This window comes from Lygodium microphyllum, chromosome 20 (genome assembly GCF_053477565.2).
Source record: "Lygodium microphyllum isolate KBCC chromosome 20, Lygodium_microphyllum_v1.1.10, whole genome shotgun sequence".
Taxonomy (NCBI): domain Eukaryota; kingdom Viridiplantae; phylum Streptophyta; class Polypodiopsida; order Schizaeales; family Lygodiaceae; genus Lygodium; species Lygodium microphyllum.
Genome location: NC_141154.1, coordinates 118,142,176 through 118,214,264, shown reverse-complemented (window position 1 = coordinate 118,214,264; position 72,089 = coordinate 118,142,176). Strand labels below are relative to the sequence as shown.

The 72,089-nt window shown below is 40.4% G+C and overlaps 2 protein-coding genes across 2 annotated transcripts; both read right to left on the bottom strand.

Moving 5' to 3' along the window:
* Positions 1-22,917: 22,917 nt before the first annotated feature.
* On the bottom strand, positions 22,918-26,606 carry LOC148019301 (uncharacterized). The gene is made up of 2 exons (XM_087660894.1): positions 26,258-26,606; positions 22,918-25,529 (listed from the first exon to the last, which is right to left on the bottom strand). Exon 2 carries the CDS (start codon positions 25,314-25,316, stop codon positions 23,880-23,882), a length of 1,437 nt encoding a protein of 478 aa, XP_087517020.1. The 5' UTR covers positions 25,317-25,529; positions 26,258-26,606; the 3' UTR covers positions 22,918-23,879.
* Positions 26,607-31,982: 5,376 nt separating this feature from the next.
* LOC148019300 (uncharacterized) lies at positions 31,983-37,776 on the bottom strand. The gene is made up of 6 exons (XM_087701331.1): positions 37,597-37,776; positions 37,088-37,151; positions 36,852-36,920; positions 32,565-32,782; positions 32,278-32,486; positions 31,983-32,187 (listed from the first exon to the last, which is right to left on the bottom strand). The coding sequence occupies exons 1-6, from the start codon at positions 37,774-37,776 to the stop codon at positions 31,983-31,985; spliced, it is 945 nt and encodes a 314-aa protein (XP_087557457.1).
* Between the last annotated feature and the right edge of the window lie 34,313 nt (positions 37,777-72,089).

The window sequence follows — 72,089 nt, the reverse complement described above, 5'->3', positions numbered from 1 at the left end:
GGATTTTTTAATTTCTCCTATCCAATTCCTCTTTTAGATTGAAAGTAATGTGACATGATAGGCAATGGTGACTCAGATGACAAGAAAGATTATTTGGGTAGTGTATCCAAGACAAGGGAGCAACTCTCACATGGAGGATTGGGCCTTGTAATTTGATGCAAGAAAGCTTGAGTTGTGTCCCTCTACAACCATGTAGGCAAGCTTGTTAAGTAAGGCTCAATAGATAAGCTTAGCCACAAGTGGTTTAGCAAGCCTAAGTAGAGAGTCAACTAGTTAAGCTTAGCTTCTAGTATCAATAGGCTTGTTTGAGACTTTTGGATAAGCTTAGCTTCTAGTCTCATGGATAGGCTTGTTTGAGACTTTTGGTCACTATGGCAAATGAGTTTGATGGGTCTTCTACAAGCATGGCTAGGTAAACTAGTCTAAGGGTGTGAAAACTAGTCCAAGGGTAGGCAAACTAATCTACAAGTAGGTAGACTACTCTAATGGTAGGAAGACTAGTCTATAGTAGGCATGCTTATGTAAGCTTGCTTGATTGAGGTTTGGTGGTCTTGGGCTAGCCCAAGTGTTGGATTTAGTGTAGGAGGGTATGATCAACCAAGCTCAATTGTGTTGACAATGTCCTATACAAGCTCAAGCATAAGCAAAATTGGCAAGATGTAGGCAAGATTGTATCCAATTGAGATAGCCACAAAGTTTGTGTTTAGGGAGGCTTAAATCTAGGTGGTTCTGAGTAGTTAGTATCATGTAAGCTTGTGTAAAGCTTCATGTGGGGTAAACTCCTCTATAGTAGGCAACTTGATGTATGGTAGGCTTCTCAACAGTAGGCAAGTCTAAGATGATAAGTTTGCTTAGTGGTAGGTAAGCTAAGCTTGCATTAGTAGGCAAGGTTAGTGGTGGGAAGGTCACTAGTAGGAAAGATTAGGATGGGTAGGCTCCTTAGTGGTAAGAAAGCTTGGTAGGGGTATTCTTGCTAGTAGTAGGTAGGGATAAGTTTGCAATAGTAGGCAAGATCAATAGTAGATTGACCAATAGTAGGCAAGCCTAGTTGCAAGTGGGCTTCTCGATTGGTGGGAAAAGATAGATGGCATATACACTCTAGTGATAAGAAAGGATAAGCCGCTTTGTACTAGGAAAATCTAGTGGTGGGTAGACCTTGCAATGGTAGGATAGAGAGGGTAAGGGTCAAGGATAGTCTAAGTGTGTAACTAGTAAGCAAGGTGCACAAGCAATATATATTTTCCACATCCTTCTATCCTACTCAAGTGTAGAAGCTTCCTATTCTACCACATGTAGCAACTTTTTTTTCAAAGTCCTCTCTTTGAAAATTGATCATTATTTGGCGACAAGGCCCTCAACTTGAAAGGTACCTTAACACATGTTGCTATATACTTTTGTATGAATATCCATGGATAACTGTACTCTTCCTCTACAAAAAAAATAAATTTAGGCTATCAAATCTCACTTGTTATGCCAAAATGTTTAATATTAGGCGATCATTATGATTTTGGGGGCTAAAAAATGACCCTACATTTCACCTAATTTGTCAAAGGACCCATATTTTTAACCTGAAAAGCAAAAGTTCACCTAAAAGAAAGACATTGACCACATGGTGAGCATACAAGCATCTGGGAAAAGTCAATTCCATCCTTTGTCCTAGCAGTGGAACTAGAATGTTGGCATCAATGAGAGCTCAATGGTGAAACATTGGAGGGATACTCTTGTTGATTCAAGAGTTCAAATCTATTATGAATCAACTACCTCTCACATATTTGGCCTATACTTTAGCTCCAAACCAACCAAGCCTTTCTCTTAAAATCCCATTGTTAACCCCAAATCGAGATGGCCCCAAGTCGAGATGGCGGAAAAAGGAAGAAAAAAGCAGAAAAAACATAATCGAAATGACCCCAGGTCAAGATGGCAGAAAAAAGAAGAAAAAAGCAGAAAAAACATGGAAAAAGAGCAAAGACACACATGTGACCTCCAAAACCAAGCTAGGGCAAAAAGCGCAATTTTAAATGAAGGGCACCTCAAAAAACTCGCGAAACTCTTGTAAAAGAGTGCCAGGCTCCCTCTTGTGCCAATTGTAAAATACTAGACAGGTGTAGGCTAGAGGCATAAGACTAGAAGAGGGAAATGGAAAAAAGACCTTGCCACAAGGGCCAGTCATGTAAAAAAGGGATGGGTGCCCATGGGATTTTAGGGTTTGTATACATAAAGTTCAAAAATTAAATGAGAGCTCATTCTTTGGTGTGTGGCAACAGGAGTCTTCTTCTTCGTCTTCTCTCCCTCTCATCTTCTTGTGTGTGTGAGCTCTTGAGAGAGAGTGTGTGAGAGTGTGAGGGAGTGAGTGTGTGAGAGTGAGGGATCAAGAGGGTGAAGCTCTTCACCATCTCTTCTTCTCTTCTCCTCTCTTTTCTTGCGTGCGCGGCTATGGAGGATGGAGCTTGGGGATGGAGGAGGCTTGAGGATACTTGAGCTCGCATCTAGGATCGTGGAGCTACCAGGGTGTGTGAGAGAGGAGGCAACTCGTATCGGCATCAAGGTAAGCTCACTACACTCATAGAATCGACGACGCGTCGGCTAGGTGAGAGATAGCCATTAGAGCTCACTTGAAACGCTTGAAGCAATAAGCGGTCCGTGGGTCTTGGCGATTGAGCAAAAGCTCCCACATTTTGGTTCCATTGCCGGGACCAAGCTTGAGCACTTGCGCACCTCATATCGAGCATCGAAGTAAGGGATTCATCCCCGATACGGAGCTTGAGATAGGTAGGAAGTTTGGGTGTTTTTAATATTCAAAACAAGTAAGTATTTTGGTATATTTTATTTGTTTGATGATTGGGAAACATTGAGAAATTAGTTTAGTTCTTTGCTTTCGATTCTTATTGCATTTAGAGTAGGTTAGGATTAGGAAATCGCACTGGAGAAGGGTAGGGTTTATTGTTGCAAAACAGGGCAAAAATCGTGCAAAACTTGGCAAAATGCTCGCTTGTGATGCTTAAGATCAGCAAGTGAGTGATTGGGGGCATCAATACCATACTCGAGAAGGGGCATAAGAGCCAAGAGGCCAAGGTAGAGCTCATTTGTGACCATTTCAGTGAGAGAGAGAGAGAGAGAAAGAGAGAGAGAGAGCTATCGCCCAATTCAATCCGATTGCACCATCGACGAGCCCGCCGCTCTATCCAAGTATATGAATCCCTTCCCCTATCACCCTAGATAGGATCTGGAGGTTTGTGCTTGATACGATTGAGTAAATCGCAAGAAACGATCGAAATCAATCTCTCGCTGTCGATGTGCGCCGCGCTCGGCCCGTCCGAACGGTCACTTCTGGGCTGAGTCCCAGAATCGACCCTCGGCCCTATTTCGCTCGGCCCACTTGGCGCAAAACCCTAATCGGCCCACGGCCAAACCTACTCGGTGGTCCGAATTGACCATTCGGACCATCGACCAATTCGGCCCTCTGCCACGTGTCAAACTCGACCCTCGGCCCAATTGCCTCGGCCCGCCTGAGTGACCTCGTCCAAATTGACCACTCGGCCCGTCCGAGCCAATTTGTCCAAGCGACTTTGTCCGAGTTCGCGTCTCGGCCTGTCCGAGCCTACCCTGTCCAAGTCCCAAATTCGGCCCTTGGCCCATGCACTTTGGCCTGTCCGAGTGACCCACTCGGACCCTACAATTCGGACCGACTGGGCCGTGTGAGAATTTTTATCAAATTCTCAGAAATTTGACCTGACCTGACTAAAGCTCAGCAGCGCAAACTGTCTAAAGTCCTCCTGATGCTCAGAAGTCGATTATGGTACTTGGAATAGACGGAATCGTAGTAGGGTGCAGCCGCTTGGCAGCTTGAAGTAGGCAGCAGCTAGACCCAGAGACCTAGACGCAAAGTGCTGAGTAGTTAAAACCTGATTGGCCAAGAACAAATGAGGCAACATACTAAAAAGACCCCGAACCCTGTCAAGGCGGCCAGAAAATTGACCAACAAGCCTATCAGGCCCAAAACAAGCGAGAGTGCATAAGACACTTTGAGGTTGTTTGTTGCACTCACCTTGAATTTTCGCACTTGAATGCACTAAAAGAACTTGAAAGCCTGGTTGAGCACAAGTGCACTAAGGGCGACACGCACGCTGAGTGACCATAAATTGAGGATTGTATTCAATAACTGAAGGAACTCACTCAGATAAACCATTCAAGGAACCCACCAGTAGGAGAGGACTCAAGACGTAGACAAACCATCAACGCGCGAGGTAGGACCAAGCAGGTAGCATCAACGATGTGGATCTGACAAATCCACTCACCCTGATCGACGCAGAAGAAGGCTGAGACCATAGGTCTAATGAGGAACTCGACTTGAATGTCTTCCTAGAGGCTATTCAACAGCTAGTCAACGGCTACGATGCACTCACCCGGTACGAGCACCACGGCAGGACGGCAGACGCTATCATCATAGACCTAGAAGAAGAGAGGAAACTAGCCCGCAAGGCTTTGCAGAGCATAGTCAAATACAATAGGGACCAGCAGGCTAGGAGCCAAAGGCAAGGCATGGAGTTGCGTGAGGTGCAGCGAGTGCTAAACCTAGCAAGAAGAAACCGAACAGATCATGAGAGAGCCCTAGAAGGAGACTTGACATTGAGCGAGCTTCTCATGAAGCAGCTGTTAGATAACACGGCAGCAGAGCAAAGTGTTGCGGCACTAGCGACATCTCTACTCGCAAGACTAGGAGCGAACCAAGGCTCAAAGAGCCAGTCTAAAATCCCTATCGTTGCCAAGCAGCTTGACAAATACCAACCCCACGACGATCCATACAAGTTTGTAGAGCAGTTTGAACAAGTCTATGAAGCCAACGGCCTCAACGACCTGACTCAACGCTCTCAAGCATTCGGGCTCTGCTTAGGTGACAAGGAAAGGACTTGGTATACAAGCTTAGATGCCACAGAACGAGCCAACTTCAGTGGCCTCAAGGATCTCTTCATTAAGAGATTTGCCAAGCCTGGATACTCCGACAACCTGCTAGTGCACTTGATGAATGTCAAGCAGAAAGAGAAGGAGGATATTCGCAACTACATAACCCACGTGAGGAGTCTCTTTAAGAGAATCCCTATGGGCGAGCGATCGACTAAAAGAGTAGTTTCGACTATATTCATCAACGGAATCCGAGATGAGGAGTTATATAAGGCTTTGGCAAGCAATTCGAGCTTGGAGCGAGACGCGCTAGTTAGAGTGTTTGAGGAAGCCATCAGAGTCGATGATCAACTGAAGGAGCGGAGCTCCAAGAGCGCAAACCTTGAAGAGACCAACTCGCAAAGCTCAGAGAGAGTGTCAGCCTCTAGTGAGTGATTGGTCCCATCATCCCAAGATAAGGGGAAGGCCACCGAGACGAACCAAGACTTGGCTGATGTAAAGATGGAGTTAGCCAAGTTGCAAGACATGTTGAGACGACCAACACGCCCACACGTCCAATGCGTGTACTGTGGTGGAAACCACTTGCTAGCCAAGTATCAAGACCCTAGGTCAAGACCTTGTTCTAACTGCGGTAGGTTCGGTCATGACATCGTGCATTGTAGATTACCAAGAAGACTCCTGTATCCGCAACCCTATGGCCAACCTTTCCTAGCAACTAGGCCGCAGCCATTCTTCAGGAGGGGAGCCCCATTAGCCCTTCCTGTGCCTAATGACATTAAGCCAGCTATTCCTAGGATGGATATAAACCCCATAAACCCTACTGGCATACCCAGACCACCTGGTCCTTACGTGACCCATCCACCAAGCGATGCACTAGTCCACTATGTGGAAGAACCAAATGAGGAAGAAGCTTACATATGCCCTTACGTCTCGCATGATGATGAGGGCAACGCTGTCCTCATGGATTATCACCTCGTGCTGGTGATGGCGTTAGGAAGAGGACGAGGTAGAGGCCTAGGAGGGCAGATGCAGGATCCAATCACCTGTTGGACTTGTGGTCACCCTAGTCATGTCTCATCACGCTGCCCTGAAGGGGAGCAGTAAAACAAAGACAAGGCTGACCAAAGATGTGCTGAGTGTGGAATCACCCATCTCTTCATCGATTGCCCAAAGTGAAAGCCATCCTTTAGCTCAGCCAATGTACCATCTATCCCATTGGGGCTATTTGGAGTTGAGAACCTCAATGGGGAGGCAACACCTATTCCGTTACGGGTCATGACACGTGCCCAGACAAAGCAAGCCGGCATATCAGTGTTGCTAGGACCTAGCAACCTTGACACAGCTTCAATAGGGAAGAAAAGTCGTAGGCGGAAGAAGAAGAGGTCGGAAGCTAAAATCGCATTAAAAATGGAGAATACCATAACTCTGCCTGTTGGAAAGAAAGTCTTTGACGCAGAGGCGGAGACTTCAGCCCCTAAGACGGCTGAAAAGGGAAGCGCTAAGGTAGGGGAATACCCGCATCTGAAGCGACAGTTAGAGGCCATAGAAAAAGTGACGGAATGGATGAAGGAGGCTCAAGAGCATCTAAAATACGCTGAGCCCATCCTAGAGGACGAAATCGATGACCTCTCCAGCATAAGCACGCCAACCTCACCTCCTCAACCAAAGTCGGGAGAAGCAACTGCACCACAAGCAGTACCGCTAAGGCTAAGCCTTGGTGCTACAGGGCCGCGGTTCAGTCACGGCCACTAGTCGGGATGATCCAGGTTAGGAGAGAGACGACCACCCAACGATCTCCTAACTACGTTGGTAACTACTCCTGTGACACTTAGCCTAGGAGATCTGCTTAGGCAGCACCCCACCCTATGGCAAGATCTTAAGCACCGTGTTGAAGGGTCACGAGAGCAGGTCACGGCAGACCCTCATGACCATGATGCAGAGACGCAAATACCAAGTTTGACGCTACACTCTATGCCTAAATCCTTACATGTCAATGCCTTTTGGGAAGGTTCTGATATGCATGCGGTCTTATCGGTTTTAACCCTAGGTGATACAACGAGAAAGGGAATCATGGACATGGGAGCTGGGGTTAGTGTGCTTAGCCACGTGGTGCTTCAGACTTGGGGAAACCCGCCTGTCGAAACGGCTAGGTTTAATGTCACATTAGCGAATGGTAGGAGAATCAAGCCATTCGGGGTGCTTAAGAATTGGCCAGTGAAGATCGCAAGTGTCCAATTCTCTGTGGACTTTATAGTCATGAAGGGAGTGGACTACGATATCCTATTAGGCCGACCCTGGATGCGCAATGCTAGGGTCACCGAAGATTGGGGAATGGCTTGATCTTCCTTGGTAATAGAACGGACGCCGTGAGAATAGAGATGGACACTTGGGAGACCTCACCGGTCAACTTAAATGCCATCTCTGCTATGCTCAAGGGTAACACCCAGGTCAAGAGCTCCTATGGGCCCTTGACCAAGTATATCCCATGCCCAAAGGACGAGCGGGATTGGATGCATGTTCTCGCTACAATTGACATGTCGTTCTCCGATCACGAGGCATATGAGCAAGCCATCAAAACGATTGGCAAGTCTAATGGCACACCCTCTACACCAGTCTGCATGATGGTAGGAACCCTTCAGGGGAAACCTAAACCTGTCAACTTCCAAGCCCCAACCAACAAAAGGGAACTCCAGGAGATACTGGAATACTTAACGAACAAATTAGCTAGCAATCTAGCTGCCAACTTCAAACCACTCCAGGATCTCCTGGATGAACCCAAGTGGCAATGTACCAAAGTGCATGACTTAAACCTCATGTATAACTAGGCCCTAGTTCCTGACCAATGACAAGAGATATACCCATCCGTAGGAGACGACGAGCAGTCTGATAGAGAGGACTCTCATGATGAATATGAAGACTGCCAATCCTTCAGTGACAAAAGCGAGGGCGAGGTAGACACCGTGGAGTACGACACTGAGGGGCAAGAAATAGAGCAAATACGAGCAGACTCCAAGCCGCAGAAAATGAGTATCTTCAGGATAGGGCAAGGAGTCTTGCGCATGGAATGCGATCGTGCCTAGTTGCAACACGTAGGGGCCATAGATCTTGAGCAAGCAGGCCTAGCCCAGCTATGAATGACATCAGTACTTAGAGGCCATAGATCTTGAGCAAGCAGGCCTAGCCCAGCTAGGAACGACATCAATACTTAGGATAGAGTCATCGTCCGAACTGTGCCCACCAGGGGAGACCACCTCTTCTAGCGGCGGGGAGTTCAACTCTGAGTCGGAGATTAGTTTGGATAGTGACCCAGAAATCCCTAGGCCGCCTGCGGCTAGACGCACCAAGGGGGATCTACCCGTCCACCTAAGGCGCAGACAATTGAGACAGAGAAAGGCAAAACAACCCAGGGATACGCAAACGGAAGAACAACGACAACCGCAGGACCTCCCTAAATGATTTACAAAATTCACGAAGGGGGATAGGGTAGTAGTTTTGTTAGGTGCCAAGCGTCAAGGGCAAACGAGTGAACCAATTGAGGGACCAGCCAAGGTCAAGGAGATGAACCTAGCCCAGGAAGGGAAAACACCCCGACCAGTATTCATTGTCGATGACTTGACTGGGGAAGAAGAAACCAGTCTCGTCGCTCTCTTACGAGAGTACATAGACGTGCTCGCCTGGTCCTTAGACGAGCTTAAGGGGGTAGATCCAAGTGTCGTGACTCACAACATACCTATGACGCCAGACGCAACACCGGTCAAGCAGCAACCGTACCCTATGAATCCAAAACACGCTCATGCTGTCAAAGAGAAGATTGATAAGCTGATGAAAGTGGGATTCATTTACAAAATTGAACACATAGATTAGGTGTCACCCATAGTCATTGTGATGAAGAAGAATGGAAAGATCCGAGTGTGCAGCAATTACAAGAAGGTGAACGCTGCTACTAAGAGAGACAACTATCCATTACCATACACCGAGCACATGCTTGAGAGAGTGGCAGGCAAGGAAGCCTACAGTTTTCTGGACGGCTTCTCAGGGTACAACCAGGTGCAAGTGCATCCTGCGGACAGGCACAAGACTGCCTTCGCCAGTGAGTGGGGCATCTTTGCTTACAGAGTCATGCCCTTTGGGTTGACGAATGCCCCTGCCACCTTCCAACGCCTCATATGCGCCATCTTTAAAGACATGCTTCGCAAGGAGTTGGAAGTCTTTGTTGACGACCTCTGTGTTCACTCAACCTGGATAGAATACTGAGACAAACTCCGCACAGTCTTTGAGTGGTGTCGCTTATATCGTCTCTCCTTGAACCCCTTAAAGTGCCAATTTTGGGTAAAGCATGGATGTATCTTAGGGCACGTGGTGTCGAAGAACGGCATTGCCACTGACTTTTCAAAAGTCAGGGTTATTGTCGACCTTACACCCCCAATCAACTACAAGGGAGTTCAATGCTTCCTAGGCCATACGGGGTACTATCGCCGGTTTGTACTGAACTATGCATTGATCGCGAGACCCTTGTACAAGCTGCTCATCGTCTTCGAATGGACCGAGGCATGACAACGAGCATATGAAGAGTTGAAAAAGGCTCTAACCACAGCACCAATTCTACGAGCCCCAGATTGGACCATTACTTTCCACATGCATATCGATGCTTCTAAATTTGTCGTGGGGGCAGTGTTGTGCCAACCTGGCGAACACAACCTAGACTATCCAGTGAGCTTTGCTAGCAGACAACTCATTGAGACGGAAATGAACTACTCGACGCAACAGAAAGAGAAGGGTTAGCCATGGTGTTTGCTGTGAAGAAATTCCGGCACAATCTATTGGCCACACCTTTTACCTTCTTTGTGGACTATTAAGCCCTGCTCTATCTAGTAAACAAACCTTGCGCTACAGGATGCATAGCTCGGTGGCTCCTTCTGCTCTTGGAATTCGACTTCTCCGTGGTTGTACGAAAAGGAAAACAACACTACATGGCTGACCAAATGTCACGCATTCCCACGGGAGAGGCCGCTGGACAAGGCATTATTGACGAATTACCCGACGCCCATCTCTTTACCCTGTCCAGAGAGAGAGATTTATTCAAGGCTAATCTAACGCTATATTGGGCGGATGATATAGTCCAAGTGCTTGAACACGGACTACCTGATCAACCGATAGAAAAAGCCCGACTTAGGCGATTAATCCTTAAGATCCAGCCCTATCAGCTGATCGCAGGCCAACTCTATAGGCTGGGGCAAGATGGATTGCTGCACAGATGTGTATGCGAATATGAGATACACGATGTGCTCTCAGAAGCACATGGCGGCATTACTGGAGGGCACTTTAGCAGAGACATGACAGCACAAAAAGTGTTGCAATCTCAACTATGGTGGCCCACTCTTTTCCGCGATGCAGCCCGATTCGTCAAGCATTGTGACGAGTGCCAACGGACAAAAGTCTCAATTCGCAAGGATGAGATGGAATTAACCCCTGTTATCGCACGACAACCCTTCGAAAAATGGGAAATTGACTTCATCGGACCCACCAGTCCTGCGGCCCAATATTCACAGGCCAAGTATATCATTATGGCCACGCACTACCTCACAAAATGGGCAGAGGCAAGAGCAACACAAAAAAACGATGCTAGGATGACTTCCAAGTTCTTATGGGAGCAGGTGATCTCACGATTCAGCTGCCCCATTGAACTGGTCAGTGATCAAGGCATGCACTTTATCAATGAAGTGATAGCACATCTCCTATCCACCTTTCTTATCATCCATCACAAATCCTCCCCATACTACCCTCAGGTAAACGGCCAGGCAGAATCTACGAATAAGATTCTTATCAATGTCCTGACCAAGGTGGTCTCAGCCTCATGCAGCGACTAGGACAACAAGCTGATGGCAGCTCTGTAGGCTTACCGCACAGCTTATAAAACGGCTGTCGGTCAAACCCCCTTCAGGCTGACCTATGGAACTAAAGCGGTTCTACCATTAGAATTCTTCTGAGAATAGCACTTCAAGAACGATGGGAAGGGAAGGAGGCATAAATGCAACGCCTGGTCAAACTCGAGCGCCTCTCAGAGACTCGCCTTCTAGCCACCCATGCGCTTATATGTAAGAAGGCCCGACGCAAAACTTGGTTTGACAAGCATGTCAAGCAGCGCAACTTTGAACAGGGCGACTTAGTGCTCCTCTACTCGATTAAGGGGCACAAGCAGAAAATGAAATTTAGAGGTCTTGAACCCTTCAAGGTTCGTGCGATCAGCCGCACAGGCAATGTCGAGCTCGAGACCTTAGATGGTGAGGGCATGGGCTTCTTCAATGGTAGTCATATCAAGAAGTACTACCCCCCCACCCATCCTTTACACGAGCCCCCCATGCTAGAACTGCCTGTCAAGATACGAGTGGCCATAATCATAGAAGTTGATGATGAGGATGAGGAAGCCATAGAGCCCGCATACCTCCATATTATGGTCACGGCAAAATAAACATGCGCTTTCAATGCCTTGATCGACGAGGGAGCAAACTTCAATGTCTTGACTCACGATCATTGGACTCAACTTGGCAGACCTCAACTTCAACCCACTAATGCGAAATTAAGCCCATATGGGGCCCATTCCTGCGCACTCGACAAGTGCAGAGCCGTCGTTTCTATCGAGTCTGACCCTGGACTAGGTCAACAATTGATGTGCTTAGTTGGGCCTCGGCATTCTCTTTCTCTAGTGTATCCTTATGGGACATAGCCATGGCCTGCTGAGTAGAAGTTCAGTGGACTTGCTACTATTGGTGGATTGCAATGTCAAGTCCTTAGGTCGATTGGAAGTGGTCGTGTCTTTTGTTGCCCTTAGAGCATTCACTTGCATAGATCAAGTATCAGTTGAGCTAGCCACGGTGGATTGCACATGCATATCCTTAGGTTGAGAGCTAAGGGTAGTGACGTGCCCTACCTCTTGGACATTTGGAAGCTCTAATGTAGGTAGAGATTGGGATTGAGTAGCCGCACTTGACGATTGTTGTGCTTCCTGTGTCCGTTTAGGGGAAGAGGGTGTAGGAGACTTGGGACTCCTAAGTGGCTTTGACACTGGCTGGGAGATTTGCTCGTGGCCGTTAGATGATTTTGCTATTTGCTTTGTTGAGCCTTCAACCTTGCCATGAGTAATGTTAAGCCTATGATGCATGCTATCCTCTTGGAGAATCAATGGCTTCTTGGGCACTAGTGGCTTTTGCATATCCTCACTGATTACATCTGATATCTGCTTGTCAAGCATGCTAGGCTGAGGATTTACCCTCCGATTGGTCCCGTTTGGTTCCTTGATTTCGACCGTGAGGGGCTCAGTCACTCCACTGTTGTTGACTCAAGACTTGGTTTTTTGTTTAGATCTCCTCCTATGCTTCTTTGCTATTGACACGATCTGGCCTTCAGTCTTGACAAGGGAGGTTTAGCAAGGGGTTTTGGCACCCAAATCCATCAGTTACCTACGTAATACCCTTGAGCATGTAGCAATGCTTTGGATATCCATCATGGCATTGCGCTAACCCTCCATCGATGCCTTCGTTTATAAGGCTTTGGCTTCTTTCGGGATCTTCTACGATATTTGTAAGTCAAAAGCCCATTCTTGGCCTTATCTCTTGACCTTCTTGTTTCAGGCATGGCCTCACTTACTGGTTCTCGCTGTTCGACCTGTGCTTGTATCAACTCTTCCAACAAGTCCTTGCTCTCGTTAGTAGGCTTGACTGTTATGTCAGCACCCTCTTTGCCTTTCCCTCGAGGTTCGATGAGGTCACCCTTGCTAAAGGTTGTGACTATCCTCACACCCGGTAGTGTCAGGTGTATCCTTTGTGCTACATAGTCAGCCTCACACTTAGTTGCCCTATCTATCACAAAAGGATTATGTTAACAAACTATTGTAACATTTCTACATAGAGGGGGGGAAGTCAATTAGTATTCCATTGCCTCCATATGTGAAACTAAGCACTGATGATTGTCCTAACCCTGATGGGGAGAGGGCTGAAATGGCTAAGGTTTGCATGTATGTTATGATCGCCACTCACATAGACATTGTTTTTGCAATGGGAATAGTGAGTCAAATCCTGGCAAGAAGCATTGGGAAGAAGTGAATGGCATCTTGAGGTACTTGAGTGGTACAAGGGATATGTGTGTATACTTTGGGAAGCAGTAGCGGTGTACTTAGGTACACAGATGCAAACTATGCAGGGAATGTTGTCTATATAAAGTCAACCACATGATATGTCTTTACCTTGTATGGTGGTGTAATCTCATGGATGTTTCATTTGTAAAAATATGTGGTATTATCTACCACACTAAGGCAGAGTATGTAGTAGCCAAAAAGGCATGAAAATAAGCTATATGGCTTGCTTGTCTAGTGGGAGAGTTCGGCCTTGGAGAAGACACGCCATTGTTGGACAGTGATCCAAATTGCCATTGTATTAGCAAAGAATCTTGTGTTTCATACAAAGACCAAGCACATAGAAGTGAAGCATCACTTCATTCAGCAAGTGCTTGAGAACAAGTGCATTTGGGTTGTCAAAGTTCATACCAATGATAACCTTGTAGACTTTCTCAATAAGAGTATGTCCTCACAGAGACTTGATGGCCATTGGGTGAGGGCATCTCACATGTATTTATCTCATAATTTCTTATTTTCTTTTGTCTCCCTTCAAGGTACATTGGCCTTTAAGTGAGAGGTTGTTGGGGTAAAAGCCGAAGTGGTCGGCTGCCCATCTCACTCACTAACCCTAGCTATATATGTATGCACTCACTCATTATTCTTTGAGTGATAAGGCAATAAGGTGTTGCTCACAAGTGAGCTATTGAGACACCAAGAAAGAAGTATCTTCTCTCTCTCTCTCTCTCTCTCTCTCTCTCTCTCTCTCTCTCTCTATATATATATATATATATATATATATATATATATATATATTCCAATCCATCAACTATTGTGTGCAACAAGTGTTACTATTGGATAGAGACTTTGATGTATACGTTATAGCAATTATTTAACTACATATAAAGGCATACTATCTATGCATATTTACTCATGAATGAGCAAGAATAATGTTTCTTAAAGTATTGTAATGGTGTCAGGGAGATCGGTCTTTCAATGTACTTCTAAACATTTGGATGATCTTATTATGCTACAGTTATAAGGAAACATTGACGCTATAGTACCATGCTTTTACTATATCTAGTGACTTTCATAGTATTTAGACATCGACATACACATTATCTCTAACAATGTGTATCTCATGAAAAAGTTGATTGAATTGTAGATGAAGAAAGGCTCTAATATCACCTCCCATGTTAATGGATTCAACATCATATTCATTCAATGCAAAATCACAAGTTGAAGTTTGGAGATGATGTTAAGGTGACCTTCTTGTTATGCTCCTTGATTGTATCATAGGACATCTTTAGAATAGCCATAAGTAATTCAATAGACAATGAATTGAAGTTTAATGATTTTTTGGATAGTTCATTGACTAAAGTATATGGAGAAGATCCATGGACTAAGGTAGAAATGGTCAAGCACTCACTACCAATGATCTTTTTTTCAAGACCTATCTCAAAATTTTGATCATGATTTCACGACAAGGTAAGGTACCTTATCGCACATTGTTATATGCTTATGTATAGACCTCTATGAATACATGTACTCTTCCCCTTCAAAAATGTCCATTTTAGGCAATTGAAACTCAAATTTTATGCCGAAATTTTCAATATTAGGCTATCATTATGATTTTGGGGTTCAATAATGACCCTACTTTTCGCTAGACTTGTCCAAGGACCCATATTTTTAGCCTAAAAATAAAAAATTTTCCTAAAAGAAAAATAGTGTTCACTACTCAAGAAGACAAAGGCAGAAAATAGTATTGATGCAAGAACTAGGACCATGGATAGTCACATAGAAAATCTAGGTCCAATAAAGATCTTGGATGCTTCCATTGTGGTAAAACAAGTCATATTAAAAAGGACTGTTAAAAATGGAAGTGAGAGAAAAAATGATAAGAAGAAGGAGGATAAGGATGTTGGCAAGAAATAAGGTACATCAAAGGTAAAGATTGAAGAAATCAATACATTGATCGTGCATGATGATGATGGTGAGATATTATTTAATTCTACTTTTCTTGTTGCACATATGCTAGTTATAGTAAATAGATAACTAACTCAAGATTGGATACTTGACTTTAATGCATATTTTCATGCAACTCTTCGTAAAGAGTGACTTTTTTCATATTGCAGTAATAGGTGTGGATCAATCCATCTTAGTAATGACTATGCATGCAATATAGCTAGTATAGGTGATGTGCAGTTTGCTTTTTAGAATAGATCTACCTTTACTTCTCAGAATGTATACCATGCACCTAAGCTCACTAATAGTTTCATATCTAGTGGTCAAGTTGTTGAGATTCATTGAGCATCCTATTGATACTCTCTGTAACCCCTTGAAAAGATGTTAAGTATGATGTCTAATGTTGAACTCACTCAAGGATGCTACCTACGACGGTGAGTGCCATGGGACTGGCACTCGTCTAGGAGGGGGGTAATGTTAACCCCAACACGAAGAAAGCAAAAAGAAGTGGAAAAGACACAGGGCAAAGACGGAAAAAGGTAGTCGACTGAAGAAAGAAAAGGAGAAAAGGCCAAAAGCCCAAGGGCAACCTTAAAAGTACAAGGCAAAGGCAAAAGGGGAAAGGCGTGTCTTAAAATAAAAAGGCGCACCCTGAAATCTTGTAAAAGAGCGCCGGGCTCTCACCCGTGCAATTTGTAAATGTAGACGGGCGCTGGAAAGGAAGCTAGGAAGATAGAAGGACAATGGGAAAAAGGGCCTAGGCTATGGCTGGCCATGTAAAAAGGGGAAAAAGGGGATGACTGCCCAAAAGGGATTTAGGGTTTTGTATATAAAGTTGAAACGTGAATGAGAAACTCATTCTTATGTGTGGCCAAAAGTGGCTCTCCTCTTCTTCTTCTTCTCCTTCTTCTTGCTTGCTTGAGCTTGTGCTTGAGAGAGGGAGTGTGAGAGTGTGAGGGAGTGAGTGTGTGAGGGTGAGGGATCGAGGAGGAGAAGCTCTCCATCTTCTCCTCTCTTCTTCTCTTCTCTTCTCTTCTCTTGTCTTGCTCGCGGACATGGAGCTTGGAGTGTGGAGCTTGAGGATGGAGCTTACTTGAAGCTTGCACTTGGATCGTGGAGCTACCGGAGTGCGCAGGAGAGGAGGTAACTCGAACGGCATCAAGGTAAGCTCACTACACCCGTAAGGTATGCATTGCGCGTCGGCTATGTGAGAGGTAGCCATTAGTGCTCAGCTTGGAACGCTTGAAACAATAAGCGGTCCGAGGGTCTTGGTGGTTGAGTGAAAGCTCCCACATGCATGCATGTGTGCATGCATGCGCATGTGTGTGTGTGTGTGTGTGTGTGCCTGTACACATGTGCATGTGTGTGAGTGCATGCATGCATACAAGCCCCCAAAAAGGTTATCATATGTAAAGCATGCCCTCACATGATGGCCATAGATCTTTTGGATTTCATACTAGTAAGAAATTTTGATTCATTTATATTTTCAAAATATATAATATCCTTGATGGAAGTCTCTCCAAATATAATTATCATCAAGGGAAAGGGGTGGACAATGGGAGTGTAAAAGGAATGATGGTTGGGTGGCATGCAATGAGGGAGAGTAGAGGAGGAGCAAAGCTTAACCAAGTATATCATGGTAAGAGAGGAAACATGGAAGAGGGCACAAAGGCATTGGTATAAGAGATGGCCAACAGATGGGTATTCCTTATGCCTAGTTTTGTCATCATCCTAATGTACCAACACAACTAGATGTTGACATCAAGGTGGAGTGTCTTACAATGGACAAGGAGCACTATGCAAGATGGGGCCATGAAGATTGTTGGAGGAGAGCTCAAGGTTTAAGAGACTAACTGAGGATGGTGTCAACAAGTGAGTTGGCTAGGATCAAAGTTTTGACAAAGGATGACATTAACAAGAGATTTTTTGGAGATATTGTTGGTAAATTTAAAGAGGAGCTTGAGGGAGAAAAGGTCCAAGAGGGCATTGAGCTTTAGCATCAAGCTAGTACCATGCAACAAGGCACCCATACAAGGTTTGGATCTAAGGGGTTTCCTAGTGCCCAAAGCCAACAAGGGATGACACAACCACGCAAGGTGCATCATTTTGAAGGCTACTTTGACTTGCAATTTACCTTGTTGTCATGCTCTCTCTCTCTCTCTCTCTCTCTCTCTCTCTCTCTCTCTCTCTCTCTCTCTCTCTCTAAGACTATAGAAGAGAGTGTGTGCAAAGGAGAGAGAAATACTAGAAATGGAGAGAGAGAGAGAGAGAGACAGATGACTGGAAACTATGAAAGGATAGGTAAGAAACTATTGAGAAGATGAAAATTGTCTAATCTTCAAGAGTTAACTAAAAGAATTACAATTGTGAGACTAGGTAGAACTATGGGGCTAGAAAGCAATTATAAGGTATGTGCATCCATTTTAAAGCATAAAGAGGCAAAATTTAGTCAACACTCTCCCATTCACAGCTTCCCCTTGGTATAGGCATAGTGTTGTCTACTACATAGCCTATTGCACTAAATTGGCAATAACTTGTGATTGGCTAATCAAAATCAAACATGCTATGGCTCCAAACAAAGCTATTTGTAAGTACTCTTAACCCATGTAACACTATATATTTGACATTAAATTAGCATTAAAGCTATCCCAAAACATGATAGAGCTATCCTATAGTGAAATGGAATCCACTAGTTGGCATAGTCTTGTCACAAGAATACTTAAATTTAGGGACATCATTGTGCTAATCTATATAGAGGATCAAGGCCTGCCCTTAGCTACCCATATCAAAAGGGAAAGTGGTATCAACACCATATATTGGATCATCTTTCAGAAGGTCATACTCAAGTAGAACTAAATACATGATTGTTGCACATACTGACCATTCAGCATATGAGTCTGAAATTATTACTGCATTAACCCCTAGATGTTATATGTCCATGAGCCCCACATTCTTGGCTATTGTGAGGAATTTAAATTCAGAATCTTGCCTAAGCTCCACTGTTCCTTTGGACTAAAGGGTCTCCTTCTCATGAAGTTGCACAATGAGAGGCTCTCATCATGGCTTGGAGCAGCTAAGGTGGATTGAGGTTAGCCAATACATTTTCCGTTTGGTCCTCTTCTTCATTAGAAAACTCTAGTGCAATTATTGGTTTGGTATTCTTTTCCCAACGTTTGTGTTTGTGATTACAAAATATAGACTTAGCACACCTATAGCATAAGCCTTGAGCATGCATTTCCAATATCTTATCACTAGTGAGGTGTCTAACTCAAGTAGCTTTAGACAAAAATTTTCCCACATAATCACCATCACACTAACTATTTCAACAATAGATCTATCCATGCTTCCCAAAAGAACTAAAAGCATCAATATTGCACATACTAACAGTTCAATGATTAGCATGGTAGCATTCATTAGCTCTTCCATAAACTCATCAATGATCACAATGCCATGTAGGACTAAATCATATGAGACCCACATAATTGACATCACTAAGTTCAACAATTAGATCTAACATGTTATCCATGGTGCTCATGCTAGACAAGAGACATTATCATCATGTGTTTGCTCCCCATAAGAAAATGATTCAAGAGGGTGATGCACATAAGCATTAGCATGCTATCCATATGCATTTGCATGCTACTCATATACATTGGCATGTTGATGCCCATGACCATGCTACCCATGAAAATTTGCATAATCATCAAATGCATGCTACTGCTCATAGTTTTTATCACCATCATATGCATGTTGACCATAAGTATACACATGCTACTGTCTTTTTTCATTGTACCCATACAAATGGTCATGTTGTTCATAATGATCATGCTACTCATAATACTCATAGTCCTCATATTGACTACACCTACTCTCATGTCGAGCCCAAAGTATTTTTAAACAATGGTCTATATAGTTTAACATTTCATCCAATATACCACTAAAACTTTATTGCCATGTTGCTCTAAATTGATCAAAATCAAAATCAAATGCTTGCTTGTGGAAAATGAGGTTGGGATTCAAACTTTTATCCAACATACCATTGAAACTTGAATGCTTCCTAACTGTCATGTTGTTCCAAATTGATCAAAATCAAAATCAAATGCTCACATGTGGAAAATTAGGTCAAGATTGTTGTCTTCATTAAGTTTAGTTGTAGAATGCATGGAATCTCATGTTATATGCCTCAACCAAATGCCTCTATTACAGTGCTTACTCTCTTCTCAATGATGCCAAATGCCAATGTAATGAAGAAGCAATGATTCAACTAATGTTTATGCTTGAAGAATGAAAGGTTTTACAGTGGATGACCACCACCAATTTTCCCTTCTCCCTACCTTTTGGACTCCTAAACACTACCATGCCACTACTAAACCAATAATAGGTTTTGCACTACCAAATAGTGTTAGTAATTCAAAGTAGATGCACAATTAGTAATCCACAAACAATGTAATAGATCTGAGCCAGTAGTAAGACATGCAATGGAGGTACAAATTTATTGGTTGGTTTAGGTGTTTGTATTGCATTAGTAACTGTAGAAGTTTCTCGGTCTGATGTGTGGGGTTTCCTTATGAGCATAACTATGCTATACATAATTGGAGGATCTAAAATTGCAAGGTCCCCATCACACAAACCAAATGCACCTCAACTCCCAAGCTCTTTTGAAGATGAGAGGAGTTGTGTGTGGCGTGGTTGCCTATGAAATTGACATGTTTCAACCTTCAAGACTTTGCAATGTTGGGGATCATTGCCACACATCGTTTACCATATCCACCTTTTGCGTTTAGCATGGCTCATTGGTCATGACGTCTAATTCCTTGGATTGATCACACCATAGTGTCTTCCTATTAGAATAAGACCAATTATTATGCCCTTGAGGTTTCTGGGTGCTTTCAAGCCCACCTATCAAATATGAAGTTCATTGGAAAGGTTGGGAGACAACCGAGGAAAAGCAGAAAACTTATTTGGATCGAATAGCAAATCTTTTTCCCTTAGTTGCATCAACAATAGGCATTTTGATAGAACACATTTTTGGCATATAGAGTTGACAAAGTCATCTTAGAATCTAGCTCTCAAGTTGAAACTTTGGCTCTTTTTAGAGACTTGTTTACAATGATGGCCATACCATTTGCTTTTGTTTATTGTTGCAATGGAGAAATCTCGTCACAAACTCTGTGAGATCCTTATACCATAAAAGTGAGTATTAATTATCCACCACAAACTTAGAGGTCGAGCTCAAGAAATTGGCCATAAAAAAGCACATAACAGGTTTGCCATCATAACTTATAGATGGAATGAATATCTTAACAAGTAGCGCAATTGATCAATGAATCAATCTATGGTGAGATTAGATCAAGCTCTTGCACAAAGCTAGTAATTGAAATCACACAAAATACTAATGATGAATGAGTCCAGGAGAAAGAGACTTAGGCTTGAGATGACTAGTTCTACTAAATACATAGTATCTTGGTTTGCGATGACTAATTTTGATTATTTATAGTACCTTGGCCTATTCTGATGAAATACCATTCATAATTATTCCTCCATCAGTTTTTTTATGAGAAGAAGGCTGACGATCAAGGTGGTAAGTAGGTGGAGAAGCCAGCTCTCACTTCTGCCTCTAAATCTCAAACATCATTCGTTCCTCTAGTTGAAAGAAAAGGTCGTTCCTAAAGGACATAGCTATCTAAGATACAAGAGCCAACACACAAGAAAGATGTACCACTACAAAAAGTTGATGTGCAAGAGACTTCTTCCTCCTTTTTCCACGCTGCAAGTGTGAAGCTTCATGGCTTGCAAAAGACCCTTGCAACCCTACTATATGCTTTGTTGTTAGTCATGTTTTCCCATCAAATTTTCTCGAGAGAATGCGAAGAAGGAAAGACTTGCTACTACTCTTCTTCCCTTAAAACTTTCAAGAGAGATGAATGCCTTGCTTCCCTTAAACTTTCAAGAGAGAATCACTATTGCCCTATGAAGAACCTAAAGCCAAACCTTCAACCTAAAGAATGTATAGTGAAAAAAATGCTAAAAAATCAGCACAAATAGCATTGGAATCATGGTCCTTCTTCAAAGCCCCCTCCAAATGGTTATAAACTTGTTTACAATGAAGGTAAGAATGCTCTTCAATGATCCTTGTGTGCCCTAAAAAGGAGAATGAAAATGTGCATACAAATTTCTTCCATAGAAGCTTGCCAAGTCTTGAAAGAAAAAAGAAAACATAAGCTTCTTAAAAGTAATTGTTAGTTAATCTTCCCCTTCTCCAACTTGAGTCTTCGAAGGCCCTTTTTTCCAAACTACCTGTTAAAAATGGCTCAAAAATTGTCCATGACCTATTATTGTGGTCATTTTGCCTCCAGATTTGTCACAATCTCTTGTAAATGCCTTCAACTATGGTGTCTTCTAACTATAGTTGTCCTACAAGTCACTGCTAGTCACAATCCATATCTTGTACCTGCAATACCTGTCTAAGATGGGGTTTTCTAATTTTAAAAGGAAGCTAGATATGAAGAAAGAAAAAGGAGAATGGATCAAAGACCTATGCTTTAATACCACTTGTCATGAAGAGACTAAGAGAAAAGAGAAGATTGTATAAGAGTCTGTGCAAAGGAGAGAGAAAGACGAGAATATGAGAGAGAGACCACTTGCAACCATGAAAGGACAGGTGAACAAAAGTTGTTGAGAAAGTGAAAAGACTAGTGTATTAATTCTTAACCCTGATTGAGTCCTTTACACCTGTTATACCATGCCAATGTGATCGAGTATATTCCCCATGCTTTCCCACTCTTTATACATTGTGTGCATGCGTGCGTGTGTGTGTGTGTGTGTGTGTGGAGTTCCTTAAGCAAACCCTAACTTACAATCCACCACCACCCTCCTATTTTGAAAACCACATTGAGCTAGCTCAATTTTAACATGGCCACATCCTCTAGAATTATGACACTTTTGACTCCAATCCCTTGCATTATGAAGAATCCCAAGAAAAAAGAAATTAGAAAAGAAAAGGAACCAAAAAGACCATGAAAGATCTACACATCACAAATCAACAAAAGGCCAATCCACCAAGAGGTCAAAAGCAAATAAGTCTCACCAAGATGCACATTAACAATGACCGTTTCATCCATGTGTTGAACAAAGATATGCTCACCAAGTCCAATAAGCCGTGGAATACTATTCAATTCCCAATCATTGTAGAACCTCCAATATGGTGCACTTCCCCTCAAATGAAAACAATATAAATCATCCACACAACAAAGCTTGTAAGTGGAACAATGCACAATGCCAACACTTAGAGACACACACACACACACACACAAAGAGAGAGAGAGAGAGAGAGAGAGAGAGAGAGAGAGCATAGTGCATGTCATGAATTTATTGCTTTGTCAAAAGTAAATTTCAAATTCAAATGTTATGCTTTTGCTTTTTCATCATGTTACAATATGAAGAACAGGAAAATTTACTTCTTTTGAAAATGTAATGTCTTAGGAATTTTCCAACACCACATAGGACTGGCTTCATTTAGGTGGTTTGAGATATTGCTTTGGTCCATTTTTCTTAATAGAATTAAAAGATATCATAAAACAAATAGTTTCATAATGCATTCTTAATGCCTTTCTGAAAAATTAACCAAGGGTAACCCCCACTTTCCACCTGAAGGTGCAACACTACATAGCTGCTCAAACGACGATTTTAAATTTAACCTTTGACCTCCCATAACTCTCTCCCCCAACTGTCACTCTTCATTAGCTCAAACAAAAGGATTGAAACTTTGTTCTCAACTCCTACCATGTAAATGTATGAAAAAGTACCAACCATTCAAAGCAAGTACAAAAACCCCAATAGGCCGAGGGTTTTCTAAGATCAATAACATGTGCACACCCCCTACTGAGTAAGAGAGCTCTGAGTAAGGGAGCTCTGAGGTACTGCATTTTTGAAACAAAAGATGGACATTCTGAAAAGTCATCTGACAGATTAAAAACACCAAAGATATCTGTGACAATATAACAATAAGTAATGCCACGCCTCGCATCAGCACTGCAAATATAACACCTCATGTTTGTTCAACTCCTTTACAAACTCCAATGGGGATTCCATGTATACAGGTCGAGTATTTTAACAGAAGTATTTAGAAAGACTTGCATGTTGTACAACTGCCTGGATGGACAGCATTCTTGCTGCAGCACTGCTATTCCATTCGATCTCACTTGCATATGCGGGCTAAATGACTCCAAATTCGCTAATAACTAAATGAAACCACATTAACCCCCTACTCTGCAAATTGGTTGAGAACTGAATGAAAGAACATCAACCTTATACTCTGCTCCTTACTTCTGTCCAACTGATACATGTGTTTAGATTTGTACACCTTGATTATGAAGTAAGTACATTAAACGCCTATTCCCCTCCTTACGCTATTCCCCTCCTTACTTCTTCCCAACCAGTACATATGTTTATAGGTCCAAAGTATTAATCCCTCAACTTTCGTCATAGTTTATTGATATCGATTTCTGGCAAAGGTGCCAACAATGACACAGATATTGGATTGGTTATAAGATTTGGTTGCTAAGAGCCGCCAACTTTCACTGCAACCATGAGTGCACAAAGACTCTGGCTGGCTGCCCAGCCCTCCCGCCCAAACCCCCAAAAATACCCAAAAAAAGGGGACATTTTCATGTTTTTGAGCAGTGTACAATATTAGCTTAAGTTTACTTAGAGCTCCCGATGTGTAGTTTTCAGGAAAACAACAACAGTTAAAAGACTCCTTGGGTTGTACCATGCATACACACCCATAGCCCGTATGTTCATGCGGATGAAACTTCACAAAGGAGAGTCAGTAAAAGGCCACTCTTAAAACACAAACAGGTCGCCTGCACTTTCATAGGAATGCTAAGGGATATCTTCACCTGCACATTCAACTCTTGGTTGGTGGTGTTCTCGGAGAGATTACTGGCGCATCCACATCTTTGTGGGGTATGATGCTTTCAAAGGCTTCCACCAGCACCTTTACCTTTGTTCCTCCAGTAGGTTCCAACTTGTGCAGAGCTTCTTCGATGGCATAATCTAGCATCCACTCTTCTGCCTGTTTCCTTTCTTGGGTCATTTGCTTTCTGAGAGTTACAACCTCAGGGCCTTGCTTCTCAATCACACTAAAAGACCTACGCCGCATTCTTTGGTATCCAACCGGCTTCTTGACATTACCTGCTTCACCATTTGGCATACCTTCCATGTTAAAGTGATCATCAAGCTCTTCCTGATCATCACCCTCCGAAGATGCCAGGTTGCTTGGGGTTTTCATTGCATTGTCATTTGCTTTACTAAGAGCTGCCTTTGTAGAGGTGCTGGCAGACTTGCCAGGTTTGGTACTGATAGGCACTGATGGGTTCTTCATTGAATGCCTTCTTGAGACTAGGTATTTCTTTGGTGCTGCAGCCAAAGCTGCAGCAAGTTCAGGATTGTTATTTGCACATGAGAGGTTCTTGCAAAGCCGTACAGCAGTCCTCGAAGTGCAGGCCGATACTCTACCATCATTGCCGATAAAGCAAACTGCACCTTCTGAAACAGCTCGGCACTCCATACACAAAGACTTGCCAGTGGTGTTCCTTTCCATTCCTTTATTGACAGGCACCTTTCCAGATGCAGCCTTCTCACCTCCACTGGTCGCAAGCCCCTTTGTTGATGCAGCCTTTTCACTCCCCACACTGTTTTGGGATGTAAGCTCTTTGGATCGGCGCATGGAATCCAACCGGAAATCTAAACTTCGGGACAAGGGTTTCGACTTGTCATGCAGATCACGCGTTGTGTCAGCACCTTGGACCCATGGCTTTGTCTTATCAGATTTCTCAATGGTACCATTGGCAGGCTGCTTTTCCTCATTACCCTGGGCCTTAGCAGGTTTCTCAATAATACCATTTGAAGACTGCTTGTCCATGCCTCTAACTGACTGCCTAGGCCTATCAGGTTTCTCAAAGGTACTAATAGCGGTTAGCTCACATTGGACATTGAGCCCTGAAGTGGTTCGAGGGGACGCACCTTTAACCTTCACAGAGGTATCCTGTTTCTTCTCCACGGCTCTGGGTGACGTGTCCTTGACCTTTGAAGAGGGGTCATGTTTTCTCTCTGTCCTGGTGACATCTGAGCTTGGAGCCCTAGAGAGGGAGGGCTTAACACAGTCTTTGATCGGTTCAGCATTGGGAGGCCGACCTTGCTGCAAGTGTGAAGGTGGGGGAGGCTTTGCGACTTTCCCAGAAGAAGCTAAGCTCTTCCCCTCTCCGAATGGGACCTTGCTTTTCCCAGAATGATCACCCACCAATGAATCTCTGTTATACACCAAAGCCCCTTTCACCGACATGCTTGCCAGTGACCAAAGATGCAGGTGATGCTCAAGTATCACAAACACCCCTGTTGACCTGATTCGGATTTCGACTGCACGATGCTTCTTATCACTCAGAGGCTCCTCCGACTAAGAAGGGCTAGTGAACACGAGAGCTTAGTGATGCAGACATTCTAATCATGTGGCATCCTCGGACTTCGCCCGCTGTAACGATTCGCATTCATCCAGATTCTGCAAATGAATCCTCTTAAACAAAGTTGACCTTCATCCAGAGTTACAAAATAGGCTCAACCAAGTTACCCATTTCCAAGGCATATAGATTGAGTGAATGAGAGTCGGCTTGTGAATGAGAAAATCAAAGCAGGAAATTTCCTACCAGCATCAGAAGCAAAAAGTTCATACATGCACATTACCCCCACCCTCTCCCAACAAATAAACAAATACACAAATGCCTCTTTTATTATGGTAGATTTCCTACCCTGCATCAGGAGCACAAAGCTCATGTGCACATTACATCCACCCTCCCCCAAATAACAATAAATGAATAAGGTCGTATGCAGATAACCTTCGCCCTCTTCCAAATAAAAAGAGATGAATAAGCAATGTTTCCTTATTGGATGTAGACAGTCAGGATGCATTTCCAAGGCCATTGGATTCATGAGAAAATGAGATCGGCCATGCATGGAAGGACACAAGAGAGACAATAGTTTCTAGCCTGCATCAGAGACACAAAAGCTCATGTACACATATAAAAACGCCCACCCTTTCTACCCCTTTAATAATAAAAATCCATATCTTGTACGTAGAGGGTCAAAAGCATTATACTTGCATACTTGCGCTCTGATGGGCAGCTATCTTTTTGCAGCGATTGGTTTGACAAAATAAGCTTTTCGTTGAAGAAAAAGCAACTGTTAGAACAACAGGAAAAATGGTGAAGAGAAGAGAGGAAATCGACTTACAGGACAGCGGGGACGATTGTACTGCGAGAGAGAGAGAGGTGGGGGGGGAAGAGGCTGAGAGAGAGTCCGGGAGGCAGGGGCTTCTGGAAGGGCGAGCTCGACAAGGGAAAGGAAAGATCTGTCTGTGTCTGTATTCGTGTTTGTGGGTTGGAGTGCGGCTTGTGTGATTGATTGAAGGATTGGCACACAGACAGACAGAGAGAGAGAGAGAGAGAGAGCAGCCATGCAAGAAGAAGGGAGAGAAATGTATGGAAAGGTGGACGAAAAATGGGGTGTCACGTTTGGAGCAGCAGGGAGGAGAAGGGGGTTAGCTGGAATGTGGGTCCTTCCTTCACTTCATAGCAAGCCACGAGGGGCTCTCTCTCTCTCTCTCTCTCTCTCTCTCTCTCTCTGCGGCTGGAGTCTGGGATATGCAATGCAACCAAGTGGCTCTGACAAATTTAGCTCCCCTTCCAATTTTAGCTGTCGCCTTCGGCTCAATGGAAGAGCCCCTTGTTCATATGTAGGGAGCCTCACTCTTCCACACACAATCAATCGCATCTCATTGCGTTGCATCGACCTATGTAACGCCAGTGGCACATGCTACACTCACTTACACTTTCTTGAACTTCAAAGAGTAACTAACATAAGCCTTGCAATTTAACTAGTCTGACTCCTAGCCCACTTTGTTCCATCTGAACGCAAGGACACGTGCAAGTAAAATTTTTACAGGCATGAGTCCATGTGGCGAAGTTCAAAAGGATGGACATACTTGACTATGTCTACTTATGTGTCTGTACTTTTAGTAGCAAAGGGAACACCCTCTTTAAAGGAGGTATCCAATGGACCAACACCAAAATTTGTGATGTGTCTCCTAGTTGTTGATTGCTCATGCTTGTGTCTTAGTTTCAAACTCTCCCTTTCAACTGGCATGGTGGTATCCAACCTCGACTTTGACCTACATGTGGATACCTCACAACTAAGTTCCAAAATCCTCCATCGTGTGGAACTACTCTAATGTGCTCATGTGTAACTCACAAAGTTTATCCCATTTACCTATTCTTTCACTTCAAACACTTAAGATTAAAGACCTCACACACACACACATCGTCTATTCAATAGGCAAGGGTTGCATAGTATGAAGTAAGGCAGTAAATTAATAATTAAATGTATTTTCCAGATCATGTCTTGTAAACAAGGAGTAGTATTTGGCATTCTTTGAGGTACTTGCATGCTTTCAACACTAATCTTTTTTTTTCTTTTTGAATTTATCCTTTCGTTATCATTTTAAACTGAAGGGGCTATCATTTGTCAGCATCTAAGTTGCCAAGATAGTACACTGTGAGCCCGAGTTCATTTGCAAGACCTCAAGAAACTATTTGAAAATAGTTATGGCATTTGGCACCTTAAAGCTTAGCTTAGATGTCCTTGACTACTTTTATAGTTCCTTTTGAAAGAGCACATAAATGTTTAATGTTTTTAGGAAGATAATAACTTACTCATTCAAAGACACACTCATTTTCGACCTAGCCACTTAGGCATATTGATTTGAGGTGTATTGAAGGCTTACTAGATGAAACTAACACATGCTAGACAACTAAAATGCTATTTTATGCTTTATCAAATTGCAAAACGTCAACCACAATGTCACATAATAGATTGCATGAAATAAAAATTAAGAAACAAGCACCAAGTTCAATTGAATTCTATGCAACTTACAAAAACCAAATATTTTCATCACTACTTACCTTAAGGACACCCTGAAGCCTTTTCGAGTCCATCTCATAAAGGAGTCCTAAGTCTATATCATGATGAGCCCTTGTTGAGAGTGTTCATTGGTTAACCTCTTACATTTGGGAGCATAATGATCCTGCAATTATTGAAATGAATGCACAACACTTTGTACCTCTCAATAAGTATTCTTGAAAATAATAGAACAAAACCATCAAGAGATGTTCTCTTCTTATGCATAAGCATAATGCTAGAGAATGAATGTAGTACGCTTTTCCCTACCATTGAACACCTAATGTTGTTGCAAAGTAGAAACAAGGAGAACCTAGTATTCTACATTGTAAAATACATAACCCCTAAAGAACAACAAAAACCACATAGGAGGGGCCATCCTACCCATGATTTAAGCCACAATTTGGCATCCTCATTGTGGAATTATTGGATTATATGGAAACATGTATCCAAATAGCATATTATTGTGTAGATGAAACTTGAAATCAATCAAAAGACAAGGTTGTCTAGCATGAGAAGGGCTCCTTGAGGTTGATGTAGTGATTGTAAAACTTGCTAGACATAGAATCTTGATGTTTTGGTAGTGCTATCACATCTCGAACATGCCAAAACTTCAAAAATGACTATTGAAACATTAAAATCCACTAATTATGAGCGCACATGTTTTTCTCTTTTTGCCCTCTTTCCCTAAAATAGGCCACATGAAAAAACATAGCCAAGCTCTCCAAAAAGCAAGGATTGTCATCTTATCTCAAATGATAAATCATAGCACTTACATCAACAAGCTTCATCAAATAGATTGTAGGTTAATGAAGGTAAACATATAACAAAGAGTTGACATAAATAATATTCATAAATGCTATATTGGAATGTCACAAACTTCAAACATACATATTCATGTAACAACTCCATCTATAAAAGAATGAGAAATCTCATAGTTTTTTTTCCTTGATGTGAAAGCATTGATATGCTTTAGGTATTTGCCATCCATCCTGTGTGGCAAAAGAACCGAATGATACTTTCTAAGTTGAGTGCAACAAGTTTGATGTTGTCCAACTTGTCCAAAAATGTTAATATACTTTTATGAACCTTTTTGAATCTAATTACACACTCATTCATTATGGGGATGATCTACAAAGTATCTTAATTATAAGGTCCAAGACATCCCACAAAGTAGCAACCTTGATGGTTCATCAAAAGTAAACAAAACTGAGAGATATGCTTCCTTGGAAAATATATTGGTTTCTAATTAGTCTTTTCTTGAATACTAGCAGGCATCAAGCTTAAAATTTTTGAAAGACGTCTTCATAACCAGATGACAAGGGGCAAATCAAAAGGACTTGTGTCCAAGTAGACAACTTGTTTCTTGTGGGTGGCTCGGTAATCTATCAAAGAAGGTGCACTTCCAAACTTTCAAAAACCAAAGTTTCTAGTTCTATCTTCAGCATTTGTGAGTTTCTTTTCCAACTATCAAAATAACATTACATACTGAAAGCTCAATTTAGAATCTAAGGTATGCCTTCTACAAGGAGGTCATTATTCCTCCTTTCTACAAAAGAGGAGCACGCGTCATGGTTGTGACCCTATAGAGCACACAAAGATCAATGATGTTGACTTATACTTGCAAGTATGTCAAGAGCACTATCTTACATGGTTGCATGCACCATCAAAACATGTGAGGTTTTGCATATATCCATGCGTGTTTGAATGCCCACACATGTGAGTGTATGCATGTAGCAAGCTCTCAAGGTGTTTATGGTAGTAAACAATGCTCAATGCTCTATGCTCTACTTCTTAATAGAAGAGCTATGTCTCGTGTCCCATTCAACCCATGAGTTAAAACCACATAACCGAACTTTAACACAAGCTTTTAAACACTCTTAATTTATGCTTGCTTGTACTTAATAAGTATTCTACATTTGATCAAATCTCACTTTCTTAAAGAAGCATTTACATGTTTCTAAAGTGACAGTAGAAAAACTCTATTAGAGATGCATGGAATAAAAAGTTTCATTTAGAACTTCCTTGAGTTGACTCCATGTGTGTCATATGAATAGTAGTGTGGTTCTTGTCATGGCATATTGAAGGGTTAAATATTGTACATGCATATGTACAAGATTGACAAGCTATATAGGTTAATTTGCTGCTTAGAACCATTTTCAACTTTTGCATTGGTAACATCTTTAATTTATTTGAATGTGAGCGAGTCTATGAATTCGAATGTGAGCGTAGACATTTTAGACCTAAAGATTTTTGGAATCTTATAAATATTTTTGTGCATCCTTGCTCATTGAAGATGCTTAGGGATAATCTTCACAATTGATTTTAAAGTATCTTTTATTGTTGACTTGTAGACCTCTTTTTAGGTGAAAAACTCTAATTCTTTTTTATATCTAAATTATAAATTCACTTCTATATTTAGCCTCCCCTAAAAGCGCCTTCACTCAATAGAGATAGTTATCCTTAGTCATTGGACATTCTTATGGTGCCTAATGAACAATATGCGATTGTGCAATCTACGGTTAATTAAACATAGACTTCCTTGGATAAATGTATGGGGATCATACATTTATCCAAGGATTTATGGTGCCTAATGAACAATATGCGATTGTGCAATCTACGTTTAATTAAACATAGACTTCCTTGGATAAATGTATGGGGATCATAGCTACATGGAAGAAAATTGTTTTAGATAGAGATATTGTCATGTCTTAGCTAATTGATATTGTTGCAAGGTTACACTAGATATTTACTTATGCTAGACTTTCATATCAAATAAAGTAGCACTATATTGGTAGTAAGAATGACTCCTTGTATCCCATGCGCCCAAATAAATGCAAATTCTTGTCTTGGAGTGCAACATATATGAAAAGAGCCTTATAACTCGTGAACTTTGATCATTCTTGCATGATAACTAAGTTGAGAATTTCACCCATCTTCTTTAGTCCTAATAGGGTGTAGATGATGTTTATTAAGTCATTAAGGTCTTATGCCTCCATGTATTACACACAAGCTTATCTTCAAAGAGTTCAAAATTTCACAAGTGGGAAGCATGACCCTAGGTAATGTTTAGTTTTAAAGAGGACTTGAGTCATTTACACTAACCAATCATTATTCATGCAAAAAGGAATATGAATATGAAATGATTTTTATTTTCCACATGAAAAGGTGCTAAGATTAGTAGGTATGAGGTTTGATTATGACTTTAAAATTAACCATTTAACTAATTCATGAGATGTTATCTAACATCATGTGAGAAACTTAAAATGAACAATTTAACTAATTTATGAAATATTATCTAACATCATGTTAAAACTTAGAGTCATTAATTACCACTCATACTGAAAGTGAATAGCATGAATGACAAAAGTTTGTGGTGTACGTTAAAATATATGATTAGTAGGTATGAGTTGTTGTTGTTGTTGATCTTAAATGGGAGAAGTTAGGAATTATTTCTCTATGATGCTACACTAAAGTTTGTCTTCCATACATTTAAGGAGCTGAAAAAGCAATCACATAAATCAAATTGTGTATAATAATGCAAAAATCCTTTGCATTTAGCTTTGTTGGGGGTCACAATATTTGCTTCAATAGTACTTTTGGTAGAGTGCTATTATTTAGCAAGCTCTTCATTTGGAGCTTTTTAAGTGCTTCTTGAAGCTTTTTGGTCATCACTTGGATTTTTTTGGTTATTTTATGGAGCTTTTTGGATCACTTTGAATTTAATTATTTTGCAATTGCAAACTAATTAGATCAATTATATTAGGATGTAGAATTGCAAAGTAATCGCAAACTATTGAATGGTGTGATCTCTAACAAAAAATAGGTATGCAACTACTTCTAAAGCATGAAGTTTTAGCATAATTTTATAAGTTTATGAAGTAATCCCAATTTAAGTGAGATCCAAAATCCATAGAGTCATACATAATTCCCGAGCATCATCAAGCCCCATGGCATGCACTACCAATACAAGGCATCATATTAAAAATAATGCAACTACAAATCATGTGAAATCATCATCGTCACTAGGATGAACAGATGGTGGTCCGCATGCCACATCAACCAAGCACTGGTTGTAGAGGCTAAAATCACCCTCAAGGCACATGCAAAAACTATGCATCTCTGTGCATGCTCTACCAAGGCCGCCACAACCTGAAAAAATATCCAGCACATAGTCGAGATCCTCTGTGAACGTAGCAAGGAGCCACCTACAAAAGAAACCATTTAGTAACATCCATAACAAAAGCATGACATATCTTAATGCAAAGTATAAACCAGTCTGAGAGTGTATAACGCACCTATAAAAAACTAGTGATCTTTCTGCACCCCCTCGAACCTCTACACCATCTACATAAGTGTGCTCAAATGATGTGCCTTGGAGGTCTGTCTCGAAGAGGAAGCTACGAGAGGCAGGAAACCTGTATGGGCTAACCCTCTCGCCAGCCTCTCTATCATATGAAGGGACATGCATCCCTCGATAAAACAAGCCAATAGTAAGGTCCATGACCTAGCAATGCAGAATCATCTTGTTAGCTACTTAAACTTTTATTTTAAAAAGTTACAAGTTTGTCTTCAACACACTTACCTCCTCTCGAGTATCAGGGTGTCTATATCCACCCTCACACACGAGAGTCCATGTGCGATGGAGCTTCAATCCAATGGCATGAGCTCCTCTAAGCACTTTTCCAAAGTGTTGTGCAAGTCCCAAAGTCACCAAGAACCCCTCATCTGCCAAGAATCTATGGGCTAGGTCCATGACACCTTTGACAAGTGCACTAGAAAATGTATTCCATTCGGGAATCCCTTTCAAATGTAAAGATGTATAAGACCATGCAATATCACATGAGTTTATAAACTAAACTAATGCAAGCACATATACCTTCTGCCTCAAGGCCAACAACAAGCAAAGATGTAGGAAAATCTGCAAACAACAACTTAGTAACCTCATATGATGGGACACCATTACACTGGTAAGAGTTGATGGTATTTCCCTCCATGAAGCGCTTAATGCTAAAATTGAAAACACAATAACAAAGCATAAGTAACCATTACAATAGATGTGCATATAGAGAATGGTGATAAAATATACCCATCCAATGCAAAATCATCGATCGATGTCACGTCTACCAACAGAGCATCTACGATAGTTTGGTATTGAAATCCTATAATCAAAATAAAGTTTACTTACAAATGTTGATGTTGGCTAAATGTTAAGACTCAGAATGTAAAGCTAGAAATCTACATACCTGTCTTGCGTATGGCGGGATGTCTACAAGACTCTTGTATAGGCTCTGATGACTAAGTCATGAATGACATAGCCCGAGAAGGTGTAGTATGTTGCAAAGATCCCTCAAAGTGACCCTTAATTTTTTCCTTTTCTTTCCAAATGCTATGCATGTCAAAACCATCTTTTTTGCCTAAAGTTGTAAAGAAAAATAGGAAGGAAAGCAAATTATTTAGTGTTTAATGTTTAGATTTTATATTATCTTCAAAAAAATAAAAAAATGTACTTTTAACATGACTCCAATAATCCAAAAAATGATACTTGATTCACCTTCTAATTCTTCATCCAATGAAACAACTTTCTCTTTGTGTTTAGACCTTCGCTTTGTTGTACCAACCTCATTTAATTCACTTATATTACCTACGCAATATAACGACAACAAAATAATACTTTAATAAATTGACTCGTCAAATGAAAATCCTAAACTCTATCATTCATGCAAATTGGCTTACCCTTGCTATGCTTCAATGCATCATCTATCGTGGGGATATTCTTTCGTTTTCCCATGGACTTTTTCTTCATTGTAGTATCAACAGTTGCATCACCAATGGCACCTAAGTAGTGTGAAGTCAACACAATATAATATCATATTCATGCAATTTAGAAACAAGGCTACTTGGATCAAACTAAAAATTTGCATTCCATCCAATATACCCTTTGCCATGCTACCACCACAAGTCACCTTTATCCCCACAACATGAGGGACCATGTCTATTGTATTGGACATTTCTAATTTGCAAAAACAACAAAGTTAAGAAAACACAAAAGTCTAAAAAGTTATGATAAGTTTCATGTTAAATAAATACATTTTTAGAAAGTACCATTTCCTTCATCCTCTTCTTTGTGCATAGAAATTACTCTATTTTGTTCCAGAAATCCTGCATATAAGGCAAGTATTACTAAAACAAATAGCTAAGAGCAAGAGTTACCACATATTTACTATGTTTGGCTCTCAAAGTACTTACTCTCTCTTAATTCAATCTCTTGCCGTGTAATGTCATCCAATGGATAGTCTATCCACCATGGACAAATACGCATTTCCCATTCCGACAGACCCCTCTCAAGCAGTGCTTTTGAGAACATACAATTTTCACATCCCAAGTCCATCCACTCCTCCACTAGAGGAGGGAGGCTTTCTAGCACTCCACTTTCCTGTAGACTACGCAACCATCTTTTCCAAAAACATAAGAACAAACAACAAAAGCACTCTTAAGTTAGAATACATTTGTACATATGGTATTTAGAAAATATGGTTTCTTTATACTAGAAATACCTGTATACCACCCTCTTGCTTAATTGTGTGAGCTCTGGAACCTTCTCAGAGTCTCCAACATTCTTCATTTCACCAAAAATATTTGCAAATGCCTTTAAAATATGTAAACGTCTTTGGCCTTTAAAAAAAACATCAAAGCCTCCTGGAATCTCAATGCCATCAACTTGTAAGCTCCTGATCAATAAGGAGCATTCTCCAATCATATGAAACCAATACACCTCTTGCTTCATGTAGCTATGAAATCTCCTTACATCCACAAAGTGTGACATAGCGGAGTCCTTTGCCTTCGTGACAGTCATGAGAAGTAAAATCTCCCTTTTTCTAATATATTGGTCATTGAACAAAACATAACTTCAATATTGTTGAACCAAATTATGTTCAATTCCAAAAAATAAGAGAACATTAGTCCATGAGGAAAACATACCTCTCCGCAACAATATTAGCACTACAAATGGCATACAATTTGTCCTTGGTAATAGCCATCATGTTCTTTTCATCCCAATTCAATGCAAACAAAACAGAAAAGAAATCCTCTCCATGCGTAGGATTAGCTATTCCAAGGTACTTGTATCCTTTGTCCCTCAATTTATCTTGCTCTTTGTTTATGAATTGTTTTCTTTTTGCCTCATAATTTGCCTCTGGCAATGCAAGCTCCTTGAGGCGGGTCTCCTCTTTGAGTATGGCACAGTTATAGTCATCCTAAATAGAAAAACCAATACACTATTCTTAGTTATGGTTAAATTCAAGATACCACAATTTGTTATGCTGAAAACTAAAATACTATACCAAACTTTTTACCTTCCACACCAAAAGCGATATTAGCAAACATGGGTTCTTGTACCATGGATCATTGCCATGGTTACTTTTTCCCTCAATTTCATACTCTATTTCAGCCCACCGTCTTTGAGAAGGGCTCATCCTTTCCAAAATGCTTTGTTTATCAGCGATGCCAAACTTTTGGAACATGAAAATTTCATGGCCTAGGTTGGGTTTGACATGTGCTCTTGTTACACTACAACATTGAAAATTGTCTTTAAATTTTAAGATTCACATATAAATAAAACCCATTCACATTCACATAACTAATAAATGAAACCTATTGGCATTCACACGTAAATGAAACCTATTGGTATAAATAAAATATCTTGACATTCACACATAAATTATCTTTATATTTTGAGATTCACACATAAATAAAAACTATTGGCAATATTCACACACAATTGATGATCTATTAACCCATTTGAAAAAGTTAATAGTGATAAGTATACTTACGCATTTGATGTATCCAATGCTAACAATAGTTCTCCTTCTTTCTTCTTCTCCACTTGAATGAATTGACATAGAACTCTAACATGTCGCGAAATATCTTCATTATAAACTACATACATCAAATAATAAAATAAATAATTAGTCAAAGAAGGAACTATCATCACAATAAACAAGAGAAAGCAAGACAATGCATAGTTATCTTCCTTTATCCTCTTCATCCATCAACCTATGATTACCATCCCATACCAAAAACTTGCGCCCTCTTAAATCAGCCCACTCATCAGTCAATTCATCTTCAAACCTTTGGTTAACTTCTCTCCAAAGAGGGCCCCACTCTTCCAAATTTTGGGGAGATACATCCATTAGCTCACCAGTGGATCTTCTCAAAGAAACCAAAAATTTCCCCATTGTTTCCATATACGAAGCATTATCAAAAGATGAAATCAACCATGTAGCAGAACTAGATGCAAGCCTTATAGCCTCATAGGGCACAAGTCTACACAAAGGGATAGGAGGAGGAGAAGTAGACCTCGTTACAAAAAATGAGGCCAACACATCTGACATAAGCCCAAACTTGACATTCTCTCCAATGTGTCTATTATGCTCACTGACCTCTTTCTTTTCTTCATTAGCAACATCCTCATTCACCTCTTCATTTTTCTCATGAATAGTTTGCAAATCTAAAGACCGCCCCTGTGTTGTTTCACCACACTCTGTGGTGGTAGTGTGGGTGCTCATAGGATCAGCATGAATGTCATTGCTTGCTTCATCCATGCTATCCTCAAGCACTTCATCATCAATGAAAGGACATTTTTTCCTTGGTTTTCCACCCTTGTTATTTGGAGATTCAGAGAATGCACGGGAGGATGCTTCTTAATCGATACTTACTAGTCTATTGCATAGACCGGATCGTAACCTTGTAATTGGAGTATCTACAAAAATAATTTGAAAATAGAATATAACATTTATATGAAACTTTAAAAGAGTTGCTTAACCATTAAGAATAGAATATGTAAATTTAAAAGAGTGATTGAATGACTTACTTGGACGGCCCCTTTTACTTTGACCTCTCCTACCACCACCACGCCGACCTCTAGCCATGCTCAGAAGCACTAAAACAAACCACAAATCATTTTAAAAATGAAGACAAGTCAACTAAATCACATGTTCTATTAATTAATCTCCACCAAAATATGACCATTTGACGCAGACAACACACTTTAATATCATTTGTTATTTGGTTTTAATAAATGTATTAATTTTTCTTAATCATTTGAACCTCCTGACCACATTTTCACCCCCGCACCCCCAAAGGGGGGATACTCCCAACCCCTTGTTCCTGTCTGCGTTGACGCAGACAATGCTGAGTGTTTGACAATTCCCAATCCAAAAAAATCAAATAATGTCACACTTATTTCTTTAGGATGATTTGCGTACGATTTAAAAATGGTTTAATTTTTCATGGCTTGGACTCACGCGGTTTACACCCACTCTATATGGAGGGGGGGTGTAGGGGGGGCATCAGCCCCCCCTACTAGTGTCGCCGGGGGGGTTCCAAGGGGGGCCCCCCTTGGCGGGGGTTCGGGGGCAGCGCCCCCGAAGCCAAAAATTGTAGGTAACTTGGCTATAGAAGAGGTTTAAGGAGCGGTTTAGGGAGGAGCAGTGGTTTAAGGATGAGGGGCTGAGAGGGGAGTGGTTTAGGGAGCAGGGTTTGAGAGAGGAGTGGTTTAAGGAGGAGGGGCTGAGAGGGGGGCGGCTGTGCACTACCCGCCCCATTTCATAAGGTACCTCGCCCCCCCACCACGTCGTCTGCGTTGACGCAGACATCGGGCGGGTACTGAGGGTTCCCCCTCCTCGCCTTTTCCCTCTCCTCCTCCTCTCTCCAAAGGGGGCTGCGCCCAACTCCCGAGAGTTGTTTGCGTTGACGCAGACAGCCCCGGGTGTCCCAAAGGTCTCTTCCTCTCCCATTTTTTCAGTTTACCGTCTCCTTCTCTACCTCCCCTTTCCTTCTGTCCTCTCCCATTGTTTTCCTCTCATTGTCTACCTGCCCTTCCATTTCTTTCAACCATGGAGGAAAAATGAAACTTGAAATATAGATTTTCATCCATAAGGATGGAGCGTGGAGCTTACCTGGTGAGTTTGATGGAGAATGTTGATCTTGTTTGAGCTTGTTGCAGGGGTTGCTCTCCTTCTTGCTTCTTCTTTATGCCTTCCAACTTGCAATGGGAGAGAAGAAGAGGGAAACAAAAGAGAAGAAGAAGAAGAAGAAGAAGAAGAAGAAGAAGAAGGACAAATAAGAAGATATGTTTAAACCGTTACACACAACTTTCAATGGCAAGCGGTACGTGCATATTGAACATCCATCATGAGAGAATGTTTCTCTCGAATACCGAAAAATTATTTACTAAAAAATGTAAATGCTGACGGCGCCTGACATCTGACAAAATAAAACGTGCTTATAAAAATATGTGCTACAACACGACATGATTTTCGAAAAGACATGATTTATTTTCGAAAAGACATGTTTTAAAAAAAAAATTATTTAACTAAATCTTGTGATTTTTCAATATGTAGACTTTTTTTAATGATTTGGTTCATTAATGGGACTGATTCGCAACTTTAACCGTCACTAAGAACTTGCCCATGGAGTAAGAGCTCATTTAATCCATATTTGGTGGGGGTAATGGACTATTATTTCTACGTTCAAAGAAATTGATAAACAATAGGCATGCTATTAGATATAATATTTCGCCTTCATAGCTCCATTGTTTGTTGAGTTTCAAACCGGCTTTTGTGAGAGACGATGGCAGAAGTTACTCTTCAATGGTCAATCGGCTCCGAATCACTGGAACGTATTGTGCCCCTGAGGGATGGAAAGATTCTTGTGAGATCTTATTTTCTTCAATCACTTCTACCCCCTGACCGGAAGCTGGTAGGTTTGTATGCTATTTTCCAACTTGATGCTTACAGTGAAGAGATCGCGGTTCATGGCCAACTGGATATCAATGGTGCGGAGCAGTTTTTGCTTGATTCTTCTCTTTCATCTCAGTATAAAATAGTACATTGTGATACCACTTTCACCATGGACCAAGATGAAGGACTACACACTGTAGAAAATAGCAAACAAGCTCATTCACTTTCAGGACCTGTTGTAGATATTACATCCGATTCCTTCGCAGAGACGTCATCTCAAACTTCTTCACCACTTATAACAAATGCTTTTTGTGCACCCGTCTCAACTCCGACTATTGACTTAGAGTCGGATGATGGACTTGATAGTCCTCATTCATTTCCACAAATAAAGAAAGAGATTTTACCTTGGATTGCTAATAGCCCTAGAGGAAAGAAGTCGAAGGCTTTATTACAGATTAGTGAAGGCACTTTTTTTGTTAGTGAGATTCCAAGAGAGTACAATGGTTCTATTGCTTTCGTTCTTCTGCCGACATATGGCACATCTTCAAACATGGATGGGATGCAGCAACAATATGATGGTCATGTCTGGACAAGACCCCATCCAACTAATATCTTCCCTGATGCTACTTCAAGAATTAGCCATTGCCTTGGAGACTTACAATGTCATCGAGTCAATTGTCCTTACTATGAGAGCAACAATCAACATAATAAAATGTATTTTCATGGTTACCTCAATAGCACAGTGAGCAAGGGGCTACTTGCAAGTGAAGAAAAACATTCAATTACGTGTCACTATTGTAGTAAAGTTGTCACTTGTTATGCAACTTGTGATTGCAAAGTTTATTACATTTTGCCAAAGGACACAAGCATGGAGAGATTGATGCTTCATGTAGGCACTCACACACACAATGTGCAACCAGGGACTTCAATGGCTGCAATTAAAAAAATTAGATCTCTAGTTCACTCAGTTTGCAAGTGAATCGACACTGTGGTGCTAGGAAGATTCAAATGATTGTAGCAAAATAAATTATCACTGAATCTTTGACAACTAATGGTTCAATGGTGGAGGGAGAACAAGAGCTTACAAACTTTTTGGAGGAGTTGATGCCATTGGTTCAAAATCAGAGGTTAGTTTCGATTATTCACGTCTGCAAACAATGGTTTGTAGCATTGTTATTAGTTTAACAAACTTTCGTTTGTTGAGGTTGCAGGTTCAATAGTATCGTGACATGCCAAAAAAAAAAAGAAACATGTGTTGTTGGAGATGGCTTTGATAACATTTTGGAGTTGAAAAAAAGATGCATGTTTCCTTTTTTTCATGGCAGTAGATTTCCAGGGCAAGGAGGGGTGGGTGAAAAAAGTTACATTTTCAAGATGTCTACTAAAGGACCCAGCTCTGGAGTGGAATTGGTTAATCGAATGCGACGCTTAGGAAATGGAGACCTTTGCAAGTCTTGGGTTCACTTTGACTTTACACACAGAATAGATGACTGGGCAACAATGTCTTGTTCTGTGTACGATCCATGGTTTGTTCGAGAACCTTACTTGCTATCAATTTTCGTTGACATATTCTAGTTGCTAATCACTGTATTTCTTATTGCAGCTTGAAGGGGATCATGGTGATTGCTATTTGTGATACAAAGGAAGAGGATACAGAAACACAAATTCTTTTTTGGAGATGCCTTAATAATGTGATGCTCGAGTGTGGACACCCTCCTGCAGACTTTGCAGGTTTTATGGCGGATGAAGCCGGTGCAAATTGGATGGCGATCCGCACTGTTTTCAATGCGAGACCTGACAATGTTTTGGAAGGAAGAGAGCGATCGTGTTTGTTTCACTGGGAACAAAGCTTACAAAAGCACACAACGAAACACGTGCCTTCAAACCTTCGAAAGCATCACTTGAATTTATGTGAGAGGTGGCACCTTTCAAAATCCATTGAAGAGGGCAAGGGGAATGCCACAGCTATACAAAATTGGTGGCAGCAAGTAGGACTACCTCGAGATAGTACCGTACCATTGAAGAGATGGATCAAATGGTGGGAGAATAGGATAGACCATTGGGGTAGTACTACACATGTAAATGTTTTTTTTGTTTCTATTTGTTACATACACATGCACTAATATCATTGGGGTGGGAATACCCAAGTATGAGAACAAAATAGACATGTAAGAGGAATTGCTGAGTTTTTTATTGGGTTGCAGGCTTCCTTGAGTCCTTGGGAGAGGGCTCGTATTCCCAACACAAATCTTTCTGAGAGCGTGCATGCAAGTTGGTTGGCATGGGAGGATGGAAAGAAGAAAATTGGTTTGTATGATGCATGTGTCACTGACTTGATCAACTCATATATTCAATGTTCAAGGCAACTGGCCTTCACAACTGGAAGATACTCTGGAAGTGGTCCTGACATGGATGCTCTTATTAATAGGGTGGTTGCAAGAAATACCCCTTCACCTGCATTCATAGCTCGAACAGTTCAAGGAGCAGTTCTTGGCACCCCCATGTACGGAGAGCCTTTCATTTCTGGAAACAAAGAAACAGCTCAAAGGAAAAGAAGAACTCTAGATGGTTGTAGCTCTCATAAACCTGGCTATGTAATGGAGTCAAGGGATAGAAAACAAAAAGGACGACCACACAAGATAATTTTTCAAAATAGAAATGACCAACCTACAGAAGTAGGCTTGGACCATGAGGTGCATGCAGTGCCGATTGAAATGGATCTCCCAACTAATATTATCTCAGAGGAGGAAATGCATAGAAGTTTGTGGGCCATCCGGAGAATGCCTGTTCATTGCAAACGAAAATGTTTTGGTATTATAAATAGAAAGAAGTGTTGCAACGTGATAGAAAGTAGATCACTTGGGTTACTATGCCCTTCATTTTGGTCAGAGAGGGAATTTCAAGGTAAGCCTATTGCACAATGGTTCTGGTTTTGCAGTCATGATGTGGAGCATACATGGGGTGTTGATAAACAAGTTAAGCATGTGCCCTTGCGACCAAGGATTTGGTCTATTGACAAGGGCACCAATGCTTCTGCAGAGGAGATTTCAATTCTTATAAAAGGAGGTTTTGTATTCAAGCATGATGGCATTCCACCTATCCCCAAAAATACTACGACCCATGGGATAGAACCACTTACCTCTTCAAGTGGCAAGCGAAGAAAAAAATGGAGACATGGTATTTCTAAGGATGCAGAAAGAAAAATTGCATTGACTGAGGCATTGGATGTAGTTTTCATGGAAGAGAAAGTAGTGGTGGCAAATGAGAAAGTGATATTTTATGTTATGTCAGAGCATTTGTATGAGGTGCATATCAATCCTGAGCCCTTCTGCACGTGTCCTGACTTTCAAAAGAGAGAATTGGAAAGTAAACCCTTCGTGGCCTGCAAGCACATGTATTATGTCTACATTCGTGTGCTTGGGATAGACAAAAATCAACATATGATGATGCATCAACCTTCCCTTAAGCAAACTGATTTAAATTTTATGCTTGCCCTTCCGCAACGCATAAAATGCAAATCAAAGACTTGAGAGTTTTATGTTGGCTATTGTTCAATGAGATGGGGACCATGCAGTACTGAATGAAAGATTTAAAGGGCATATGAAGAAGTGGAGGTGGACGTTCATTTTGGACACATGATGTGAAGGGACCACATATTTGGTATTTTTCTTTTTGAGCATAATGAAAACTCTAGTAAAAGTAGACATTATTAATCATGGACTAGTTATCCATTTGTGGACATGATTGGATGAGGATCTAAAAGTGGAATTATTGATCATGCTTTTTGATTCATTGAGGGGGCCATCTATTTATAGGTTAGGGATCTCTTTATAAACTATGCTTATTTAGTATGCAAAGTAATTTCATTTTTCCTGATTTGATGCTCCAACTTCATTTTTGTTGAGCCAATTTTTTTTCAAGGTAATCTAGATCTTGCTCCTCTTCTCCTATTATGAAAAGTATGCAATTGTATTGTTTGCCTTTTGCTATGATGAATACATCCATAAAGCTTGGTATTCACTGAGGGGGGTACCTATTTGTAGGTGATGGATCTCATTATAAATCATGCTTATTTTGTGTGCAAAGAAATTTCATTTTTCTTAATTTTAATGCTCCAAGTTCATTTTTGCTAGTTGTGACAATTTTTTTCTCAAGGTAATCTCGATTTTGTTTCATAAAGCTTGTTGATCACTTCATTTTAATTCCCCTCAGAGGATTGTCTATTTATATGTGAAATATATCTTTATAAATCATTCTTTTTTTGTGTGCAAAGCATTTTCATTTTTCCTGGTATTGATGTTCCAAGTTCCTTTTTGTTGATTGTGATACTTTTTTCTTAAGGTAATCTTGATCTTTGTCCTTTACTCCTATTATGGAAAGCATGGTTACATAGAATCTAATCATGTACCGTCTACTCTAGTCACATTTGTAATATATATTATGGTTGCTTCTCCTTCCCATGTTACACCTTCTCAATTGTTTGCTTCCCCTTATCACGTTATCAAGGTGTTTTTTAATCTAAACCATGTTCTAATTTCTAATTTTCATTTGTTAATTGGGTATTTTTTATCTAAACCATGTTTCATCTAACCTTTGATTGGCAAGTCTGATATTGATATAAACCATGGCCAAGTTTGATGTTGAACCAAACCACGATATGGTTGCTTCCCATCCTTATGCAACAACTCTACTCTTTGCTTCTCTTTTGCATATCGCTCTTCCTTCCACTTTCCATAGTCAATTCTACTAATTTTTATTTTTAGCACAAGGTTTTCTTTAAATTCTATATGAGTCAAATCATGCCTAAACCTACATAGGAGGAGCTAGACATGAGAAAGACCTTCAGAACCACAAATGGTAAACTAGATTCGTTGTCAAAAGCTACAAACTATGATGAGAAGTGGTCAATAAATGATGCAACATTTGCCATTGGAAAGGTTGAACAAATACTTGGCCAAATTTTTCAACAAGAGGATGAAAATGATATATCCCTTGTAGATATGTTAGAGTTAAAGCTCCCTACAACCATTGCATATATGAGAAGCTTTGGAGTGATTAGTAAAAAAGATGAGGAAGATATTGACATTTGTTGCTATCAAGTCCACATATCGATACTATATAATAGTTATATATAAGTGGCTTTCATAATTTTCCTAAATAGTTGCAAGAGAAATAATTATATTTTCCTATATTGAGTTCTTTTTGTGTTTTGTTTAGATTGACTCATAATTTTAGAGATTAGTCTGATTGATAAGGGTACTTTTTGAGATGTGTGGTAGAAACCCAATTTTGTTCATTTTTCTCTCTTCGGTATATTTTGAGAGTTTGAAAAAAATGGTCCCTTGAATAGCTTGTTTAATACAAATTTTCAATATGGGTAACAAGATTATCCCTCATAAAGCTACAAATTTTGTGAAAAAACTCCAAGTTTTGGCAAATACATTGAAAAACTCCAAGTTTTGGAAAATTTTGTGAAAAAACTTCAAATTGGGGGCTTGCTTTTTTAAATCCCCCCTTTTGGCATAATATTTGAAGCAAGACATAATGCCATTGAATTGCACCAATGTATTTCATATTCTTTTTTCTCCATTTATTGAAAGGTCTACCTAAAGCCTTCATTGTTTTACATAACTAAATCATCTCACACTTATGTTGAAGCTATAGCTAAAATGATCATTACACATTTGATAATGAAAGATATTAAGCTGAAACTAAGACTAGTAATTACTTAGTGAAAAGTACAAAAATAAGAGTTGAAGTTTACTGAAGTCCGCATGAGAGAGAGAGAGAGAGAGAGAGAGAGAGAGAGAGAGAGAGAGAGAGAGAGAGAGAGAGAGAGAGAGAGAGAGAGAGAGAGAGAGAGAGAGAGAGAGAGAGAGAGAGAGAGAGAGAGAGAGAGAGAGAGAGAATTGTAATGTTAGGTGCTTCCTCTAGGACCCTCATAGCCACAAGTAATTGCTCAACTCAAAGCCACACTAAGCTCTTTTGCATCTCCACATCCATCCTACATTATGGAGACATTTACTCAAGTGAGCAAACACTCAAGGTCCTTTATCCTGTGAGGTACTCAAGTGATCAAACAAAACAAAACACCTATCACTCCTCACTCCTTAAGCATGTAGGACCCTTGCCTTGCACTTGAATACCAATTTTTGGTTGCATAAGGTAGTGCATGATTATAGTAGTACGCTTGAATTTCCATACCTTGTTTTGATGTGATTTGGTTGCTTTTGTCCCGAAGGTTCCTTGTAGAAACATGATCTAACATAAATGGGTTAAAGTCATTTGAATGCAGATAGATTTAAAGAGAAAGTAGCGTAAGATATTTGGGCGAAAAAGGAGAAGATGTTAGAAAATTGGGTACACATCTTTTTGATACTTGAGTATGTTTGATCCAACACCGATCAAGTTGCTGCAAATGAAACGCACCATTAAAATCCTCATTGCCTCTTGATTGTAGATCTCCAAAGATTTGGCCTAATTCAAACATCAATGGATCTATAATCCCAAAGAGAAAAGTTTAAATAAAGGTTTGGGAGGGAGGATGGGGAAGCAAGACATGCTTTTCTTCTTTTTATTCTCACATTTTCCTCTCAAAAAGACAAAGTTATTTTGTGTTTAGCTTTGCGATTTGTGCCTTCTCGAGAAAAGCAATCTATTTGCAAGTTTAGCCTACTGCATTCCTGGTATCATATTAAGGTGCTCTAGAATCAAAGAATTACTAGTTTTTCAAGAAAATGCACCTATGCAATTAATTTCATTTGTTTTTAAATATCCTGATTTGATTTTTTGGTTTTTTTTGTGTTCTAATTGTACGAATTAAGTATTATCAATTATGCTTACATTTGACAACTTGTAAATGTGCAAATGTGCTAATATGCTAATAATTCACATTTCTTCAATAGGGACACTTATTTGACACCTTTTGTACATTTATTTATAGTTTCAAAATTTATTGTCATTTTATTAGTAACAAACATGTTATGGGGACATTATAGAAACCACCCTATTGAATAATTTTCAAAATAGTAATCAAAATTTATAGTTTTTAGCCTCCACGACTTTAGCTTAACAAAAAGCAAGGCTGATCTACAAAATCACCTTGGAAGTGGGGAGCAAGACCTTTAAGAAAACCTATAATATGCATATGTTGACTCCACAAGCAAACTATCAAAAGAATTTTCTAATTAAAAAATGCACCAACACGTCATTGTTGACATTGCAAGGGCTTTCTATCTTATTTCTAAATCATGTTAGTCAAACAACATGGTCCTTCATACTAACGAAAAGAGTTAGGATCTACATGTGGAGGAGGGAGGGGGATTTTAGTACATTATGAAGCAAGGAGGAATCACAAAATAACAATTAGAATTCAAGAATATCTAACTCTGTGCTAACAAATGTCATATCATGAGGAATATGGGTATGTAACAACTAACTATATTGAAATAAATATGAAGATACGTTGACTAGAAAGAAAATGAGCACAAATTTAAAGTCATAAAGATAGTACAAAAATTATCTAGTCCCGAAGTAGTTTCTCCTTGATAACCTTAAGAGGTAACAAAGGTAATCAAGGATTCAAAGATAAAGCAAAAAATGCCTAGTCAAAGTGCTAGAAAGTATTCCTAGAAAAATATAATTTCTACAAACTTTATTATATTAATTTAAGCATTGTCCATCTATAAGGTGCATTTGTAATTTATACTATCTATTTTTTGCAAGCAAGAGATCATCATATTTTTATAGCAATTATGTGGGAGCTAGGTCCACTTTCATGCAGGTTGTAATATGTCCCAGAGTTAAATTAGAAGACCCACAATGGATGTGAGGGTTGTAAGCGACCTCTATTCTCTTTTACTTAGAGTAGGTCCAATTGATATAAGTTACATACATAAATTGAGACTCCTTCTAAAGAGCCACAAAAAGGGATGTGCTCTGCAACTTTAAGTGGGGAATCCTAACTCTAACCCTAATGTATATAATGTTCAAAATTGAATAGAGGGCTCATTCTTGTATGTATAAACTTTGGATCTTCCATTGTTGTGAGAGTGAGAGAGAGAGAGAGAGAGAGAGAGAGAGAGAGAGAGAGAGAGAGAGAGAGAGAGAGAGAGAGAGAGAGAGAGAGAGAGAGAGAGAGAGAGAGAGAGAGAGAGAGAGAGAGAGAGAGAGAGAGAGAGAGAGAGAGAGAGAGAGAGAGAGAGAGAGAGAGAGAGAGAGAGAGAGAGAGAGAGAGAGAGAGAGAGAGAGAGAGAGAGAGAGTGTGTGTGTGTGTGTGTGTGTGAGAGAGAGAGAGAGAGAGAGAGAGAGTGTGTGTGTGTGTGTGTGTGTGTGTGTGTGTGTGTGTGAGGGACTAGTTGAAGGTAAGATTTTTTCATTCTTATTCTCTTAGCTATGGAGCTTCTTGATGCAAATGTGAAGGAGTTGGAGTGGTGGTTTGAGGAGTGTGCACCACTCAAATTGTGAGAATACCTATAAGCTTCAAGCTTTTAGACTACAATATGGGAAGGTCAGGAGGTAAGTCCACTCCAACTTGAATCCTCCATGACTTCTTTACTTTCATGGGATTTGAAGAGAAAGGCTTGGTTGATTTGGAGCTAAAGTATAGGCCAAATATGTGAGAGGTAGTTGATTCATAATAGATTTGAACTCTTGAATCAACAAGAGTATCCCTCCAATGTTTCACCATTGAGCTCTCATTGAGGCCAAGATTCTAGTTCCATTGCTAGGACACAGGATGGAATTGACTTAGCCAAGATGCTTGTATGCTCACCATGTGGTCAATGTCTTTCTTTTAGGCGAACTTTTTCTTTTTAGGTTAAAAATATGGGTCCTTTGACAAATTAGGTGAAAAGTAGGGTCATTTTTTAGCCCCCAAAATCATAATTATCGCCTAATATTGAACATTTTTGCATAAAAAGTGAGATTTGATAGCCTAAATTTTCTATTTTTGTAGAGGAAGAGTACAATTATCCATGGATATTCATACAAAAGTATATAGCAATGTGTGTTAAGGTTCCTTTCAAGTTGAGGGCCTTGTCGCCAAATAATGATCAATTTTCAAAGAGAGGAATTTGAAAAAAAATTGCTACATGTGGTAGAATAGGAAGCTTCTACACTTGAGTAGGATAGAAGGATGTGGAAAATATATCTTCCTTGTGCACCTTGCTTACTAGTTACCCACTTAGGCTATCCTTGACCCTTACCCTCTCTAGCCTACCATTGCAAGGTCTACCCACCACTAGATTTTCCTAGTACAAAGCGGCTTATCCTTTCATATCACTAGAGTGTATATGCCATCTATCTTTTCCCACCAATCGAGAAGCCCACTTGCAACTAGGCTTGCCTACTATTGGTCAATCTTCTATTGATATTGCCTACTATTGCAAACTTATCCCTGCCTACTACTAGCAAGACTACCCCTACCAAGCTTTCTTACCACTAAGGAGCCTACCCATCCTAAGCTTTCCCACTAGTGACCTTCCCACCATTAACCTTGCCTACTAATGCAAGCTTAGCTTACCTACCACCAATCAAGCTTATCGTCTTAGACTTGCCTACTATTGAGAAGCCTACCTTACATCAAACTGCCTACTATAGAGGAGTCTACCCCACATGAAGCTTTACACAAGCTTATGTGAGACTAACTGCTCATAACCACCTAGATTTAAGCCTCCCTAAACACAAACTTTGTGGCTATCTCAATTGGATACAATCTTGCCTACATCTTGCCAAGTTTGCCTATGCTTGAGTTTGTATAGGACATTGTCAACACAATTGAGCTTGGTTGATCGTACCCTCCTACACTAAATCCAACACTTGGGCTAGTCCAAGACCACCAAACCTCAATCAAGCAAGCTTACATAAGCATGCCTACTATAGACTAGTCGTCCTACCATTAGAGTAGTTTGCCTACTTGTAGATTAGTTTGCCTACCCTTGGACTAGTTTTCACACCCTTAGACTAGTTTACCTAGCCATGCTTGTAGAAGACCCATCAAACTCATTTGCCATAGTGACCAAAAGTCTCAAACAAGCCTATCCATGAGACTAGAAGCTAAGCTTATCCAAAAGTCTCAAACAAGCCTATTGAGACTAGAAGCTAAGATTAACTAGTTGACTCTCTACTTAAGCTTGCTAAACCACTTGTGGCTAAGCTTATCTATTGAGCCTTACTTAAAAAGCTTACCTACATGGTTCTAGAGGGACACAACTCAAGCTTTCTTGCATCAAATGACAAGGCCCAATCCTCCATGTGGGAGTTGCACCCTTGTCTTGGATACACTACCCAAATAATCTTTCTTGTCATCTCATCACCATTGCCTGTCATGTCACATTACTCTCAATCTAAAAGAGGAATTGGATAGGAGAAATTAGAAATCCTATTGGGATAATTATCACCTCCCTTTCCCTTCAATGTACACTCGTATTCTTAGCCTCTGTCCATGTCCAATTCTAGCCCTTTTCTCTCTTGCGATCCAACTCCATATTGCAATCCTAGTATATACATCTACTTGTTATCCAATTCATCATTATCTATAGAAGAATCTAATGCTTTTCATTTGACTTGTCATCTAATCACTATTCATCAAAGCCAATTTGAGACATGAGTGAAGAGTTTGATGAAGGTACCTTGAGTACTATAGAATTCAAAGGCTTCAATTACTTCATCCTTATAAGGAGCATCTCATTGTTCCAGCTTGCTGCAATGCTAGCTACTCAAATTTGATTAAGCTTAGATGATTGGGATCTATTAGAGAGCAAAGAAAATCAAAGCACCTTTTCAACATGGCACCCAAGACACGCACTTAGAGTGGGACAAGTTGTGGTACCTTCAAGCACAACTCCATCACCTCCTCCTCCTCCTCTTCCTCCTCCTCCTCCTCCTCCTCCTCCTCCTCCTCCTCCTCCTCCTCCTCCTCCTCCTCCTCCTCCTCCTCCTCCTCCTCACGAATTCCTGGTTCTCTCTTGAATATTGTGACAAATGTAAATTGAATAGCACTAAATATGAAGGATGGATTAGTCTCTATAAATTCACTATCATGTGTGAATTCATCAAGTAGAAGTATAGGTATGAGAACAATAATATAACATCACTTAAGCCCTTAAGGTACCCACATGAAGAGAACTTTAGTGGATGAATCTAAACTTATCATGACTAATATGATTTAATTGAATTGTTTAAGAATTATAAAGAAGGACTAATGGAAACTCTCCCACTCTCTCAATAAGTCTAAAGAGCTTAAATTAACTTGTCAAAAAGGAAGATATTCTAATAACCCCATCAAACTATTTCTAGCACTTAGAATTCTCTCAAAAGAAGTAGATTTTCTTGTTGAAATGATATCTAGATCAACCCTAGATGGGAATTGTGATCCTGTGGGCCACAATACCATAAAACCCTAATTGAAGTTGGTAATTATGGTTGGGAAAAAGTTAAACAACAAGTCAAATACCCTATCTTAAGGGTAGTACCTTGAACCTTGAACAAAAATCAATTTGAAAAGAGCTTCTTGGGAAATGAGTCTAGGAAAGAAACTATCTTAGAACTCAAAAACTTAAACCTTGACCCAAAGGGATACCAAGTCTAACGAAGTGGACATAATACTATTTTCTTGTAGTTGCAAGTATAAAGTGATATTGCTTCTTGCAATTTGTGAAGTCCTTAAGAAAAGCCTTGATTGAGGAAGGATTATTTTCCCTAGAAGGATTGTTATTCTTAAAATAGGGATATCCAAGTCAAATTGTATTACTTGTTTTGGATGTGCTTTCAGATAAAAGGTATTGACTAGATAGTTTTGTATAGATGGTATGGGGGTAGGAATGGCTATTCCCAAGCTTCTCGCCAAGGTTTCCCCAGAAGGAATTGGTTATTGTCATGGGCGCTAGGAATAGCCCCGTGGTGAGAGGTCTCTCAACAATTGTGACTTGTTTTTCAAGTTTTTAGTGACAATCAAGGCTTTGGTAATAAAAACAACGATATTAAGAAGGAATAGGTGCCTTGCGAGCTCAAAAGGTTTAAGAATATCCTCATACTAATTAGGGAATGGATGGTGGATACTCGATGTGGGCAGTTAGTGTTTGGATTATTGGGTGGTAATAGTTGATTGGCAAACAATAAAATATATTTCTCTCTTGTTTGAAATTAAAGGATCTCTTTTCCAAAGGATTGTATTCCTTGTTTTTGTGTTTGTGCAACAAGTTATGTTTTTGTGTTTTTGTGGTAATAGTTGATTGGCAAACAATAAAATATATTTCTCTCTTGTTTGAAATTAAAGGGTCTCTTTTCCAAAGGATTGTATTCCTTGTTTTTGTGTTTGTGCAACAAGTTATGTAAACAAACCTAGTTTTTATGAGGCTAGGAATTTGGTTATAAGTGTCCAAACTAATAGTATTTGGTCAACTTGAAACCTAAAGAATGCCTTGGACATGTGCATGGGAAGTGGGTGGATAACTTTCATGAGAGAAAAGTATCCTACAAAAAGGTGAACTTGGAAAGTTGGGTGTTTCTTATAGCAATTGAGCTAATAGAGCAGATATGTTACTTGACATAAGGTTTATGCCTTAGAACTAGTCAACATTGTCTTAAGATGCTGGGGGGAATACTATGCCTTATGAGTAGAGGGGTTGACATTCTACTCCCCCTTCTCTCTCCCTCTCATTGAATTGTGTGGTGCTAGTCAACTTCAGACCTTGGTAGAGTGGGGGGTAGACCACAAAGTGGTTTGTCTTAGCTCAATGCTAGATTGGTATTAGGTGACTTATGTGGGGTGGATTCAAAAGCAATATAACTAGCTAAGCTCATTCATTCTATGGGATTCGAATGGTGGCACTTAGGATGAGCAGCTAGGTGACTAATGAACATGCCCTCTCTAGCCACCCTAGGGTGGATATCTCATCTCAACAAGAAGAGGACTCTCCCATTAGCTACTTGAGTTCATTATAAGAGACATTAATAAGATTTGTGCATATACAACTAATGTCCATAGTAGAGTTATGCTTGAAAAACTAATGTAAATGAGTTACAAGTATCATCTAGTCCACCTATTTCACACTTCAACCACACCTTGCCCCATGTATGCTAAGAGATCCTCACCTTATATAATTTGCAATGTCTCTTAAATATAACATTTGCATATGTGTTATGCACTAACATTTGTATTTATCCTCAAGCTTCTGGGAAATAATGAGGCGTCAACTTCTCAAAAGCTCATTTGTGAATCTTGACATTTGGGTAACTCTCATAGAAAGAAAGAAAGGGTTTCACCTACATTTAGCATTAACCCTCAGAACAACATAAGGCATAAAGAAGGCTTAAGAAGGAGCATAAAAAGAAAGCCTGATGGAAAAAGAAGACTAAGAAACATGGGAAAATTTTTAAAATCAAGGACATAACACATAAGAGATAAAGCACATTTTAGTCATTTTTGTGAAAGAGTGTCAGGCTCCCTATTGTGCAAGTTGTAAATGTAAAGGAGCCATGAGAATAGGAAAGAATAGGAAAAGAGTGGAAAAGAGGACCAAGGCCAGATGGCCAAGTCATGGAAATGGGTTGGGTACCCAAGGAGAGAAGGGCACATATAAAATCCAAAAAGTTAATGGATAAGCTCATTCTTGGTGTGTGTGCAAACTAGCTCTCTTCTTGTTCTTGTTCTTGCTTCTTGCTTGTGCATGAGAGAGGGAGGGTGTGAGTGTGTGATAGTGAGGGACCATGGAGAAGCTCTTCTTCTCCTCTTCTCCTCTTCTCCTTCTTCTCTTCTCTCTTCTCTTGTGCGCAACTATGGAGGTTGGAGGTTGGAGCATGGAGATGGAGCTTTCTTGAGCTAGCACATTGAATCATGAAGCCATTGAAGGATTTGATGAAGAGGACTACAACGATCAAATTCAATGATAAGCTCATTACATCCTTGTGTGAGAGCATGCATGGCTATGTGAGAGGTAGCGATTGCCACTCGCTTGAATGCATCTATGTACCTAAGTACACTGCTAGTACATCTCCCAAAGTATACACACGTATCCCTTGTACCACTCAAGTACCTCAAGATGCCATTCATTTATTCCTAATGCTTCTTGCCAGGATTTGACTCACTATTCCCATTGCAAAAACAATGTCTATGTGAGTGGCGATCATAACATACATGCAAACCTTAGCCATTTCATCCCTCTCCTCATCAGGGTTAGGACAATCATTAGTACTTAGTTTCACATATGGAGGCAATGGAATACTAATTGACTTCCCCCCCACTATGTAGAAATGTTACAGTAGTTTGTTAACATAATCCTTTTGCGATAGATAAAGCAATTGTTTTGTGTGCATTACCAGGAATATGTTTTGCATGTCTCCAGGTTTCCACTAGCCTTTTCTTTAGGGCATCAACCTCTTACTTGTTTTTCCCAGCTATCAACAACATATCATCCACATAAAGGATTAACACTATCAAGACACCATCCTTAGCCTTTCTAGTGTATAACTAGTGGTCAATTTCACTTCTCTTGTAACCATGAGATTGCATAAAGGCATCAAAATTATTGTGCCGTTCCCATGGGGCCTACTTCAAGCCATAAATAATCCTCTTTTAATTTGTAGACAATCTTTTCTTTGCCATTTTCCACAAAGTCCTCTAGTTGTTGCATGTAGATCTCATCATGAAGGTCATCTTGACATCCAATTGCATAAGATTAATATTCTCTATAGCCACTAAGGCAAGCGTAGTGCAACGAGTAGTCATTTTCATTATAGGTGAAAATATCTCATCAAAGTCCACACCCTTCTTATACTTGAAGCCCATGGCTACCAAATGTGCATGACACTTTGGCTTAGCATTATCAATTGTAACCTTCAACTTGTAAACCCACTTATATGGTAAGGTATGCCCTTTGGCAAAGAAACTAACTCCAAAGTTTGATTCTCCATGATAAAATCCATTTTTGTTTGCATAGCTAGCTCCCACTTAAGATTTTCATCATGAGTCATATTTGCCTTATGGAAAATTGGTTCCTCATAATCTATTAGCATCACATAGCTAACCCATGCTAAAATCTCTTAGGGGGACAAGGGACATGGGTAGATCTTCATCAAATAATGGGATGACTTTGAGTGGGAATTTTAGATTCCACTCTTTCCTCATGAGACACCATAGGGCTCCCAATCTGCTTCTCAACAAATCTACCTACTTCTTGCTCACTAGTAGAAGCACCACTTGAGCCCTCTCTCCACATACTTGGTACACTAGTATTTTCCCTTTTTGGTAATACAATAGATGGCAATGCATCTTCGAAAGTAACCCTTCTTATTATCACTTCCTTGAGAGGCTGTTTATGCATCTTTCTCATTGAAGATCATATTATGACTATGTGTGATATTCCTAGCTTCTAGAACTTAAAGGTGGTAGCCCATTTTGTTAGTTTGTCCATAGTCTATAAAGATGCATTTTATTGTCTTAGGCCCCAACTTATTGCACTTCTCTTTTGGATTTTTCCATGCACATAAGCTTTACAACAAACACTCTTAAATGATCATATGAAGGTTTCTTGCCTATCCAAGTCTCCTAAAAAATACCACCTAGTGTAGTATTTGGTGACTTGTTTACCAAATGTATAGTTGTTGCCGTAGCTTGAGCCCAAAAACCTTGAGTAAGACCAGTATGGCAAAGCATAGTTGACATCCTTTCATTAATCTTCCTATTCATGCATTCATGCACACTAGTTTATGCTGGATTACTAGGTGCAGTGAGCTCTCGCTTGATGCCACATGCTTCACAAAAGTTTCTGAATCCCTAAAAGTTTTAGTCTCGACCATTATTAGTGCTAAGACACTTTAGTCTCTTTCTAGACTTATTTTTGTAAGTGACAAATTCTTTTGGAAGTAGGACAATGAATCATCTTTCCTAACCACAAGAAAAACCCACACTTTTCTAGTCACATAACCAATAAACATGATGGAATATGATGACCCCCTAAACACCTTGTAGGCATAGACCCATATATATCACTGTTATGTACTAAGTCAAGTAGCATTCATAACAACACTTCTTGATATGATCTATTTTACCACATTGGAAGGATCCAATATCTTTCTTGGTCCTAGTTTGCCTTGCTCCATAGATTTCCTGTGTATTTCTTCAACCAATAAACCTTCCACAATATCATTAAACTTTATCTCACCATCTAGAGATAAATTACTGATGGTTTTCATAAAGATATCCCATGATGCAAGCAAGGAACATAATAGAAAGATTGCCTTAACCTCATCTTCAGAATTCAATTTCCACACTTACATTTGGTTGAATATTATGTTGAACTCATTGAGGTGGGAGGAAATACTAGTACCCTTTATTGAGATGGGAGGTAATACTATTATGTTGAACTCATTAAGGTGGGATCCAATATTAGTACCCTCCATTTGCAACTCAAACAGTTGCTTCACTAGGTACGTTTTGTTTGAGGTAGTCTCCCTTTCATACATATGCATAACTTTTTCCATAAGTCATGCATAGCGATTTCATTCACAATAGTAAAATAAACAGATTCTACCAAGTGCAATTGGGTAGTGGACCTAGCCAATGCATCCAACTCTATCCAATCATCTTTAGACATATCTTTTTGCATCTCTGTCTCTTATCAGTCTCAACTCCCTTTTTGTATTAGGACATCCTAGATTTGCTCTTTTCACAAAGTAAAGTTTGTGCATCAAATTTCTTGATGTTATAGAGTTCCATGTCCATGGAGAAGGATGAAGCCATTTAAACAAAATACAACTAAATGTCCAGGAGAAGCAACGAACAAGTCAAAAAATTGCACCATAGATTAATGGAGTTTCTATAGCCCACTGCTCACAATATAACCAAAACTAAGAATAAGCCACATGAACCACTAATGAGTAGTGAAGTATATAAAATTGTCCAAAAGGTATGAAAATCATAGACCGTATGTCATAGCTAACAACATATGCATGTCTCCGTTGCCTTGTGGCAACTCTTCTATAGTTGTTTTTCCCCTCTGCAATATTTGCCTTGGTGCATCATTCTGCTGCAAGTTATTTCCTTGCGCCCTATGATTAACAGGGCCTGGCTGTTTACTCCCTTGTTGGAGAGAACTAATCTTACTCCAACAGGTAGCAGCTAAATGGCTCGACTTCCCACAAATGTCACATTTCACATTTGGACAGTTTTTGGGGAAGTGCTGTCCACCACACCACTTACAACTAAATCTTAAGGGTCCACCCTCTTCAAGGCCTCGACTCCCTATCAGATTTTTTTGTTTCTTCAAGAAATTAACGTCGACAGCTATTTGTCGATATTGTTCGGAAATCATGTCGGTATAATGCTTCATCATATCCTTGACTTCGCCAAGGACATTAGATGCACTCGACTCATAGCCTTGATCGTCGACCCGTCGTTCCATTGGCCTAACAATCCGATTTGGCATTGGCTGTGGACCCACAAGAACAACATTAGGATTCAAAACATGGCCTCCAACGTTTGCTGGAGCCAATTGACTTGCCATAGGCATAGTCACATTGGGAGGAGCTGGCAGCAAGGGTACATTCTGGACCATATTTCCTCTCCCATTAGGGTTAGTCATAGGCATCCCTTGACTTCCATTCGTCAATGATGGATTGCCGCCAAGTACTAAGCCCGCATTAACATTCATTCGAGAGGAGTAGGCTGTTTGTAATCATGCTTCTACTCCCTCTGCCCACGTAATAGCCTTGTCTATATCTGCCAAGGCCACACTGCTCAATTGTACTTGGATATTAAAATCCAACCCATGCAAAAAGTATTGCAATTGGGCAGCCGATGGAATGGGAATGTAAGTTTGTAACTTACAGAATATTTCCTTCAGCTTCTTGGCATAAGCTTTCACATTCTCATGAGGGTCTTGGCGTGTTACATTCAAGACCCGCAACCAATATTGGCCACCTCTTTCAGGGGCATATTCTCCACAATCTTGAGTATGACATAGACTATGACAGAAAGGAAAAATTACAATAGTATTCCATCTTTGAATGATAAGAAGGTACATCACCCTTTTTCTTCACTGTGCTTATGGGATTCATGCATCTTGTATTTCAGGCATCCTTTCTAGCAAACTACTTGTGTCTTGCCCTATTGCTCCATAACAAAGAGGCTGTCACATGGGTGTGATTGCATATTTCTCAACATACCTAGCTTGGTAACTCATATGCAATGTCTATACAGTGGATGCTATAACTTATGATTTGATTTACAATTTTGAACAATATGTATAAAATTATAGAAAAATATGAAACACTGTGCAAAACTTGTAGGTCAAAAAGGGAGTTTGAAGCAATCTTAAATAAAAAATCAAAGCAAACAACTACTCTTTTATTAGTTGATGGAGTTGCATATAGTGTGGAGAGAGAGAGAGAGAGAGAGAGAGAGAGAGAGAGAGAGAAAGAGAGAGAGAGAAAAGAAAGAAAGAAAGTTATATTAACGTCTTCTAAAGACCAAAACTGGCCTATGAGACAAACTGTGATACAACTGATGAGGTCCAGCTATCCAAAATAAAAGTGCTGAATGAAAAGCTAAAAACTGGAAACTGAAAATACGGTGCTGTGAGTGTGATAAGTGTCGTATATGTGTATGTGCGTATGTAGCTCTGGTACTCCAGATAATGGCTACAAAAGGGGAACAAATGTCAGCTGTGATAGGGGAACAACTGTCGGCTGTGATAAAGTGGTGCGATGTGTATATGTAACAGAGGTAGGGAGATATACTATCCTGGGATGTAGTAGCAGTCGTCGAAGTCGCTAATAGCAGGTGATCCCTCCTAGATGCAGGATGTGGTACATCGGCGGTGGAGAAAGAGCAAACTGGAGATATGAGATCCAATGTGTCGAGTGTCGTCGAATCTCAGTCTGCTATCGATGTAGATCAAGAATCCTTCGGATCTCCTATCGGTGTGGCTGTGGGGTTCGAAACCCCCGGATCCTCGTGCGACGTCGGGTACGTTGGTCCTCAGCCTGCTGTAGTGTGAGCCCGGAGGTTTGGCTGGAGGCTGGTATAGTAGCTCTCACTCTGTCTGTCTGAAAGAACTGTGTAATAGTCGTCTGGGTGGGCCCCTCTCTGACTGGGACCCGCTGTGTGCTCTACTCTCTGATGTGCCATGCCTCTCCCAAAAAACGGCCAAATGATCTCTGATCCATATCAGTCATACATCCCTGAAGTGAGCTGCTCAATGTGTATCTAGATCTCAACTCTGAGTATGCCGGGCATCTGAGAACAAAATGCTCCTCACTCTCCACCTCTGATTTGCAAAGGGGGCATATCCTCTCCTCCCGTGGGATGCCATTGGCTCTGCCACTCTCAATCATAAGCTGATGTGATGATACCCTGAGCTGTCCAATAAGAACTCTCAATCGATGTGGCATATAGATCTGCATATATATATATATATATATATATATATAGATTCTTTCTTGGTGTCTCAATAGCTCACTTATGATAAGCAATACCTTATTGGCTTATTACTCAAAGAATAATAAATGAGTGTGTACATAAATAGTTAGGATTAGCAAGAGTAAGATGGGTGGCCGACCACATTTGTCTTTACTCCAAGAATAGGAGTCAATATCAATCTCTAAAACTATAAAATCTAGAATCTATGACCTGCCTCAAACTTCTTACAACTTAAAATTACTTATTTTTAGCAAATTGTCTCACTAGTTACCAATGCACAATAACCTATATATAAAGTCTCTATAGTGGACACTATAATCCTTGGCTTATTTTATAGTTTTTGAACATCCTATCTAGAATTGCAAAAAAAGATAAAATAGCATGTGTACCATAATAGGTAAAAAATAGAGCTCAAAATAGCCTTAGCAAAAAAGTTGGAGTAGAATAAGCCCTTATGGATTCAGCCAAAGGTTTTTTCAATATCTTTCCACATGTTGAATTTCATCCAAAATAGAAACCATGATGATTTCTGCAGCGCGTGATTGGAAACTCCCTTCCACTCTGATACCAATTATTATTGGAGCCACAATGAGAATGAATATTTCATGCCCAGAGAGAGAGAGAGAGAGAGAGAGAGAGAGAGAGAGAGAGAGAGAGAGAGAGAGAGAGAGAGAGAGAGAGAGAGAGAGAGAGAGAGAGAGTGTGTGTGTGTGTGTGTATGTATGTGTGTGGGAGCCCTCGCTCAATCGCCAAGACCCACAGATCACTTATTGTTTCAAGCGTTTCAAGCCAAGTGCAATGGCTATCTCTCACATAGTTGTGTGCACTCTAACATCTTGATGCCAGGAGGCATATGCCACGGTGGATTCCGTAAATTAGATGACCGGGGCTCATACACAAAGAGGATTCTTTGTGCGAGAAGTTGATGGGGACGCCTGTCCTTTTCGGGCGTTTCATTAATTTAGTGTGTACATGGGTGATTCCATAGCGGGCGATTCCGCAAAATGCATATTAAATTAATAAATGTTTATGAGTTTAGAGTGCGCACTCGTAATAAATTAAGGTTAGGATTTATTTCTAACTAGTTGATTTATTTATATAGTTGAAGACTGCTAGGTATTCACTTTTGTCGGTTTAATTGTATTATTTTACTAACGATTGTGAATGCTTCAGTTGATGTGTAGAGATAGCAGCAATGGCAGAGGAAAGCATTGGAGTCTAGCGAGTATTCGACCTTTGGATTATATTTTGATAGGCACCACGCCTATATTTTGTTATGTCTATCGAGACATTGATTATTGATTATTATTTTGTATGCGCCTATGCGCACGTATATGTTATTTCTATTTGGATATTGAGATTGGGCGTGCCAGACTCTATGGGCACCGTCCATTAGCTTTATTTCCTATTTTTGTAGAAAGCAAACTCAAAAGCTAAAAGCTTGTCATATTTTTGTAAATTGGGCTATTATTGAGCATGAAGATGGAAATATACATAAAATACATGCTTTGTGAAGCGCTCACACAAGGCATGGGGGGAGATTGAACCCAATTGGTCTCTTGCTTCTTGTCGTTCATGCTTTTACATTGTTTTTTGTGCAAAAAGGTAGAGTTCATTGTTCTTGGGGACCTTTCGGGATTTACTACGTGAGCATATAGCGATCGATCTGTGCATCAATGGTATCAGAGCGGAGCTGAGATCAAGAGCTTCCAATCGCTACCCATCTCGTGCGAAGGCGGAGCTCTTGGAACGATCGGGCTCTACAGTCAATCTCATCGCGAACCGTCGATACAAGCAGACTTCTGGCGATCAAGAACCCATGTTTCTAATCTTAGATCGCGAAGGACCAGGCTGTACAGGCGGAGGACCACGCATCCATCTCCTTCATCAAGTCGTCAAAAACCAGAGCTAAGTTTCAATTACAAGCTTAAAAGCTTAAAAAAAATCAAAAGTCTTAAAGCTTAGTTAAGCTTTAATAAAGCTTAAACCTCGAAAATTCATCTCGGGCGGCGTCAGTATAAACTCGCCACGTTCAAATCCGTCGTCAACATACTGCGATACCCGAAAATCAAATTTGGCTTGGTAAGCCATAAGTTCCATAAGCTTAAGACTCTAAGCTTCTGCAAGTCACACAAGATAATCAAGTTCAGCAACTCCGGGTCCTGCACTTCTGAAGTCAAGTCTTGTAAGTCGACTGGAATCAAGTCCTGCAAGTTCATCAAGTCGGCCTAAGTTCTGCAAGTTTGCAACTCTGCAAGTCGGCGAAGTCTGCAATTCTGCAAGTCAGACTAGTCAACTGGAGTCAGAACTGACTAGTGCTCAAAACTCCTAGAAGGGCTGTTCCTGCGCAAAAACTTTGAACTGCAAAGTTGTTCGTGGCAAAGTATTCTACCTATCCGCAGGTCCGCTGAAGTATTTTCAGCAAAAACGAAGAAGGAAATATTGCAGATTTTTTGAAAATTGAGAAAGAAATACCCAAAAATACATAGCCTTGTAACCCCGAATTTGAGCTACGCTCATCCCGCTAACCTGATTTTGAGTGAGAAAGGTCTTTTGAGTTTTACAGGATGACGACCCCACATATAGATAATCCTATGGCTGAAGACGACCTACCTGAGCCTACCATGGAACAAAAGCTGGATTTAATCATGCTGTAATTGGAAGAAGAACGAAGGGCTAGGCAAGCATTGCAAGCGCAATTGACAAAATTACAAAGAGCGTCTACCGACAAAGAAGAACCTCAAGTTGAAGATTTGATTCGACGTACCATCGACGCCACTCTTGAAGCACAAACCATTCGCAAGGAATCAAAGATAAGTAAACGAAGTTTCAACTTTCGCACTTTCAATGGCATATGAGAAGGAAAGACTGTTTTATCTTTTATTAGTCAGTTTGATGGCTATTTCCATGAGGAAACCTATCCAGAAAAAGATAAAATCAAGTGTGTTACTAATCATTTGGTAGACAGAGCATCACTTTGGTGGACTGTAGTACGCAAGAGCATAGAATGTCCTGCTACCTGGGAAGATTTCAAGAAGAAGTTCATGCAGAATTTCCTTCCACCGCAATTTCATGAGAAGGCTATCAAGCAATGGGATTTACTTCAACAACCGGATCGTGAGCCTATTCCACAGTACACAGAGCGTTTTTGGAATGCACTTCTACAGCTACGCATGCTTGAAGACGTACCAGAGACGACACATAAGCGGAAGTATATGTCTGGACTTCTTGGACATTACTACGCTGAAGTGAACATGTTCAAGCCTGCTACCCTTGAAGACGCCATCTCACTAGCTCACGACACTGAAGATAAGTTACGCGGTAGAGACAGACGACCACAGCAATTCCAAGCCAATGGTAATTATGGATCTAAACAATTCAATTCCAATTTTAGAAGGTTTAATCCAGGTCGTTTCTCTTCACCATCTTTCCGCAAGAATTGGGCTAAACCACCTGCATTACCATCCAATCTCAATTCAAATCCTAAGCCTATTCCACAAGCAAATCCAAATGTACCCAGACTTCCAGCCATTGAAAATAATGTAACCAAAGCCAAGCCAATAGTATGCTATAAATGTCACTAGCCTGGGCATCTCGCAGCAAATTGTCATTCAAAGAAGCCACCAGCACATATCAACTATCTTGGAGCCATGGACGAAGACGGGCATGAGGATATGCCTGATTTCACTGAAGATGAGGATGATACTACTACTACTTCCGACACTTTACCAGGTATGCCTACTCCACATTCATTATTGACTATGAAATGTTTGGTGCATGGAAATGAAAAAACTATCTTGCATGATGACGGTAGTACTCATGACTTTATTTCAGTAAAATTGGTAAAGGAATTGAAATTACACAGTGTACCTACGCATTATCGCATAGAAGCTGCATTTTTAGGCACTAGGTATAATGGTACACAAGAAGTTCAAGATTTAGAGATTCAAATTGGTTCATACATTGAAAGAAGAAATTTCTTAGTTGTTCCATTACTGTCAAGCGACATTATTTTAGGAATGCCTTGGCGACACCACCATAACCCAAATATAGATTATTCCACGCACACAATGAATATTAATTTTCAAGGAAAATCTATTACATTATATGGTATGCATGCATCTAATGTTTTTCCACTGCTTTCGCATACTCAAGCAAAACGTGCATTACGCAAGAGTACTAAATCATATCTCATTTGGGTGAATGAATTGCAAGCAAAGGAAAATCATATGCACCCTAGGCATAAGGAATTTCTTGCGTATTTTAAGGACTGTTTTGCAGAAGACCTACCACCAGGTTTACCTCCTTCACATCCAGAAGACCATAAGATTGATTTAATCCCTGGCACACAACCACCTTGCAAAGCACCATATAGGCACAATCAAATAGAGCAAAAAGAAATCCAGAGTCAAGTTGAAGAATTACTAAATAGAGGTTTAATTCGACCTAGCAGTTCTCCATTCGGTGCACCTGTACTCTTAGTTAAGAAAAAGAATAATACCTATCGTATGTGTATTGACTACCGAGCTTTAAATAAGATCACTGTAAAGAATAGGTATCCTATACCTAGAGTTGATGACCTTATGGACAAACTGCAAGGATCTTCTATATTTAGTAAAATTGACCTTAAGTCTGGATATCATCAGGTGAGGCTAGATAAATTTGACATATTTAAGACTGCATTCAGAACACAGTTTGGCCATTACGAATTCTTAGTCATGCCATTCGGATTGACTAATGCACCTGCCACTTTCAATAGAATGATGAACCGTATCTTTATGAAATATCCGTACTGTGTGATTGTTTTCTTTGATGATATTTTGGTGTTTAGTCAAAGTGAAAAAAAGCATTATGAGCATTTATCATTAGTTTTTCAATTATTGAAAGAAAATCAATTGTTTGCAAATCCTGAAAAGAGTGAATTCTTTAAGACAGAAATTGAGTATTTAGGTCATATTGTATCATCTGAAGGAATTAAAGTTGATCCTAAGAAAATTGATGCAATATTGCATTGGCCTGTTCCTAAAAATGTGCATGAGTTACGCTCATTCCTTGGTCTTGCTAGTTTCTATAGGAAGTTTGTACGTAATTTTTCATTACTTGCTTTACCATTAACAAAACTTCTCAAGAAAGGAATTGTTTATCAATGGACTGAAAATCAGCAGAAATCCTTTGACTTACTGAAATGTGCATTAACCAATGCCCCTGTTCTACAGTTGCCTGACTTTAATAGACCATTCTTTCTAGTTGTGACCGATGCTAGCGGATTAGGAATAGGAGCCGTACTAATGCAAGACAATCATCCAATAGCATATTCTAGTTCTAAGCTGAAACCCTCTGAGCTGAAATATTCCACTTATGACAAAGAATTATTAGCAGTTGTACAAGCATTAAGACAGTGGAAACACTACTTAATGGGTTCAAAATTTATGATAAAGACCGACCAGCAAAGCATTAGACATTTACTTAGCCAACCCCAAATTTCTGACTGTCATATCAAATGGGCTTCCTTCATTCAAAGTTTTCATCCTATCATTCAATACCAACCTGGAAAAGAAAATGTAATTGCTAATGCATTGAGTAGAAGACCTGCAATTCATAATATTTCTGTCATATCTTTTGATTCTTTGATTGCTATGAAAGATAAATATCACCAGGATATTACTTTTCATTCTGATTGGCAAAAATTAGTTCAAAATAATTTCATTCCTGTTGATTCATTGTCATATAATGATGGATTTATGTTTTATGAAAAGAGACTGTGTGTTACTATTCCATTCCGATCTTTTGTTTTGAATGAAATTCATTGTCCCCCATATCAAGGTCATAGAGGTATCATATCTACATTACGTATGTTAACTGAAGATTTTTATTGGCCGCATATGGATGCAGATGTATCTAATTTCGTTTCTAAATGTTTGATTTGTCAAAGAATAAAAAGACATCATGGTAAACAGTATGGATTACTAATGCCTTTGTCTATTCCATCTAAACCTTGGGAACAAATTTCTATGGATTTCATTACTGGTTTACCAAATACTAAATCTAACCATGATATGATTTTGACAGTTGTAGATAGATTTAGTAAGCAAGCATATTTCATTCCATGTAAGAAAACTTTAACAGCATCACAGTTATTTTTGAAAACTGTTTTTACTAACCATGGATTGCCAAAAGTTATTATTTCAGATCATGATTCTAGATTTTGTAATAATTTTTGGATTACATTGTTTGCTAATCTAGGCACAAAGATTGATTTTTCATCTGCATTTCATCCAGAAACAAATGGACAAAGAGAAGCCACAAATAGCACCATTCTAGATCTTTTACGTGCATATACTATCTCTAAACCTCAGACATGGGACACTCATTTGCATTTATTACAGTTTGCATATAACAATACACCGCACACATCTACAAACAAAGCACCTTTTGAAGTCATTTATGGATATAGATTGTCTACACCTGTTGCATCTTTGTCTAATAGAATTCAGAGTGCTGATGATATTGCTAGTATGTATAACAGTATTTTTGATGAGGTTAAGGATATGATTGCTAAAGCCCAACAATCATATACCAAATAAGCCAACAAGAAAAGACAAGCTATGAATTTCAAATTTGATGATTATGTTTGGCTGAGAATAGAAAAACGTAGACTGCAAAGTGTAGATAGACATCCAGTTGTCAAATTAGCTCCTAGATTCTATGGACCATTTAGAATCATTCATAAGATTAATGATAATGCATTCAAGTTAGAATTACCATCTCATTGGAAAATTCACAATACATTTCACATTAGTTTATTGAGACCATTTAGAGGCCAATTACCTATCCACCCTGTTTATGAAAACCCACCTTTATTAGAGGAAGAGACTGAAATACTTGAACCAGAAGCCATCATAGACACTGACTACATGACCACTAGAACTGGCCGAAGATATTCTAGATATCTAGTAAAATTTAAGAACCATCCTGTAGAGGAAGCACAATGGATGCACGCTAGAGACTTAAATGCTTTCCCCACTCTGTTAGCTCCACATTGAGCTAATAGCAATTGAGGTCAATTGCTATCTCACCTCTGGGGTATGATGCCAGGAGGCATATGCCACGGTGGATTCCGTGAGGTTTTACGGTGGATTCCGTAAACTTAGATAACCGGGGCTCATACACGAAGAGGATTCTTTGTGCGAGAAGTTGATGGAGACGCCTGTCCTTTTCGGGCGTTTCATTAATTTAGTGTGTACATGGGTGATTCCATAGCGGGTGATTCCGCAAAATGCATATTAAATTAATAAACGTTTATGAGTTTAGAGTGCGCACTCGTAATAAATTAAGGCTAGGATTTATTTCTAACCAGTTGATTTATTTATGTAGCTGAAGATTGCTAGGTATTCACTTTTGTCGGTTTAATTGTATTATTTTACTAACAATTGTGAATGCTTCAGTTGATGTGTAGAGATAGCAGCAGTGGCAGAGGAAAGCATTGGAGTCTAGCGAGTATTTGACCTTTGGATTATATTTTGATAGGTGCCACGCCTATATTTTGTTATGTCTATCGAGACATTGATTATTGATTATTATTTTGTGTGCGCCTATGCGCACGAATATGTTATTTCTATTTGGATATTGAGATTGGGCGTGCCAGACTCTATGGGCACCGTCCATTAGCTTTATTTCCTATTTTTGTAGAAAGCAAACTCAAAAGCTAAAAGCTTGTCATATTTTTGTAAATTGGGCTATTATTGAGCATGAAGATGGAAATATACATAAAATACATGCTTTGTGAAGCGCTCACACAAGGCATGGGGGGAGATTGAACCCAATTGGTCTCTTGCTTCTTGTCGTTCATGCTTTTACATTGTTTTTTGTGCAAAAAGGTAGAGTTCATTGTTCTTGGGGACCTTCCGGGATTCACTACGTGAGCATACAGCGACCGATCTGCGCACCACATCTACAAGTGTATTGATCTTACCTTCATGCTTGATCGAGTCGACTCCTCCACAAGCTCTTCGGTAGCTCCATGATCTAGGGTCAAGCAAGCTCAATCCTCAAGCTCAAAGCTCCAAGCTCCTTTTCCACGTGCAAGACAAGAGAAGAGAAGAGGAGAGGAGAAGATAGAGAGGTTCTCCACCACGGTCCCTCACCGTCACACACTCCCTCCCTCATACTCCCTCTCTCAAGCACAACCTCAAGCAAGCAAGAACAAGGAGAATAAGAGAAGAGCTAGTTTTGGCCACACACAAGAATGAGCTTCTTCATTCACTTTTTTCCTTTTATACAAGCCCTAATCCCCTTTGGGCACCCATCTGTTTTTACATGGCTTGCCATTTTAGCCTAGGTCCTCTTTCCCTACTTCCTATTTACATTGTTCCTTCACTAATGCCCATCTACATTTACAAATTGCATAGGAGGGAGCTTGGTGCCCTTTTACAAGGATTTAGGGTGTACTTTTCTATTTAAGATGCACCTTTTCCCTTTTGCACTTGCCCTGGGCTTCAAATTTGCTACTTGCGCTTTTCGCCCTTTTTCTCTTGTTTTTCCATTGGGCCGCCTTTTTCCGCTTTGTCTTGTGTCTTTTTGATTTTCATTTACTTTGTTTTTGCTTTCTTTGATTTGGGGTTAACATAATCTCCTCCTAGCCAAGTGCTAGTTCCATGGAACTTGTGGGTGAGGACTCATGTGGTTGAAGGTTTGCCATATGGATCAATTATGGGGCTATGGGAAGATTGGTTGTGGAGAAGAAGCATAACAAAATAAATGAGAGGTTGTGGAGGTTGAGGATAGATTGGGTGGGTAATGGGAGCCTTTGATGTCAATGATTGATTAGAGTTGTAGACCATACTTGAAAAAGAAAAGAAATTGCAGTACCTCGGGGTGTGTCTACCTCATTGTGCAGTGCAAGGTGTTTGTGCCAGTGAAATTGGGAGTTGGGTCGAACCTTAGGGAAGCCTGTGGTATTGTCCCATACTTGAGGACCCACTTTGTGTACAAGGAGAGGTGCTATGGGTGTGACTGAGGGAGACATGTCTAACCATAGAGCACAAAATCCCTAGGTGTGTCTCGCCCTTGATGAGCCCTAAGTGTGAAGTGGGGGGATAAGGAGAGCTAGGGGATCAGGCATGGAGCCTGTCGATCGAGACCACCGGATGCACCTAACTTGAGAACCCGTAGGTTCCTTGTTCCTTTCCTTTTGCTTTGTGTGGGTATTTTCTTCATTTTCTCTTTTATTTTTTCTTTTTTTCTCTCTTTTTTTGTTTTTTTTAATAGATACATTGGGAGGGAGTACACTAGACCTAATCCTAATGCTCTTTAGTAGTTACATTTCAAGGGGGCCTAAGAGATTTGCTAAGGAATGCATGACTTTGCATGTAGCCATTTTGGTTAATTCTTATGTTGAGAGGGGTAGTAGAAGGGAAAGGATGATTACATTTGGAGAACCTACTATCACTCATATCTTCCAAAAGCCTCATGCAAAAAGCTAGCAAGAGAGCGTCCCCCCTTAACATCAGGCGAGTCATTACACAATTGTCTATCCCAGATTGATATCAAAATAGAGGGGTGGTAGGCACTCTTCTTGGGCTACCAGTTTTTATTTTAGTAGGAGTTGCAAGAGGCAGAGATAATTACAAGTGGTAAGGAAAGTGGGGTCAAGGCATGCTATGAACTCGTCCAAGAAGTGAGTGATAGAGGGTTGGAGGTCTTGTGCCCCAAAGGTTAGGCATTCTTCAAGAGTGGTGGCATTGACATTGTACGTGTAGGTAAGCCATGTAGGTGGGGTCATCCCTTTCATAAAGTAGCGTGTTGCAAAAAGCGATCCATGTCTCAAAATTCGCTTCCCAAATCTTTCAGTGCCATTTAGGTTGGGCTTCATAGCCTTTGACCTTTCTTGGCTTTTCCATGACCTTATTCTCCTAGTACTTTGCAAGCTCTCTTCTCCATAACATGGGATTTTTAACCTCTTCTCCTCGTGAATTTAGCTAGATCCTTATGTTTTCTTTTGACCTCAATCATTATTTTTGTAGTGGCAAGATCTTCTTCGTGGCCTTCTACTTCTGTTGATGGAGGTGGGGGCGGGCTTTGTTCATCGGGCTCTGCCTCGATGTCATCAAGTTGATCGAAATTGTGCCCTTTGTCCCTTGGTGGTTCTGCTTGGGCAGTTGTGCTTGGCTACTCTTGATGCTTCTGCTCTTCGATTCTGAGCTACTCTAACTCTTCCATTGAGAGCCCTTCTTGCTTCAAAATTTGCCTCTATTGCATCAAGATTGGGCTACTAAGAGTGTGCTCTTTGAGCCCATATTTTATGGCCCTCCTTAAGATCTCGAGCTTCCTTTTAGCCCTTCCACAAAGTTCTCACCTCCGGCCTGAGTTACGTGAAGCATTATGTTTAGGAAGGTGTGTTGTTAGACTTCTAGCTCTGCAGTTACTGCTTCGTCCCTTGCCTCGACCATAATTCTCTCACTTTCTATTAGGGCAAAGCATTCCAGCCAAGTCCCTGACTCTTCCAAGGTTCCTCTCTTCCCAGGCCTTGGCCTTCACCTCCATCTTTCCTTGACTTTTCCTCAGCTCTTGTGATAGTATTCTCATCACCTCTCTTGTTCTTTCTAGATTGCCAGCATCTTCTCCTTGTCTTGTTTGTGATGACAATTCAACTCTTCTTTCAGTCATTCATGCTCTTGGAGGGTCCTAAGGAGTAGTTGATTATTCACCTCTAGTAGCTTTTTAGTTGACTCCTTGTCCTTTTGAGCCCTAACCTCTTGTTGTTCCTTCTTTAGTGTTTCTTTTTCCTTCTCTCCTTATGGAACTCTATATGGGCATGTGTCTTTACCCTTTTTAGCTCCTTGGTGAGCTCCTCTCTAAGGTTCTTTAGTTGTTCAAATTGCTCTTCCATATCCTTTTTCCCTTATGTATGAGGCTTGAGAAGTCCATTTCCAGCCCCATATCTCCCTCTATCCTCTCCACTTGTAGCTCTTTTGCACTTTCTTCTTCCTTCTCTGGCTCCATTTTCTTCCTTGCCTCTAGTTTATTCTTTAGGTGGTTAACATGCCTCTAATAGATGGTTATCTGCTTTGTCTTCTCTAGTTGGTAGGCAATGAATGCATTCTTGTCAATCTCTAACTCTACCATAGTGACCTTCCTATCTTTCTTCATCTTTTAAAGTTGGCTTAGAAGCTCCTACACATACTCATTGTCATTGATGGCTGCCAGTATGGCCAATGGCATGGATGTTGTTGATGCTTTGACCTTGGACTTCTTTGGGTCTTTCTAGATTTTGCACCCATGATAGTAGGTCTCTTTGTCCCTATTATTGGGGCTTCGCCCACTGGGCACTAGGTCAAGATGCTTCATCGATTATTCAGCAAGTACTGTATCCATGTCACCATGTTGCTTTGGTCCACTCCCCCTTTTGAGATCTTCTAGGTGGTGGTGGCTGATATGGCAATCAAGGCTGGTGGTGGTGGGTTCATGGGGGCCTTTCCCTTGCTTGGAACAATGGGTCCTTGAGCTCTTTCTTCTACTATACCATTGGAGCCTAGTCCATTACCTAGGCTTCTCCTTGTGAACTATTTAAGGCAAGAGGCTTGCTCTATTGACAACTGCAAGGCTAGGGCCATTTGCTCGTCTTCTTCTCTTTTTAGCCTTTCCCCGGTTTCTATTTTCTTCCTTTTTTTTCCTCTTCCGCCCCCTTATTGACTCCTCTTCCACCTTTCTTAATCTCTCCTCTTCCTCTTCTTCCTGCTTCTTTCACCATTCATCTTCTAATTCTCACGATTCCTTCTCTGCAGCTTCTACTTGCTTATCTCCTTCTGCCATGGTTTTCTTCTTTTTCCCTAGGATTTTCAACTTGATTTTTCTTTTTTTGCCTTGGCTCAATGGGATTGAGCCCTCATTCCCTTCCCCACTAATGGTTCTCTTGTTCAAAGCCTCGTTGTTGTTGGACTTGGAGTAGAGCTTCCCTCTTTTTGGGTGATTGCATAGGCAATCTATGGGCTGGTGAGCGCTTGGCAATTTCTTCCACCACTTCTTATCTTTCCAAGTCCCCAACAGTCTCCTGGATGATGGCAATGAGTACACCTCCAAAACCTATGTTGGAGGCCTTAATTGCTGGCTTTTTCCTTGCCGTCTCCATAGTGGAAGCCAGAGACTCTCGACCTAATGCTCTGGCTCCTATGGCTAGTGGTTTCATTGAGAATTCCACAGTCTTATGCACATAGCCATTTCGATTGATTTTATCCAGAAACTTGGCAGCAAGGCTCTCGAGCAGTGGCACTCCAATCCTACTCATCAAGGCATTGTACATTTGACTAGAGAATAGAGCATAGACTGTCTTTGCCTACAACCTGATATCGGGGTTGGGGATGTTGGATAAGCTAACTCCATCATTTGTGTACACTTGGGCCTTGTCCATCACTAGCATATTGTAAACATCTCTTTTGGGCCACCTCTCAAGCTTGTTGACTATAGCAAGAGCTCTTTCCACCATTTTCGAGCTCAACTCCACTGCTACTTTGTGAGTCTCTCCTCCTTGTCTCACTGCTATAGTGCTAGGATTGTTGTTCATATATTGAAAGTTCATAGGAACTTTGCACACTTGCTGTAGTCAATGGCTTGGTTGACCTTCTCCATATATTTACCAATATTACATTGGGCAACCATTTGTTTTACCACTTGCTCTTTCATCGCCACGCTTTCTAAGTTTTGGATGCTTTTGAACTTAAGCTGATTAAATGCCCTTGTTTTCGTTGTTAGGCCGTATTTGCCCTTCTCTTCTTCTTTGAATGGGAGCTTGATGCCTTTATCGTGCCCAGTCATCTCAAATTCCTGTCATGATGCAACAACTCACTATTAGGTAGGGGATTATGAACATATGGTATGGAAAGATGAAGTGCTCAAGTATGGAATGAAAATTATTGCTTCAAGCAGTCCACATAGTCCAACCAAGAATTCCAAGAAAAATTTCCTTAAGTACCAAATGACTTTTATTTGTCCTTTTTTCTTTTTAAAGTTTGGTTTCAGGTTCAAGTTGTGTCTTCTTTCCCACCTTACCCCCTCCTCCCCCTTGAGAGTGATGAAAATCCTTCCTAGGATTGGAGGAAGAGGATTTACAGGCATTAAGTGTATGCTTGTTTTGCTTTGCTTCATCATGAGCCAATCATAGAAGTTTGGGCCCTCCAAGTGAGCGTGATGGTCCATGTCATGAGGTCTAATGCCTATGTGTGTAATGTAGGTCAGAACATCAGTGAGGAAGTCACTAGAGTTTATCTTGCTAGAGATGTACAGTTCTTCCTCGGTCAGGATTTGATCGAAATAGGGGTGGGCCATGATGTGGTCCTCTAACGATCGATTGCAACCGATGGCCAACACTTTGAATGAGGTGGGAGGCACATAGGTTGGATCATAATCGGAGATTTTGATTGCCCATCTCTGCTCGGCATTGGTCATAATTTGGTAGCCCTCTTGTTCCCATTGGCGACAAAGAGCATACCACTTATGCAAAAAAGAAGAGTCAAAGTTGGCTAGATTTTTCAGCTCTTGTAGCTCTTGGGCTTGTTGCAGAGACTTTGCTCTTGCTCTATAGGATGTGATCAACCATTGTTTGCGAGATTGCTTGCGAGAGATCTTGTTAGCGATCAAATCCTTGGCTACCATGGGAATCTTGACAAACATGAATTCAAAATCTTCCTAGGTGCATGGCAAGGAGCATACATTTGCTTACTAAGGGCTCGTGTAGGAGGCCTAAGTCCCCAACCGTTTGTAGCTTTTAGCAAGTGTGGTGAAGGTGGCGCCTAATCATCTAATGCATGTACTAAGTCGTCCCTTGTATTAGTGGCTAGGCCATCTGAGGCCAAGCTAAGGATAAATCTATCCTTGTAGGAGTGTCTAAGGCCCTGCGAGAGGTTGGGGTTTCAACTAGATAACTTAGGAATTGATGTCAGCTTCATGGAGTAGT

Coding starts and splice junctions, on each gene's coding strand:
- LOC148019301 (XM_087660894.1), bottom strand. CDS start 25,316: ATGTCGGTGAAAGGGGCTTTGGTGTATAACAGAGATTCATTGGTGGGT.
- LOC148019300 (XM_087701331.1), bottom strand. CDS start 37,776: ATGGGAGAGGAAGAGACCTTTGGGACACCCGGGGCTGTCTGCGTCAAC. Junction 36,921..37,087: donor GGTGAAAATGTGGTCAGGAG/GTTCAAATGATT, acceptor GGTTTGTTTTAG/TGCTTCTGAGCATGGCTAGA. Junction 32,783..36,851: donor AAGTAAAAGGGGCCGTCCAA/GTAAGTCATTCA, acceptor TACATTTGAAAG/GGATTCCCGAATGGAATACA.